This window comes from Aegilops tauschii, chromosome 4 (assembly GCF_002575655.3).
Source record: "Aegilops tauschii subsp. strangulata cultivar AL8/78 chromosome 4, Aet v6.0, whole genome shotgun sequence".
Lineage (NCBI taxonomy): Eukaryota > Viridiplantae > Streptophyta > Magnoliopsida > Poales > Poaceae > Aegilops > Aegilops tauschii.
In genome coordinates this window covers 323,435,676-323,507,764 of record NC_053038.3, presented here as the reverse complement: position 1 = coordinate 323,507,764, position 72,089 = coordinate 323,435,676, and the positions used below count along the sequence as shown (strand labels likewise).

Here is a 72,089-nt window from a genome sequence, read left to right as displayed (position 1 = left end):
CGAACGCTAAACGTGCGGACCCTACGGGTTCGAGAACTATGTAGACATGACTGAGACACCTCTTTGGTCAATAACCAATAGCGGAACCTGGATGCTCATATAGGCTCCTACATATTCTACAAAGATCTTTATCGGTCAAACCGTTATGACAACTTACGTTATTCCCTTTGTCATCGGTATGTTACTTGCCCGACATTCGATCGTCGGTATCTTCATACCTAGTTTAATCTCGTTACCGGCAAGTCTCTTTACTCGTTCCGTAATACATCATCCTGCAACTAACTCATTAGTCACTTTGCTTGCAAGGCTTCTTATGATGTGTATTACCGAGAGGGCCCGGAGATACCTCTCTGATACTCTGAGTGACAAATCCTAATCTCGATCTATGCCAACCCAACAAACACCTTCGGAGATACCTGTAGAGCATCTTTATAATCACCCAATTATGTTGTGACGTTTGATAACACACAAGGTATTCCTCCGGTGTCCGGGAGTTGCATAATCTCATAGTCAAAGGAATATGTATATGACATGAAGTAAGCAATAGCAATAAAACTGAATGATCAATATGCTATGCTAACGGATGGGTTTTGTCCATCACATCATTCTCCTAATGATGTAATCCCGATCATCAAATGACAACACATGTCTATGGTTAGGGAACTTAACCATCTTTGATTAACGAGCTAGTCTAGTAGAGGCTTACTAGGGACACGGTGTTTTGTCTATGTATCCACACATGTATCAAATTTCCGGTTAATACAATTCTAGCATGAATAATAAACATTTATCATGATATAAGGAAATGTAAAATAACAACTTTATTATTGCCTCTAGGGCATATTTCGTTCAGAATTGGGACCGGAGGGGGTGGCGGGTGGGGTGAGGGTTTTTGTGACGTGGGAATGGTGAGTTTTTTTCTTTTTTGAATTGGGTGGTGAGGGTTTTCTGTCCCACAAAGAATTTTGGAGGCAACGGTTTGCTAGAGCCAACCATGTGTGATTGACGCAACAAGAAAAATGAAAGCCATTGCACACGGTTCCAATTTTTGGGACTGTCGTGGATTTAACACGGCAGATGCCCTAGTGAAAGGACTTAGGTGTGGAGCCATCGCAACTATTTTAGCTTAAAGGGGTTGAACGGGACAAAAGGACACAAAGAGTTTACCCAGGTTCGGCCCCTCGTCACGAGGTAAAATCCTACATCCTGCTTTTAGTTGTATTGCTTGAGTCTCGATTACAAGGGAGGGAATGCGCTTGACCTAGCCCTTGATTGATTGTCTCTTGAGTTAACCCGCCGCAGGGTATCACCTTTATATACACAGGTCAAGACCCAGAGGCTTACAGAGTCCCGGCCGGCTCACACAACGCGACCGGCTCGGTTTCTAACTAACCAAGTCTTACAGAGCAAGTCTTCATACATCGGTTCACAGGCCCAGGTCTTGGGCTTTCACCAGGACTGCCTCCAAGAGCCGTCGTCTTCATACTTCTCCTTGGGCCTCCTTGGACCTTCTTCATGTTAAACCACCTACCGCGTAACCCTGCCCCTCCTGGGCAGGTCACACGTCGGAGCTATATCCCCAACGTTAGGCCCCAAGTTGATTTGAACTTGTTCACATCAACCTTCACTGTTTTAACTCAACAGACTGCATCAGTGCCGAATTTTATACAGACCGCTATAACCCGCCATGACATCATATGACAAAATCATTATAACCCATCATGATGTCATATGAATTAATTTCGCACAAGACCCAGGATATCTCAACGGATCTTTATCTTAATGGGCTTCCCGAAAATCAAGGTGCCCGCATGATTAGTATAATCATTTTGCCTCCTCGATCTCCGTGCATGCCATCTTATCACCTCCTTATAAATAGGGACATGGGGCCTCCTTTTCACTTTTTACCCCTGTCTCTGCCTCTTCTTCTTCCTCGCGACGACCGACGCCTCCGGAGCTCCGCCGCCCCAGTCGACTGCATCAACTTGGCCGACGCATCAACCTGACCTCGACCAGAAAACAACGGCGCCCCTCCACTGTCCACCAGCATCACCAGGTACCCATCTCCCCTTGCCTCCAATGTGCGTAAGGGTTCACCTAGTTCTTTGGTGTTCGGCGAAGTTCATCAAGTTCGTCCGTAGTTCACCTGCCATGCCGTTTAGTCAAGCCCAGATGCGATGCCAAAGTCATGTTTCGACTGTTTTAATGTCTGCTATCAATTATAGATCCATTCCCTTCTGTTGAGATTCACCCCCAATACAATTGTTCATTCTCTGCGTATTAGGTTTTATCAATTTCCGCCTATTTTCGAACTGGCGTAGATCCAAAACTGCAAGCGGAACCTGTGAAACTTATTTGCCCAGCACTTAGTGAAATCTCATTCATCTATAGATCTGTAGATATTTGCTTGACCACTGTTATATAGCCGGCTTACTTATGAAATGTTAAACCGCCAACATATGTCCGACATTGATATCACCCAACCGTGCCTTGCCGATTTAGCCATGCTATTTCTTCTTTCATAACAATTAATATTTGCATATTAACCATTTTTGCATAATAAACTTGCCTTCTTGTAGCTATTGGGCGGCTTATCATCACAAGTTTGACCCACCGTAACTTCCTTTCTAGGCTTTCACCTGATAAAAAATGACTAAGACTGTCACCTCGTGCGAATGGGTCGACTCCACTGTCACGGAGCAAATTCTTCAAGAATATGTTCAAGTTGGCTTCCTGTCAGCCAAAGATGTTATCCACTGGCGAGCTCCAGGGACAGAAATTAGACCTCAACCAAAGGAGGGCGAAGTCATAGTTTTCGCTAATCATATGAACTGGGGTTTCTCACCACCCGGCTCAAAGTTCTTTCGCGATGTACTGCACTTCTTTCAACTTCACCCCCAAGATATTGGACCAAACTCCATTTCCAACATCTGCAATTCCCAAGTCTTTTGTGAAGTATACCTTCAAGAAGGACCCAACATTGATCTTTTCAGAGAATACTATTATTTGAACCGCCAGACCGAGTTTACAGACGGGCCCAGCCTGGAGCTGGGTGGAATTTCAATTCAAAGACGAAGAGACATTATCTTCCCCTCAGCCGCACTTCTCAGTCACCCTAAGGACTGGAATCAGGCTTGGTTTTACTGCCAAGATACGTCTCCACCTAGCGAAAATCCCCTGCCGGGTTTCCGCGACCGCCGGCTCAGCCCAAAACAGCCACTTCCAGACCAGATCAGCACCGCTGGACGAGCTAAGTATATGCCTACCTTTTCGAAGGTGAGGGCCTTGTTAGCCAATGGACTAGTCGGAGTTGACTTGGTCCGATGTTGGGTCGCCTGGAGGATCATACCTTTGAGCTGCTAGTCCGGCTTAATGTGTGAGTACACTTGCGATGTCAAAGACCCACAATGTCACTGCCAAACGCGCCTGGAAGACAAGGAAATCAATGAGATGACTAAGATGTTGCTCGGGGAGAGCTTAGAAACCTGCAGCAAGACGGGGCTGAACCCCCCACGCTCTTAACCCGGCTCCAGATTTAAGTGCTTCAAGCCAATTTTCTTTAACCATTATTTATGTTAACCTGCACATTCCTTATCACCACTTGCTTTTTTTCAGGCTGGCTCTTCCTTGTGGAGTAAGAAATTGGAAGATAAACGGGCCAAAAAGGCCAGGGCAAAGACCAAAGCTTCCAAGAAGACCAAGAAGAAAACAGACACAACAGAGCAGGTCACCCTGGATGATGAGTCAGAGGTAGAACTTGATTCTCTTGGTTCCTTTTTTGTACATCTTATTGACGCTGACCCCTCTCAGGATGTCGTGGATACCAGCTAGGTAGATGCTGAAGAAGTAACTATTATTTCCTTCGACTCAGAGCCTTTGCCAAGACAGGAAGTTCGGCAACCCGGAAAGTAAGGTTTTCTCACCCTTTAGCTTACTTGGATCAAAACTTTTTTTGAAGAAACAACAGCATGAAGCTTGGCGTACAACCCGGAACAACAGAGGGGGAGACCTTCATGCTGGCTTACCCACACGCCGGCCCCTCGCAAACGCCGAACAGAGGTGCCTCACTCTCTTTTCCAAAGGCGGGTCTTATCCGTCAACCACTTAATCCTTCCGAATCATATTATCAGGGAACCTCTCACTCATCCTCCGGCGACTCTATTGGGACTCAGATACCTCCCTTCAAAATTGCCCCTGGGTGAGAACATTTGATTTCTTTGTTTTAGCACCTGTAAACTGATATATTAACATCCTCATATGTCTTGTTTTCAGCGTTATAGCCAAACCAAGCAAGAGGTTGAAGATAAGCAAGCCGGTCGAAGATCCCAGAGTCACTGAGCCAGAGAAACAGACACCAACATCAGAAGCTTCTCATCAGACTCCTGAAGCCACTACTGATGACCCGCCACCAGAAACTCATGATGTCATAGTGGATCCAATGGGTGTTGACCCGTCCAGTGCTAAGCCGCCAAGTCCTATCAAGCCTGCTGAGGAAACTCCTTCGCACCAAACTGTTGAGGACGTCATCATTACTGGTACAGGCTTTAGAGAACCAGGGAATCCTACTATCTTAGCAAAACATAGCGCCAAGGGAGAAGGTTTAACCGCCGAAAAAGGCAAATGGAAATTGGACTTGGAAAGCTATGCCGACTTTAATGCAAGTGAAATCCATGCGGGATACTTGAGCCGCCTTCATACCAGCCGTGACATGGAAAGCCAGTCTGGTAAACTTGATGAAGGAACGCTTTGAGGTAAACAACCAAAACCCTTTTCATATGAATCCATGCCAGCCGCCAAGTCTAGAGGATATGAAAGAAGTGAAAATACTGTAGACTTAAATAATAACTTTCATCTTGCATCTCCTCAAAATCAGTTTATCTCCATTAAGTCCAAATGAGTAGCCCCCAAGGGTCGGCTTAGACTGAATAGTTAAGCCAGGACTTAAAATCATGTTGGCAAAATCCGAACATGTAGCCCCCATGGGCCGGCTTAAATTGAAAAATTAAGCCGGGTCATTAAGTAATTTTTGTTTAAAAAATGACCTACATTAGCCCCCAAGTGCCAAGTAGAGTACTTGTAATGTGCTTGGGACTTTAATAGAATGATCATCATAACTGGTAAGTGCTGCATAATTATTGCTTTTCAGGCTAAATTAAGCATGAAGGAATCACAAGTGGTCGACCTGCGGCAAAATATCAAATCGCGTCAAGCAGAGACTTCAAAGGCCGGGTCAGAACTGAAAACCGCCTTGGAAGTATCTGAGAAATTGAAAATGGACTTCAACGCTAAAAGAGCCGGCTGGGATACTGAGAAAGTGGCTCTATTGAAAAGAGCTGAAGACGCCGAAGCTACTCTTAAGCCGGTGACTAAAGAGTTATCCAGCTTAAAGCGGCACATTAATCATATGACAGTCGCCATCTTTGGTAAGTGACATTGCACTTCAATCTTTCAGCATCAATTTATTTTGACCTGCCTGGCGACTTATCAGTATGTTTTACTCAACATGCCCCATGAGCTCCAACCTTGGCCAGGACATGCTTGTGAAGCTGAAAGCCGTGTACACCCTGGTGGAGAAACTATATACTGGCACTCAGCGGACCATAGCAGCTATCTCCCATAGCAAACAACCACCCACACTCATCAGGGAGGTACCAGACAAACTGTGTGTCATGCCCCAAAGACTGGAAGTGATAAAGCGATCATCCGCCAGAGCTAGTGCCACTATCGCTCTGAGCCGGGCCAAAGCATAGCAAGCAGAGCTAGACCCGTGTGACGCCCCCGATTCAATCGTACACTAATCATGCACGCAAACGTGTACGATCAAGATCAGGGACTCACGAGAAGATATCACAACACAACTCTAAAATCATAAATAAGTCATACAAGCATCATAATACAAGCCAGGGGCCTCGAGGGCTCAAATACAAGTGCTCGATCATAGACGAGTCAGCGGAAGCAAAAATATCTAAGTACAGACATGAGTTAAACAAGTTGCCATAAGATGGCTAGCACAAACTGGGAAACAAATCGAAAGAGGCGCAGGCCTCCTGCCTGGGATCCTCCTAAACTACTCCTAATCGTCGGCGGCCTGAACGTAGTAGTAGGCACCCTCGGTGTAGTAGGGGTCGTCGTCGACGGTGGCGTCTGGCTCCTGGGCTCCAGCATCTGGTTGCGACAACCAGGAAGAAAAGGAAAGGGGGGAAAGAGGGAGAAAAGCAACCGTGAGTACTCATCCAAAGTACTCGCAAGCAAGGATCTACACTACATATGCATGGGTATATGTGTAAAGAGGCAATATCGGTGGACTGAACTGCAGAATGCCAGAATAAGAGGGGGATAGCTAGTCCTATCGAAGACTACACTTCTGGCAGCCTCCATCTTGAAGCATGTAGAAGAGAGTAGATGGTAAGTTCACCAAGTATCATCGCATAGCATAATCCTACCCGACGATCCTCTCCTCGTCGACCTATGAGAGAGCGATCACTGGGTTGTATCTGGCACTTGGAAGGGTGTGTTTTATTAAGTATCTGGTTCTAGTTGTCATAAGGTCAAGGTATAACTCCGGGTCATCCTGTTACCGAAGATCACGGCTATTCGAATAGATAAACTTCCCTGCAGGGGTGCACCACATTACCCAACACGCTCGATCCCATTTGGTCGGACACACTTTCTTGGGTCATGCCTGGCCTCGGAAGATCAACATGTCGCAGCCCCACCTAGGCACAACAGAGAGGTCAGCACGCCGGTCTAAATCCTATGCGCGCAGGGGTCTGGGCCCATCGCCCGTTGCTCACCTGCACGTTGCGAACGCGGCCGGAAGCAGACCTAGCCTACCAGGCATTCCAGTCCAATCCGGCGCGCGTCGCTCAGTCGCTGACGTCACCAAGGCTTCGACTGATACCACGACTTCGAGTGCCCATAACTGTTCTCGCGTAGTTGGTTAGTGCGTATAGGCCAGTGGCCAGACTCAGATCAAATACCAAGATCTCGTTAAGCGTGTTAAGTATTCATGAATGCCGACCAGGGCCAGGCCCACCTCTCTCCTAGGTGCTCTCAGCCTGCCCTGTCGCTCCGCCACAAAGTAACAGTGGGGGCCGTCGGGAACCCAGGCCCACCTCTACCAGGATGGAGCCACCTGCCCCTTCAGCCCCCATCTCCGAACAGTATCATAAGTAATGTAACAGTATAAAGTTTATAGCATATGCCCGTGATCACCTCCCGAAGTGATCACGGCCCAGTAGTATAGCATGGCATACGGACAAGAGTGTAGGGCCACTGATGGAACACTAGCCTCCTATACTAAGCATTAGGATAACAGGTAAAGGTATCAACATTTGTAGCAACAATGACAGGCTATGCAGCAGAATAGGATTAACCGAAAGCAGTAACATGCTACACTACTCTAATGCAAGCAGTATAGAGAAGAATAGGCGATATCTGGTGATCAGGGGGGGCTTGCCTGGTTGCTCTGGCAAGGAGGGGTCGTCAACAACGTAGTCGAACTCAGTGGCATCAGCAACAGCCTCGGGGTCTATCGGAGAAGAAGAGGGGGGAAGAAACAGTAAATACGGAGCAAACGAAGCATCACAAAACATAACGAGGCAATACGCGGTGCTAGGTATGCCCTAACGTGGCACTAGGCGATGCCGGCGAAGGGGGGAAACATCCGGGAAAGTATCCCCGATGTTTCGCGTTTCCGGACAGATGAACCGGAGGTGAAAAGTTGCGTGTTTGCTATGCTAGGGATGTGTGGCGGACGAACAGGATGCGTATTCGGATTCGTCTCGTCGTTCTGAGTAACTTTCATGTACAAAGTATTTTCATCCGAGCTACGGATTATTTTATATTAATTTTCAAAGTTTTTAAACAATTTCTAAATTATTATTATTAAATTAATTTCGAAAAATAGCATTACTGCATCAGCACGACGTCAGCACGACGTCACCAGTCAACAGGGGGTTTGACTGGGTCAATAGATGTGTGGGTCCCGGTTGTCAATGTCACAGATTAGCTAATCAGAGTTAATTAGTTTTAACTAAGTGTCTAGGTTAATTAACATGATTAATTAGGTTAATTAATTTACTAATTGACTAATTAATTAATTAATTTTTTTGTTTGATCTTATCTCCAGGGTGTGGGGCCCGTTTGCCATAGGTCCAGAGGCCAAATGGGGCGGGCTACCGGGCGCGGGCAGGAGCACCCGCCGTGCGCCGCGCCTAGCAGAACCCAGGGGAAAGGGGGGCGCGTGGGCGCCGGGGTCCGGCGCCGGCGGCTGTGGCCGCGGCCGCTGCTGGTCCAGCAGCAGCAAGGGCCGGTGAGCGGAGCGAGCAGGGGCTGTCGGGGAGGCGCGGTCGGCGCGGCACGGCAGGGCGCGGGGTAGGCGTGGCCGGTGCGGGGCGACGGGCGACCAGGGCTCGCGTCGGCACGGGCGAGCGTGAGGGGAGGGAGCGGGGCAGCTGTGGTAGGGGGAGGCAGGGGCGAGGCCAGGGCACGGCGTATGGCGTGCGAGCGCGCACAGGGAGGTTAGCAGGCGCGGGTGCCAGCGCACTCCAGCAGAGCGCGGGCGCGCCCAGGTGGAGGCGGGTGTGGCGGCACGCGCGGACATGCGAGGGGCTCATGGTGGAGGACGACTGCAGCGAGTGGGCGCGCGAGGAGCGGAGCTCCTATGCGGCCACGACAGGGCTTCGGTCACGGCGATTGTGAGGTGACTGCGGGCATCGGCGCGGACGCGGGGCATGGCGGGCACAGGGGAGAGAGGTGGCGGAGGCCGGGGGCCTCACCCGCGTTGGATAGACGATGGGCACCGTGGATTGGGGGAAGCCGGTCGGGAAGGTCCAGGGCGGGGCAGTCTGGCGGGATCCAGCAACGACGCGGTCGCGGATGGGGCGGCGGGGTAGCGGGAGGCACCGGGCGGCGGCGGCGCGGTGAAGGGGTCGGGGCCCTCCGCCCCGATCCAGACGAGGGAGGGGAGAGAGGCGTGTGGGATCGAGGGGAGGGGAGTTAGGTTAGGGTTCCTGGGGGTGGGGGGCAATGTAGGCCAGGTGCGGGGTGGGCCGGCTGGCCAGCTGGGCCGGCGTGCTGGGCCGAGGTCCAGTTGGCCATAGGGGGCTGTTGTTTCCCTTTTTTAGTTTTCCCTTTTCCTTTTCTGTTTCTTTTTATTTGTTATGTTTTGTACTTATCTTAAATAGCAAATAGGTTTAGTAAAATAGGAAACTTGTCCCCATAATTCACATTCCAAAATTAGACAATGCCACAAAAAGTTTGATCCCAAAATAAAATAATTTAACATTTATAATTAATAAAAGGCATTTATTAAATTGGTTATGCTGTTGTTTCATTCCCATTTGAGCATTTAAACATTTTATAAAAGTGTGGTTTCTCCACCATAATTACCTATGCATTATTTTTCTCACTCCGAACATTTTAGTTTTAATATTTGAAAACTTTTATTGTTTGCTTGATTTTGAATTTTATTCGAACCGGTTTCGAACTAACGCGAGATTAGCAACAATAATTGAGGTGACGTGACATCATTAGCAGAGGTTCACTTTAGCTTAATTACCCGGGCGTCACAATTCTCCTCCACTACAAGAAATCTCGTCCCGAGATTTAAGAGGTGGGATAAGGGGGAAAGGTCTGGTTACGAAATTCTAACGAATCTTGTCGGTCTTGTTTGCTCTTCTCGAAGAGGTCGATCCATAGCGTTGATTTCTGCATACCTATGCATCAATGCATCATGATGAAGTTGTCGTCCTTTCTTCGGGAACTCCATCGTACTTACGAAAGAATAAGGGGGGTATTCCGGGAGAATGGACCTCTACAAGGTTGTCTATTTGGTACTCCCTCCGTTCCGAATTACTTGTCGCAGGTATGGATGTATCTAGATGTATTTTAGTTCTAGATACATCCATTTCTGCGACGAGTAATTTGGAACGGAGGGAGTAGATAACATCGGGGAAGGTGGCGGAAAGTAACTCTTGAATTGAAACTTAAGAAAATATTGAGAGCAAGTAAGACGGTGCAATAAGAAGTTTTGAGCGGGTAGGCAATTGTTCATTACCTGAAACAGAGTGTGAAAGTGGTTCAGAGCAATGGGAATAAGTATTGTGTCTCATACCAGAATTGATGATCTCTCGGAAGGTGGTTCGTGAATTACATACGAAGCCAAGCGTGAGGAATAACTTCGTAAATAGGGGTGTACAGGAGAGTCAATCCTGTGGAACTGTGGGTTATGGGCCCACCATGTGGGTTTAAAAGCAACAGGGGCGAAGACATCTTGCATGGTCTTGGTAGCAAGGCATGTCAGAGGATAGTCTGTCATTTAAGTCGGCAACAACATCGGTAACAAGGGCGAGAGAAAAAGAGAACCATTTTCCTGCTCGTTGAATGAGGCGGGCCTGTAGGCAAAGTTCTCGTCCATCGGTGGTTACCGGAATGTCATCAACAATAGTAACAGGGTCTTACTGACTAGGTTGTACACCAAGGTGTTTACATAAGCAGGAGAATATTACTGCTTAGATCATATAGACCACAAGAAGGTTAAACAAAACAATGGAAAGGAAAATGTGATTATTAGATTAAACAGAACAATGGAAAGGAAAATGTGTTTAAACACATATTCCAGGGGTATATCCTTCCCAAGGACAAGCAGAGCATGATATCCATGACAGGATATAAAGTAGAAAAACCTTTAGGTAAGGGGAGAGAAATTTCATGACATTACCCATACAACGGTGTTAGGATAAATGCTATAGAGAATTTAGCATTTTGCTTCAAATGCTCTTATTGAAAATCGGAGTACCACAGACATGCTTCGGGATAGCATTGACATGGTCTTCAAGCAAAGATCAGACTTTGGATACACAAAGGATCCATCAGGATAAACTTATTAAACAAGGCATTCAATTTCCTCATGGAAAAATGATTAACCTTGTTAAAAAGGAAACTATAACACTAGGTCCTCTGGTCAGGTGTGCTAGGCATGACATCACCTTACCGGGGCATATAGGGCCAATGTTATAACTCTTGAAAATATGTTCCAACCATCATATCTGACCAAGATTCAGATCTGATTGGTGTCAGGATACCTTAGACTCAGGATGCCTGAGAAGAAAGGTGCAACACAAATTGTCGAGGTGACATTGTAAGATTCTCGGGAATTGAACTATGGAAGCGAGTTCCGAAACAAGAGTTCATCAGTAAACCAACGAGAGGATGAGGAGGTGGCTGATGGAATCAGCGACAATTCATCGAGATTAACAAAAGATGGATTTCCACAACTATGTGAACAAGGAGATAACATTTGTCAGATCAAATGGTATAATGATGTATGCTCGAGGAAAACATACACAATTAAACATTGGTTGGAAGGTGCACCCGAAATATGGGCTCGGTTGCACGATCAATGTTAGAATGGTGACTTAATGAACAAAAGAATTAGAAGGAAACTATCGACCATTCACTTCAAAGCAATAGGGTTGCTAGAAGTTTTGAACTCACACATCAAAGTTCAATTGCCGGTATTCCGATTAGAAACAACACGGGGACCAAGAATGAACGGAGATGGCGAGAAGTATTACTATATCAAGTATTCTTAAGAGGTGGTGAAATTCCCATGACATTCTTGACATAAAAGGTGGTAATACTCCAAGGTAAACAAGAACAGATGCTGGATAGCAAGGAACTCAAGGTATAACACAAAACACGAACAAGTTTGTGTTGGAGGGAAGTCAATAAAGTGGTCGATGACAACACAAATCATCGAGAGCAAGGATGGTATTTCTCATCATGAACTCAATTGATATCCTGGAAGAGCTCAGGATGTTGATGATGATCATGACACATTTGTCGAGAGATTTCATGAAGATGTAATCAATCAGGGATGACATCAAGTCAAAGGAATGATAAAGCAAAAGGTTTTTGGAACCATGGGTACGACATCAACTCGGAATCAAGCTCGTTGTTCGAAGTGAACAATAAGACGAGGAAGATCGACGTAAGCTTAGCTCATCGTCGAAAGCTGTGCTCTGGGAATAAGGACCATGTGGCACAATTTAAAATTTAGCACAAATAATGATATTAGCCAATCAGGCTAGGAATGACTTCAAGGATTATTAAACTCATAAGCAACGAAAATTACTTAGAGTTATCGTATCGGAGCACGGAATTGATTCACTTATGGATGTTCTCGGTTGACGACAACCCAGAACCCATGGAGTCACTATGACAGGGAAGGTGCTACTTCATCAGAAATTCATAAGACGTAGTGCAATAGCATGATATCCTCGAGATAGTAGGGGGCAATACTCAAGGTAGTTTGGTATATAGGTTGGACAAGCATATTGATTTGCAGAAGACAAGTGCTTTAACTTGTCCGCGAAATGGGATCAAAGAAGAACAATCATGGTCAGAACCACGAATGCAAAGGACCAAAACCAAATACAAGATGATTTTATAATGAGGGAATAATTATTATTACAAGAAGCTTGCATGATAAGTTCCACATCGGGTCCATGGGCATGAACGCAAAGGTTCAAGGTCGACTCCCACTTCTTCAATACACAACTTCTCATTTACTGCTCCCAGTTAAGAATGTTTAGAGTTTGAAAGTTTAACTGGCGGAATACCAGAAGGTTATGACCCATGAAGACTTTTGGGTTCACACAAATTAAGGAAGGTATATGTTCAACCCATCAGGGCATCTTAGAAACAGATACCACAAACTTCGGAGTAAATAGTACAAGCTCGAAAGTAGAGTATGGCTATCAAAGCAGAGGATACAAATTGCCAAAGGCATTATATAACAAGGAAAGAACTTCTCGAGGTTTTTGTATACGAAGGACACTGTCGGATGATATTTCAACAAAGGATCCGATGGTCCATAGCGAAGCTGATGTGAGTATCGACACACAACCAGAGGAAGAAACAATGTGAAGGCATTGGATTATAGAAGCAACTGGCTAATTCAAAGCTCACATGTAAAGGAATTATGATTTCCAAATCAAAGGATCAGAAGCAAATGCTCTGATTAAGGATGGATAAGTTGAGAAAGCTTAGGGGTAAAATCGACAACAATTTTATTGGTCGAGATCCAGCTCATGTTTAAAATGACGTCTGAGCCGAAAGGATGAATTCTAGGATCTGATTGAGGATTGCGAGCATTCGCAACATATTGAATCAATGGACTCAAAATGATAATGACAAAGGATGTCAATAGGATTTTGAGACTTATGGGATTAACCATAATGCATGCAAGCAAGAATTTCAAGAGCAATAGGCGGTTGAGGATTCTCGGAAGATCGAATGGTATTTCGAAGACTTTTTTTTGAAATACATGAATCAACTGGGGAGGAACGGATACTCGATAGGTGCAAGAAATTATCCGTATGGGTAATAATGCGAAAAAGAGTTGCAAAGCAGTAGGCACAAAGGATTCTCGAAATATCAGAGAAATTTTTCAGGATATCAAGTAATAACAAGGGCAACTGGGAACGAAGGTATGAACAGCAAACGGAAGTAGTTATCCATAAGGATTTATCGGTGGGCGGGAATAGCAAAAAGCGGTGAGCATAAAGTCTTGAGAGAACATCGAAGAGTATCTTCGGAATCCTTCGGTGCACTAAGCAATCATCTGGAGTGAGGGGCTCTCCGGGAGGAAGTAATTACGAGAACCTAGAGTTAGCGTTGGTAAAATCATTTAACCCGAATAGAAGAGAGATTAGAATCCCGGAGTATAGATGAGGAATAAAAGATCCTAATACCACCCAATTGGCGACGTGGGCCCGTGAGCCACACAACCATGTTAGTAAAACAGTTTTCACTTACTAGACTCAACTTCGGCCAAGGAGTTTGGAAGGGGGATTCCTACAGGCAGTCGGCTCTGATACCAACTTATGACGCCCCCGATTCAATCGTACTAATCATGCACGCAAACGTGTACGATCAAGATCAGGGACTCACGGGAAGATATCACAACACAACTCTAAAATCATAAATAAGTCATACAAGCATCATAATACAAGCCAGGGGCCTCGAGGGCTCGAATACAAGTGCTCGATCATAGACGAGTCAGCGGAAGCAACAATATCTGAGTACAGACATAAGTTAAACAAGGTGCCATAAGATGGCTAGCACAAACTGGGATACAGATCGAAAGAGGCGCAGGCCTCCTGCCTGGGATCCTCCTAAACTACTCCCGGTCGTCGTCAGCGGCCTGCACGTAATAGTAGGCACCTCCAGTGTAATAGGAGTCGTCATCGACGGTGGCGTCTGGCTCCTGGGCTCCAGCATCTGGTTGCGACAACCAGGAAGAAAAGGAAAGGGGGGAAAGAGGGAGAAAAGTAACCATGAGTACTCATCCAAAGTACTCGCAAGCAAGGATCTACACTACATATGCATGGGTATATGTGTAAAGAGGCAGTATCGGTGGACTGAACTGCAGAATGCCAGAATAAGAGGGGGATAGCTAGTCCTGTCGAAGACTATGCTTCTGGCAGCCTCCATCTTGCAGCATGTAGAAGAGAGTAGATGGTAAGTTCACCAAGTATCATCGCATAGCATAATCCTACCCGACGATCCTCTCCTCGTCGACCTATGAGAGAGCGATCACCGGGTTGTATCTGGCACTTGGAAGGGTGTGTTTTATTAAGTTTCCGGTTCTAGTTGTCATAAGGTCAAGGTACAACTCCGGGTCGTCCTGTTACCGAAGATCACGGCTATTCGAATAGATAAACTTCCCTGCAGGGGTGCACCACATTACCCAACACGCTCGATCCCATTTGGTCGGACACACTTTCTTGGGTCATGCCTGGCCTCGGAAGATCAACATGTCGCAGCCCCACCTAGGCACAATAGAGAGGTCAGCACGCCGGTCTAAATCCTATGCGCGCAGGGGTCTGGGCCCATCGCCCGTTGCTCACCTGCACGTTGCGAACGCGGCCGGAAGCAGACCTAGCCTACCAGGCGTTCCAGTCCAATCCGGCGCGCGCCGCTCAGTCGCTGACGTCACCAAGGCTTCGGCTGATACCACGACTTCGAGTGCCCATAATTGTTCCCGCGTAGTTGGTTAGTGTGTATCGGCCAGTGGCCAGACTCAGATCAAATACGAAGATCTCGTTAAGCGTGTTAAGTATCCGTGAATGCCGACCAGGGCCAGGCCCACCTCTCTCCTAGGTGGTCTCAACCTGCCATATCGCTCTGCCACAAAGTAACAGCGGGGGCCGTCGGGAACCCAGGCCCACCTCTACCAGGATGGAGCCACCTGCCCCTTCAGTCTCCGAACAATAACATAAGTAATGTAACAGTATAAAGTTTATAGCATATGCCCCTGATCACCTCCCGTAGTGATCATGGACCAGTAGTATAGCATGGCATACGGACAAGAGTGTAGGGCCACTGATGGAACACTAGCCTCCTATACTAAGCATTAGGATAACAGGTAAAGGTATCAACATTTGTAGCAACAATGACAGGCTATGCAGCAGAATAGGATTAACCGAAAGCAGTAACATGCTACACTACTCTAATGCAAGCAGTATAGAGAAGAATAGGCGATATCTGGTGATCAAGGGGGGGCTTGCCTGGTTGCTCTGGCAAGGAGGGTCGTCAACAACGTAGTCGAACTCAGTGGCATCAGCAACAGCCTCGGGGTCTATCGGAGAAGAAGAGGGGGGAAGAAACAGTAAATACGGAGCAAACAAAGCATCACAAAATATAACGAGGCAATACGCGGTGCTAGGTATGCCCTAACGTGGTACTAGGTGATGCCGGCGAAGGGGGGAAACATCCGGGAAAGTATCCCCGGTGTTTCGCGTTTCCGGACAAATGAACCGAAGGTGAAAAGTTGCGTGTTTGCTATGCTAGGGATGTGTGGCGGACGAACGGGCTGCGTATTCGGATTTGTCTTGTCGTTCTGAGCAACTTTCGTGTACAAAGTATTTTCATCCGAGCTACGGATTATTTTATATTAATTTTCAAAGTTTTAAACAATTTCTAAATTATTATTATTAAATTTATTTCGAAAAATAGCATTACTGCATCAGCACGATGTCAGCAGTCAGCAGGGGGTTTGACTGGGTCAATAGATGCGTGGGTGCCGGTTGTCAATGTCACAGATTAGCTAATCAGAGTTAATTAGTTTTAACTAAGTGTCTAGGTTAATTAACATGATTAATTAGGTTAATTAATTTACTAATTAACTATTTAATTAATTAATTAATTTTTTTGTTTGATCATATCTCTAGGGTGTGGGGCCCGTTTGCCATAGGCCCAGAGGCCAAATGGGGCGGGCTACCGGGCGCGGGCAGGAGCACCCGCCGTGCGCCGCGCCTAGCAGAACCCAGGGGAAAGGGGGCGTGCGGGCGCTGGGGTCCGGCGCCGGCGGCTGTGGCCGCGGCCGCTGCTGGTCCAGCAGCAGCAAGGCTGGCGAGCGGAGCGAGCAGGGGCTGTCGGGGAGGTGCGGTCGGCGCGGCACGGCAGGGCGCGGGGTAGGCGTGGCCGGTGCGGGGCGACGGGCGACCGGGGCCCGCGTCGGCGCGGGCGAGCGCGAGGGAAGGGAGCGGGGGAGCTGTGGCAGGGGAAGGCAGGGGCAAGGCCAGGGCGCGACGTATGGCTTGCGAGCGCGCACGGGGAGGTTAGCAGGCGCGGGTGCCAGCGCGCTCCGGCAGAGCGCGGGCGCGGCCAGGTGGAGGCGGGTGCGGCGGCACGCGCGGACGTGCGAGGGGCTCATGGCGGAGGACGACTGCAGCGAGTGGGCGCACGAGGGAGCGGAGCTCCTATGCGGCCACGACAAGGCTTCGGTCATGGCGATTGTGAGGTGACTGCGGACATCGGCGCGGACGCGGGGCATGGCGGGCACAGGGGAGAGAGGTGGCGGAGGCCGGGGGCCTCACCCGTGTTGGAGAGACGATGGGCGCCGTGGCTTGGGGGAAGCCGGTCGGGGAGGTCCAGGGCGGGGCAGTCCGGCGGGATCCAGCAACGACGCGGTCGCGGACGGGGCGGCGGGGTAGCGGGAGGCACCGGGCGGCGGCTGCGCGGTGAAGGGGTCGAGGCCCTCCGCCCCGATCCAGACAAGGGAGGGGAGAGAGCGTGGGGGATCGAGGGGAGGGGAGTTAGGTTAGGGTTCCTGGGGGTGGGGGGCAATGTAGGCCAGGTGCGGGGTGGGCCGGCTGGCCAGCTGGGCCGGCTTGCTGGGCCGAGGTCCAGGTGGCCATAGGGGGGCTGTTGTTTCCCTTTTTTTAGTTTTCCCTTTTCCTTTTCTGTTTCTTTTTATTTGTTATGTTTTGTACTTATCTTAAATACCAAATAGGTTTAGTAAAATAGGAAACTTGTCCCCATAATTCACATTCCAAAATTAGATAATGCCACAAAAAGTTTGATCCCAAAATAAAATAATTTAACATTTTATAATTAATAAAAGGCATTTATTAAATTGGTTATGCTGCTGTTTCATTCCCATTTGAGCATTTAAACATTTTACAAAAGTGTGGTTTCTCCACCATAATTACCTATGCATTATTTTTCTCACTCTGAACATTTTAGTTTTAATATTTGGAAACTTTTATTGTTTGCTTGATTTTGAATTTTAATTCGAACCGGTTTCGAACTAACGCGAGATTAGCAACAATAATTGAGGTGACATGACATCATTAGTAGAGGTTCACTGTAGCTTAATTACCCGGGCGTCACAACCCGGAGGCCATTATGCTCAATCATTGATCCAATCAAGAAACACACTCGAATATTAACTATGCCCAATGCACAAGTATGACAATAGTGTTCCCTAGTTGGTGCTTTATAAGAGAAGATGGAGACTCAATAAAAATAAAAAATACATAACGTAAATAGATAGGCCCTTCGCAGAGGGAAGTAGAGATTTGCAAAGGTGCCAGAGATCAAAGCTTAAATTGAGAGATAAAATTGTTTTGAGAGGCATGCTTTTCCTGTCAACAAAAACGACCTAGAATTCCCAATATCTTCCATGCTAGATACATCATAGTCGGTTCCCAAACATAAAATAAAGTTTATTCCCCTTTCTACCATTCTTTCACAATCCATGGCTAGCCTTATCCACGGGTGCCTTCCATACCAACACTTTCCAAGGAATTTATTATTGACAACATAAATAAAATTTCTTTTCATTTCGGGACTGGCCATCCCTATTACCTGCCACACTCTCGTGCAATGACAAGTGAATAAACACCCACCTTGAGAATAACACATCTAGCATGGAAAATATTGGCCACCCCCTACCCCTTCATGAGTGGTACGGGCACACAAAAAGGAAATTCGTTTTGAAAATTAGAGTTGGCACATACAAATTTACTTGGAACAACATGGAAATACCACATATATGTAGGTATGGTGGACTCATTTGGCACTACATGGTTTAAGGAGTTTGGATGCACAAGCAGTATACCCGCTTAGTACAAATGAAGGCTAGCAAATAGATTGAGAAGCAATCAACCAAGAAACGAAAACGATCATAAACGAGCATTGAACATAACTAACACCGAATAATGCACCACAAGTAGGATATAACTTCATTGCATAACTATTGACTTTCATGCATGCATAGGGAATCACAAACCGTAACACCAATATTCCTACTAAATCATAGTTACTCACCAACCTCACTCACATATTATTATCTCCATATCGCAAAACTATTGCAAGGAATCAAACTTATCATATCCAATGATCTATATGAAAGTTTTTATTACATCATTCTTGGATATTCATCATATTAGGACCAATTTCATAGCTTGTGCAAATTTTCATCACTATTATAAACTCCCAAAATAATATAAGTGAAGCATGAGAGTGTTCGACAAACTACTCCAAAAAGATATAAGTGAAGATCAAGTGAGTAGTTAATTAAATAGGTAGCTATGTGAGGACTCTCTCTTATTTAAAAATTTCAGATCTTAGTATTTTATTAAAACAGCAAGCAAAAAAAAATAAAAAGACATTCGAAGAATAACACATATCATGTGAAGAAGCAAAAGCTTAGGTTCAACCAATACTAACCGATAATTGTTGATGAAGAAAGGTGGGATGCCTACCGGAGCATCCCCAAGCTTAGATGCTTGAGACTTCTTGGAATATTATCTTGGGATGCCTTGGGCATCCCCAAGCTTGAGCTTTTGTGTCTCCTTAAATTACTTTTATATCACGATTTCCCTAAATCTTAAAAACTTTATCCACACAAAACTCAACAAGAACTCGTGAGATACATTAGTATAAATCAACTCAAAACCTTATCATTCTATACTGTAACAAATCACTAAAATTATAATTTAACATTGCATACTAAATGCTTCTGCATATTTAATACTCCTATCCTCAAATAGAATCATTAAACAAGCAAACATATGTAAACAATGCAATCATAACAGCAATCTGTCTAAACAGAACAATCTATAAAGGATGAAGAAGGATCTTTACATATTTAACTCAAAAAATCTGAAAATTTACCAAGCTGTAGAAAATTTATTATAGCTTATTGTGCAAAAAAACAAACTTTTATCATATTCTGACTTTTCTCAAAAAATCACGCACTAGCTTGCAACTTTCTATTTTCAAACAGCCACATATAGACTTGCAAATAAGCATGGTAAAGGCTATACTTGACATTTTTATTGAAATAAAAGATGCAAAACATTTCTAAATAATAGCAAGCAAATCCTAACAAAATAAAATGACGCTCCAAGCAAAACACATGTCATGTGACAAATGAAAATATAGCTCCAAGTGAGGTTACCGATAATATTGGAGACGAAAGAGGGGATGCCTTCCGGGGCATCCCCAAGCTTAGTTGCTTGGATCTTCCTTGAATATTACCTTGGGCGTGCCTTGGGCATCCCCAAGCTTACGGTCTTGTCACTCCTTTTGAATGTGCATTGCATTGAATTGTGTTCCTTCTCTCTTAGCCGGTGTTGTTCCTTCTCGGTAGCCGATGTTTCCGACAATGTGATCGTTGACACCAGTGAAGAGCTACACTATCTTCAGAAGTGACAGGCAAGCAACCCCCTTGATCATTCCGATACAACTCTACTCTCTTGCTCCTGCTCTCTTTTACTGCATTAGGACAACAACAATTCAATTGTTACTTGTCACGGTAGTTGAACCTATTCCTCTGCATGACATGTCTTTGCCACAGTAAATAGTTAAAACCCACTAGCATGAATAGGAGTTGTTTGAGCCATGATGTGCCTACTCATTCTTGCTTGCTTGTTATGCCTGCTGCGCTTAGAGTTGTGTCAGGTCTGATTCATCTGGGATGGATTGGAATGGTGGCGAACATGTCCTACTGTTGAGAGCTAAGTGTGTGAATACGATTTGGTAAAGGTAGCGATGAGAGGCCGTGTAGGAGTACATGGTGGGTTGTCTCATTGAAACTGTCCTCAGAAACTAGGTTTTGTGTTTGTGATCCAAGACAGTTACTACCACAAATTGGGATACTTAATTGACCCTCTTGACTTATGAATCGCCTTGATCTCTGTCCAGGAGTTGCAACTAGTTTTTAGTGTTTGTAGGATATGTGTTAGAGGCCATGCATAGCACTGACCCTGGGGTGGGCTATGATGCAGTAGAGAAACCAAGGCACGGTGTACCAGGATGACACCCGAATGGTGCTCTTGGGAACCCTACTCTCATCGTTTAGGGCCGTGATAGAACCTCAGTCGGACTTCCATTGCGGGCACAACCTCAAATAGGCGATAAACCTCGACTAGAGTATTGTGTGGTTAGTTAGGTCGTGGCTGACACCCTCGCCAGGCTTCCACTTGAAGGTTGCCGAGATACATGACGTGTACATGGTGGTAAGTGGTGAGAGCGTGTGTGAAGAAGTACACCACTGCAGGGTTAATTATCTATTTGGATAGTCGCGTTGAAAGGAACGAGAAGAGGGGTCTAGAGGGGGGGTGATTAGACCCTTAACATGTAAAAGTGGCAGTTTTTAGTTTCTTCAAGTTAAGATTGAGTTTAGCACATGTTAAAGGACATCCAATACATCTCAAGCAAGCATGACAAGAGTATAGGCAGCGGAAAAGAGTAAAGCATGCAATTTTCAAGAATGTAAAGGGATGGGATTGGAGTGTGCAAACACAATGGAGACACGGAGAATTTTTGGCGTGGTTACGATAGGTGTTGCTATCGTACGTCCACGTTGATGGAGACTTCAACCCACAAAGGGTAATGGTTGTGCGAGTCCACGGAGGGCTCCACCCATGAAGGGTCCATGAAGAAGCAACCTTGTCTATTCCACCATGGCCATCGCCCACGAAGGACTTGCCTCACTCGGGTAGATCTTCACGAAGTAGGAGATCTCCTTGCCCTTACAAACTTCTTGGTTCAACTCCACATCATGTCGGATGCTCCCAAGCGACACCTAACCAATCTAGGAGACACCACTCTCCAAAAGGTAATAGACGGTGTGTTGATGATGAACTCCTTGCTCTTGTGCTTCGAATGATAGTCTCCCCAACACTCAACTCTCTCTCACAGATTTGGCTATGGTGGAAGAAGGATTTGAGTGTAAAGCAACTTGGGGAAGGCTAGAAATCAAGGTTCAAATGGTAGGAATGGAATCTCTTGATCTCAACACATGAGTAGGTGGTCTCTCTCAAAAAATGAATGATGGAAGTGTAGGCACGTTCTGATGGCTCTCCTCACTTATGAAGGAGGGGTGGAGGGGTATATATAGCCTCTGATAACCCACAAGTATGGGGGATCATTTGTAGTCTTTTTCGATAAATAAGATGTTGAACCCAACGAGGAGCTAAATGTAGAACAAATATTCCCTCAAGTTTTATCGACCACCGATACATCTCTATGCACACTTAACCTTTGCTTTACCCAAAATAACAATAAAACTAGAAGTACTTTGCGAGAATAAAACTATGAATAAATTGCAAGATAATAAATTTAGTAGTTTAGTAGAAAGCTTTTGTCACACAAGAAAGTTATTTGTCCCTAGGTGATCGATAACTAGACCGGTAATCATTATTGCAATTTTATATGAGGGAGAGGCATGAGCTAACATACTTTTTGTACTTGGATCATATGCACTTATGATTGGAACTCTAGCAAGCATCCGCAACTACCAAAGATCATTAAGGTAAAACCAACCATAGCATTAAGTATCAAGTCCTCTTTATCCCATACGCAACAACCCCCTTACTCGGGTCTGTGCTTCTGTCACTCACGCCACCCACCATAAGAAAATCATGAACGTATTACAACACCCTACAACAGGGATCCCTCACGTTTGCGCGACACGGAGGGCACTGTAGGATAGCACCAAAATAAAATATACAACTCAAACCAATCATGATCATCAATCAGCCCAAAGGACAAAACGGGTATACTCAAACATCATATGATAACCACCTATCATTGGACAATAATATATGGTGTTGAGCACCATGTTTAAGTAGAGAATTGCGGTGAGAATAGAGAGGTTACACCGCTGCATAGAGGGGGAGAAAGTTGGTGTTAACGGTAGCAAGGTTGTTGATGTAGATCGACATCACGATCCTAGCCCCGGCGGCACTCTGGTGCCACCGGGAGAGAGGAGGAGAGAGCCCCCCTCCTTCTTCTTCTTCCTTGGCCTCCCCCTAGAGGGAGGAGGGTTTCCCCTCTGGTCCATGACCTCCATGGCGGCGGAGGGGCGAGAGCGCCTCCTAGATTGGATCTATCTCTCTGTTCTCTTCTGTTTCGCGTTCCTGTTTTCTGGCTGAAAACCATTTCTTATATTCCCGAAGATCCATAACTCCGATTGCGTTGAAATTTTAACAAGATTTTTTTTTCCGGATATAAGCTTCCTTGCGCCTGAAGTAGAGCCCCAACCGACTTACGGGGTGCCCACAAGGCACCACCGCACGCCGGGGGGGCAGGCGTGCCCTGGTGGCTAGTGGAGGTCGTGGGCCTCCGTTTGTATTGATTCCACGTCCCAAAAATCATATATATTCCAAAATAATTCTCCGTAAATTTTTATCGCATTCGGACTTTGTTTGATATGGATATTCTGTGAAACAAAAAACATGCAACAAACAGGAACTGACGCTGGGCACTGGATCAATATGTTAGTCCAATAAATCATATATATTGTTGCCAAAAGTATGTGAAAATTGTATAATATTGGTATGGAACAATAAAAAAGTATAGATACGAGGGAGCCGTATCAGCCTCCACACAAAATCCAACCATTACACACTTTTGACCCATCTCGATGGCACCGATCAGTACAAAAATATGAACGTTAGGAATCTCGGTGGGACCGACTGGAAGAACTCGGTGGTACCGATGTGCTAGGGCTTAGGGCAAACCTCAACTCAGTGACACTGATTGCAACAACTCGGTGGGGCCGAAGTGAAGCAATAAGCAACATAGTATCAAACAGGCCAACTCGGTGAGACTGAAGTGAATGCAACAAGTCATAGAGCGCTGGCAAGTCATAGAGCTCTGGCAAGGCCATCACAAAGCGTTGGCAAGGCCCCTCGCGGGGCGAACAAGCCAGGAGCAGCCTGGCGGGTCGCGCGACACTGCGTCCCCACGTGGGTGACACGCGCAACGACGAGCAGCGCTAGAGGCCGTGCCGGCAGGAGTGGATGCGAAGGCTTTCCTCTTTCATGCTAAGGGCGCACAGACGGTTCGCCAGTTCCCAAAGTAACCCCCAAAGGTTGCCCGCTCGGTGTTAGAGGACCAGGACGATGGACGTGCCAGGATGGAGGTCATCATCGAGCCCACTGGTGCGTCATAGACAACGGCTTTGCAGGCGCGGACTGCTTTTGTCAGGATAGATTGCGCCCCTATCCCCCTTCAAACTGGCCATTCTGGCAACCCTTCCCGCCGGGTGTTTTCGGGGGAAGAGGACCAAGGCCAGTATAAGAGGGGTAGGGTGCCATCATAGAGAAGGATCAATTCATTTGGCAACTAGAGCTACACGCTTGTACTCCATCTCCCCAAGCAATTCCAACCAAGCAGGAGTAGGGTTTTACACCACGAGGTGGCCCAAACCTGGGTAAACTGTTGTGTCTGTTGTCGTTCTTCCTCAGCTCGACCACGCTGGAGCATCGCCGTGAGGTTGTGAGGATGAGTAGGGTGGTAGTAACAAGTGCACCCTAGAGTTTGAATCTTCTTGGTTCCCCGGAGCCCCGATTCCGACAACAACTGCCGACGCTCCCAAGAAGGTGCCACCCCTTTTTTGGCGAGAACAAGAAGGTGCCACCCTGATCACGGCACACCACACCAACTACGCCAAAATGCCCAGCCTCGACACTACGGTGTCAATATTTGTTGTAGAATTGTCACGGTAGATGTCCTAGTGTGAGGACTTAGTCATGAGGCCAACGCATCTATGTGGTAGCTTGAGAGGGGTTGAGCGGAATCAAGAGACGCAACACAAGACAAGGGTTTAGATAGCTTCGGGCCCCGGGAAACATCATCCGGTAACAACCCTACATGCTGTTTGAGGCTAGGTCTCATTATCATCACGAGGGAGTCGCCGTAAACCGGCTCTCCCAGTTATGTCTTGCCCTAAGATTATCTCTCTCCCCCTCTTTGGGGTGCCCTGCCCCTCCTTATATATGTTGAAGGGGCGGGTTACATGTAGAGCCCAACTCGGATTAAGACTTAAACTATTCTGACTTCTCTTCATGGGCTTCTTAACGTCTTGGGCTTCATAACGTCTCGGGCTTCATAACTCCAGGCTCTGTCTGCCGGGTTATGACTGTCAACCAGTTATCACTGTCTGCCGGTTTATGACTGTCAACCAGTTATCACTGTCTGCCGGTTTATGATGGTCTGCCGGTTTATGATCTAACTGAACACCTGCCGGGTTATCATCTGACTTAACACCTGTCGGGTTATCATCTGACTTAACATCTGCTGGTTTACCACCTGCCGGTTTGCCGTCTGTCTTAGCCATCTGTCATAACTGTCTGTCTTAACTATTTGCCGGTTTACCAAGTCCCGGCCGGGTCATACCGCGAGGTATATCCCCGACATTAGCCCCAGTTTAATTTGGATTTATCCATGTTAAACTGATCCTGATCATCCTTAAGTCCTTGGCATTTCCTTCTTCTAGAAAATCCGGTTCAATCGGCCAGCTTCATAGTCAATTTGCTGACATTGGTTTGTCACAGAGAAATATTGTGAAGAATAATTCATTTGACTCAGCTCCCAATGCTTAACAAAAATATTGGTCCTTGAAATACTCATCTGATCTTCAGTCGGTTTAAGGATGTAGAACTTGCCGGTTTATCATTGCCAAGATTGCCGGTTTATAAATATTGATAGCACCGGGTCATAATTGTAGTTAACATCAAGCTTGAAAATATACCTCTTATATGCCTATCACTTGTAGCCCCCAAGTCTTAAGAAGGTAGCATAGCAACAGCTTAAGACTTGCTTCAATATAAATGTCACCGCCTTGAAGAAAACCGATTTGTTCATCTCCGTCATTAGTCATAAACTGAGTATTCCACATAGGTAGCCCCCAAGTGCCAGGTTGTCATGCTTGCAGCAACCTGGGACTTGAAATCGCTTTATGCTCATAAAAACTTCAACCAGTGTAGCCCCCAAGGGCCGGGTCATTATGCAATAATAAGCAGGGACTTTGTAAATATAATCATGTAAACTTTGAACAGCAACGTGTAGTCCCCAACGGCCGGCTCAGTAAGATAATATTGAGCTGGGACTTTATATATACTTCATTGAAAATAACATCATATAATGTAACTCTCATCATGGGGCTTGAACCCACGTCCACAAGGTTAAGAGCTTTGTGCTTTACCAATTGAGGAGTGGACCCTTCAATATAACAGATTAAAACTTGTGTATCTTGAATTGTTGAGAGGAGCAATTGGTAGCCCCCAAGGGCCGGCTCATTACAATGTGATGAGTGGGGTCTTCAATAAGGTGATGAAAGAATGACTTTGCATTAGCCCCCAAGTGCCCTGGTGCATGCTGGCAGTGACATGGGACTTGCATATTTGATATAATCTCAATTTGAATAATGTAGCCCCCAAGTGCCGGGTCGTAAGCCTACAGCGACTCGGGACTGTTCCTTCCATTGTAGAATAAATCATATCCATTGATGAAATAATAGCCATTGCGCTAAAGCGACTTTGAAAACCTCAATCATGATATTGGTTATTGATAACCATAATAAAAATCCAGCCATGTTGGCTATTAAAGATTTGAATAATATACCCAATGATTTATAAGCACATGATTCCAATGGCGCAATATATACTGGCGACTTATAGTCCAAAGCCAGGCCGGGTTAATAAACACCGGATTATAACTGATCATGTACTGACAACTTGTAGTTCAAAGCCAAACCGGGTCAATAAACGTCAGTTTATCAAAAAATATTATAAATCTCATCCAAGGAAAAAGAACTTGGCAAATAAAAGCATAAAAGGAACATGCGAGGCTTTTCACGGGCTGCCAGGCCCCAAATCGAGGCTTTTCATGGGCTGCCAGGCCACTGAGTTAAACCATTTTATAAAGCCTTTTAAGATGGACCTCAATCTTTAACCAATCGTCGTTTTAACTTTGACAAGTTCAGGGTCTATGAGATTGACTTGTCAAAAGTTTGGCGGGTCATACCAGGTTTACCTGGACGGAGTGGCTTACTTAAAAAGGCAGGATAACCCGAGGTTTTAGGTGAATACACCTGGCTTCCAAGCCGTGGCTTGATAGCCTATTACAAGTGTAGATTCTTTGTTCATTGTGAAGCAAAGAATCCCCAAGCAATATTTTGAGCTGTGCTCAGTGGGTGCCTATGTTTGAGTTGTGCTTTTGCAACACTCTCTTTGGCCCCTAAGTAATTTTCTTTTGGCCTTGAGCCAATCAAGAGGTGTAGCTATGGTTCGATAGCTATGGTTCAAATACGACCAAGCCCCCAAGTGTTTTGTAAGAGTGGCATATAAGCCGGATTGAAGGGTAATCATAGCTTCGCTTCAATAAGCCAGGAGCCCCCATGTGATCAATAATATGATAAGCCAATAAGGCAGGATACCCATGTTTGAACCGCGCATCATGGCAACAGGTCCTCTTCGGCAACCTTTAACTTTTTGCAAGAGATAAATTCTTCTTGAATCGGGATTTTGAACCGGATATTGAGAGCGTCAGAGCTTTGCAAGAGATATTTTCCTCTTAAACCGGATTTGAACTAGATACTAAGAGCTTCAGCGCTGTGTGGGAGACGGGATTTTCATTAAACTGGACTATAAACCGGAAGCATCATTGTGAGCCGGAATATTTCCGACGACCTTTAAACTTTCATCAATATAACAGTAGCCTCCGGGACCGGGTTATCTTTCCCTTCAACATCCTGGGGCACTTAAATTTGCTGAAACTGGCAAGACTTGCTGAGTCATATCATGGTAGCCCCCGAGTCTTAAGATGACTCAAGGAGTTGTCTTGAGATTCTCCGTACTTGACCATAGCAGAAGGTATATATCATTGGTGTTGATAATCGCGATGTAAATCCACAGAAGGTTGAGGTGACTGCAGCGGGTTATAAATGATCCTGTATGAGCCGTGTCAGCAACTCAGCCAATGGTTCCTTCCAACTGGCTGTTTGAAGTTAACCAAATTGTAGTGGCAGCGATTTGTGCGCATGTCCATTGAGCCATCCACCGCAGACGGCGGCTGATGATAATTTGCCTCCAATTTGTTGGAAGAAAACCGGGCTACCCAAGCAGCGACTTGCTCATACTCAATAGACAGCTCATGCAGACAGGTGCGGCCCGATGTGTTGATGTAGACCAGGCCTCGGGGGCGGCGATTTGCGCACATCCATTGACAACGAGCAGACGCGATCCCAGCAAGCCGATGTGGACCGGACCGCAAGGGCAGCAGCTTGTGTGCATCCATTCATCATATGATATGTCCCGGATTATCCCCACGCGGAATATTATCAATCTGTGCTCCATATCCGTGGTATAAACCACATTTGTAATGAATAATGGTCCTGTATATAAAAATATACAAATCAAAGTAATTTGTCCTTTGATAGAAATAATATGTGTTAATAAAACAAATTTTAGATGGATATCACCTGATGTTTGCAGATGGCAAACGACTTTGGATGACCCGGAGGCAAACCAAGAAACAGGCACAGCGGTTCAGCGCGCCGCGAGCTCGTGTAATGAGGTGAAGGCGCGGCCGGTTCAGAGCAGCGCGTTGACTCGGGGTAGTGTCTTAGAGCAGGGGCCAGGGCGGCTCAACAGGCACACGAGCCGACGACGGTCGCAGGGGCCCATCAAAGGCGTCGGCGGCTTAATGAGATCACGTCGGAGGAGTGCGCGAGGCCGGTGCAACTTGCGGTGACGTCGGCAGAGGCCGCGAGAGGTGACGACGGATTAGCGCGTCTGCGGATGAAGCGGCATGATGCTACGAATGCCATGACAGCCGCGGCAATCTTGGCAAGGCCGCGAAAATAGCACAGGCGACCCCCAGGCGACCCGTGGCAGTTGACGCAGGTGGTTCAACACCGAGGCGCGACCCGACGGTAGACGCGGCTGACGGCAAAGGTGAATCGGCGACAGCAGGGCCGGCTTGCGGTGAGCGGAGGCGGCAGGAGCAGTGGAGGTGCCCCGGGGCGTCTTCAGCGTCCGGTTGGAGCGAGGCGAGCAGGGCCTACTTGCGAGGCGCGGCGACTTGAGGGCAGTGGCAGTTTGAAGCAATGAGGCCGCGGCCGACTCTGAGACGTTCTGGTGACGGGTCACAGCGAGGCTGAAGCGGCAAGCACTGGTGAGGAAGAGGCAACTCTTGGAGGCAACGGCGGCCTGGTATGTAAGTGTGATGACAGCGACAAGATGAATGGCAGTTCAACTTGGAAACAGGGTGGCTCATAACAAGGCCTCGGCGGTTCAACGCCCGGTCCATGCGGCAGACAGGTGGGCAGCCAAACCCCCGGTGTACACTTTGACATTGGAGAAACAAAAGTAATGCCTGGCAACACCAATTGGAGAGCGGCGACGGTTTAGAACGGCAGCAACGCGCGGTGTAACCCGGCCACGGAGGCAACGGCGGACGGCAAGGCAAAACCAGAGCAGAAGCAAACATGAGCAGGTTCTCTTCTTCTTCTAGATGAACATGAGCAGATTCTGATGGTTTGCTGGTGTTGTGAATCGGCCGTGACAGCCGGATTGACAGCGGTGGCGGCCCAAAGGCGGAGGTAGGTCACAGCCGCGGAAAACCGATGAAGGCGACGGCGGCTCGACAGTGGAAACGAGGCGACGGCTCGGTCATGATTCAAACGACGACGGTTTGGCATCCGGCCAAGAGCTAGCGGAGCGGGTCCGGTCAGCGCTTGATTGGAAACGGCTCAGGGTCGTCGTAAACCGGCCTGCGGCTCAGAACATAGTTGGAGAAAGCGAAGCAGAGCAGGGCCAGGGCGGCTCAGCACCGGGGGTGACTCAACAGCACCCAAGGGCCCGTGGTTGAGGAACGCTAGTGAAGCAGAACCGCCACAAAGAAAAACGAGATGGCCGTGGTAACTTAGCAGAGTGCAGCCAGACGGCTCAGCAGTCCTCAGTATGGATGGAGCGGATTTGGGTGGCAGGTGACTCCATAGAAGCTGGTCGATCAGGGCGAGTGACAGCAGCGGCGACTCAAGACCGGTTGGTGCGGGGGGACGACTGGACGACGACTCGCGGGGTTCGGCGGCCCGACGCGGTGGCGAGTTGCAACGACGGGTGAGGCCGCGAAGCAGAAGCGGCTCGATGCAGTCCTCCCGGGTCGGGGACGTATCCAGCACTTGATGTGAAGGTAGCGGCTCGGCAATTCACCATAGGGTCGTGAAGGCGGCTCCGGGCACGGCCGTTTTGACGCGTCGGCCACGGCAGAGGAGGCCCAATGCGAAGACGAGCCCGGTTCGATGCGGGCGGCGCCAGCCGGTGACTGATACGATTGGGCCGGCCTGCGACACCCGAGACGGAGTTTAACCCGGAGCAGAGAGGCAGGCCGGCGGCGGGTCTCGACAGCGTCTCGACGGTTTAGCACGAGGCTGTGGGGGCGCAGCTATGGATGCCCCAAGGTTGGCTCAGCTGATTGCCACGGCGGCTCGTGCGGTTGCCGGGCGTAACAAAGACGGGACCGGGCGGATGACAGCGGCAGCGGTTTAGAGTCCGTGGCGGAAACAGATTGCTTGGGAGATTTGGAATAGGCGTGGTGACTCGTGGCACCAAAGCGGATTCGAGGGGAAGACGAGGTTAGCCACGGAGGCATGCAAAGCGCTGTATCCGTCGACCCGGCAAGGGGGAGGCAGACCTGCTCGAGGCGTGGCGGTTTAAACTGAAACGTAATGAGTGCACCCGCGAGACGGCTGTCAGTGGCGGTGGGCCCTCTCATGGAGACCCGACGAGGTGCCGGCGGTTTATGGCAGCGGCGATTCATAGCACAAGCCAATAGCGGAGGCAACCCATGATAGTGGCTTGGAACAACTTGGCCTTATGCATGTTTGATGATTTGCACCCATTGGATTTCGGTGATCCAACTTGAACCAAACGAAACCTTCGAGATCTTCTCTGTTAATCTTGCCAACCGACCGGATACACTCCATTAATCCATAATTTCTGATCTTGATCAAAGTTGATGTAGATCCTTTCAAAACCGACTTTTCTTCCTCGGAAAATTTGCGAACTTCTCGAAACCCTGGGAAAGATCCCTCCAAGAACTCAACACCACCGTGCGCGGGCCCCACGGTGGGTGCCAACTGTCGTAGAATTGTCGCGGCAGATGTCCTAGTGTGAGGACTTAGTAGTGAGGCCAACGCATCTATGTGGTAGCTTGAGAGGGGTTGAGCGGAATCGAGAGACGCAACACAAGACAAGGGTTTAGACAGCTTCGGGCCCCGGGAAACATCATCCGATAACAACCCTACATGCTGTTTGAGGCTAGGTCTCATTATCATCACGAGGGAGTCGTCGTAAACCGGCTCTCCTAGTTATGTCTAGCCCTAAGATTATCTCTCTCCCCTCTTTGGGGTGCCCTGCCCCTCCTTATATATGTTGAAGGGGCGGGTTACATGTAGATCCCAACTCGGATTAAGACTTAAACTATTCTGACTTCTCTTCATGGGCTTCTTAACGTCTTGGGCTTCATAACGTCTTGGGCTTCATAACTCCAGGCGACTCTGTCTGCCGGGTTATGACTGTCAACCAGTTATCACTGTCTGCCGGTTTATGACTGTCAACCAGTTATCACTGTCTGCCAGTTTATGAAGGTCTGCCGGTTTATGATCTGACTTAACACCTGCCGGGTTATCATCTGACTTAACACCTGCCGGGTTATCATCTGACTTAACATCTGCCGGTTTACCACCTGCCGGTTTACCGTCTGTCTTAGCCATCTGTCTTAACTGTCTGTCTTAACTGTTTGCCGGTTTACCAAGTCCCGGCCGGGTTATGACTCCGGCCGGGTCATACCGCGGGGTATATCCCTGACAATATTTATTTTTGCATGATCATCAGGAGGTGGGATCCACCTAGGGACACCGGAGCAAAGTGGTGGTATCGCCTAATATTCAAAGCATCTCTAGCATACCCCTTATATTCCACCGAACTATAAAATAACCGCGAGTTTCCAGTTTTGGACAGAAAAAGTAGCCCGAACAGACACCTTATATGAAGGAAATATGCCCTAGAGGCAATAATAAAGTTGTTATTTATATTTCCTTATATCATGATAAATGTTTATTATTCATGCTAGAATTGTATTAACCGGAAACTTAGTACATGTGTGAATACATAGACAAACAGAGTGTCACTAGTATGCCTCTACTTGACTAGCTCGTTGAATCAAAGATGGTTAAGTTTCCTAGCCATAGACATGAGTTGTCATTTGATTAACGGGATCACATCATTAGAGAATGATGTGATTGACTTGACCCATTCCGTTAGCTTAGCATTTGATCGTTTAGTATATTGCTATTGCTTTCTTCATGACTTATACATGTTCCTATGACTATGAGATTATGCAACTCCCGAATACCGGAGGAACACTTTGTGTGCTACCAAACGTCACAACATAACTGGGTGATTATAAAGGTGCTCTACATGTGTCTCCGATGGTACTTGTTGAGTTGGCATAGATCGAGATTAGGATTTGTCACTCCGATTGTCGAAGAGGTATCTCTGGGCCCTCTCGGTAATGCACATCACTATAAGCCTTGCAAGCAATGTGACTAATGAGTTAGTTGTGGGGTGATGCATTACGGAACGAGTAAAGAGACTTACCGGTAACGATATTGAAGTAGGTATTGAGATACCGATGATCGAATCTCTGGTAAGTAACATACCGATGACAAAGGGAACAACATATGTTGTTATGCGATTTGATTGATAAAGATCTACATAGAATATGTGGGAGCCAATATGAACATCCAGGTTCCGCTATTGGTTATTGACCGGATACGTGTCTCGGTCATGTCTACATAGTTCTCGAACCCGTAGGGTCCGCACGCTTAATGTTCGGTGACGATCGGTATTATGAGTTTATGTGTTTTGATGTACCGAAGGTAGTTCGGAGTCCCGGATATGATCACGGACATGACGAGGAGTCTCGAAATGGTCGAGACATAAAGATCGATATATTGGATGACTATGTTTGGACATCAGAAAGGTTTCAAGAGAGTTCAGGCATATACAGGAGTGCCGGCGGGTTATCAGAACCCCCCGGGGAGTCAATGGGCCTTAATGGGCCATAGTAGAAAGGAGGAGGAGGAGGCCAAGGTGGGGGCATGCCCCCCCAAGCCCAATCCGAATTGGGAGGGGGGGCGGCCCCCCTTTCCTTCTCTCCTTCTCCCCCTTCCTTCCCTCTCCTACTCCAACTTGGGAAGGGGGAATCCTACTCCCACCGGGAGTAGGACTCCCCCCTTGGGCGCGCCTAGGAGGCCGGCCCTCTCCTCCTCCTCCCCTCCTTTATATACGGCGGAGGGGGCACCCCATAGAGACACACAAGTTGATCATTGATCTCTTAGCCGTGTGCGGTGCCCCCTCCACCATAATCCACCTCGGTCATATCGTCGTAGTGCTTAGGCAAAGCCCTGCGCTGGTAGCTTCATCATCACTGTCATCACGCCGTCGTGCTGACGAAGCTCTCGCTCGACACTCTGCTGGATCGTGAGTTCGTGGGACGTCACCGAGCCAAACGTGTGCAGATCACGGAGGTACCGTACTTTTGGTGCTAGGATCGGTCGATCGTGAAGACGTACGACTACATCAACCGCGTTGTCATAACGCTTCCGCTTACGGTCTACGAGGGTACATGGACTACACTCCCCTCTCGTTGCTATGCATCACCATGATCTTGCGTGTGCGTAGGAAAATTTTGAAATTACTACGTTCCCCAACAGTGGCATCCGAGCCAAGTTTATGCGTAGATGTTATATGCATGAGTAGAACACAAGTGAGTTGTGGGCGATAATAGTCATACTGCTTACCAGCATGTCATAATTTGACTTGGCGGTATTGTTGGATGAAGCGGTCCGGACCGACATTACGCGTACGCTTACGCGAGACTGGTTCTACCGACGTGCTTCACACACAGGTGTCTGGCGGGTGTCAGTTTCTCCAACTTTAGTTGAATCGAGTGTGGCTACGCCCGGTCCTTGTTGAAGGTTAAAACAGCACATACTTGATGAAAAATCGTTGTGGTTTTGATGCGTAGGTAAGAACGGTTCTTGCTCAGCCCGTAGCAGCCACGTAAAACTTGCAACAACAAAGTAGAGGACGTCTAACTTATTTTTGCAGGGCATGTTGTGATGTGATATGGTCAAGACATGATGCTAAATTTTATTGTATGAGATGATCATGTTTTGTAACAAAGTTATCGGCAACTGGCAGGATCCATATGGTTGTCGCTTTATTGTATGAAATGCAATCGCCATGTAATTGCTTTACTTTATCACTAAGCGGTAGCGATAGTCGTAGAAGCAATAGTTGGCGAGATGACAACGATGCTACGATGGAGATCAAGGTGTCGTGCCGGTGACGATGGTGATCATGACGGTGCTTTGGAGATGGAGATCAAAGGCACAAGATGATGATGGCCATATCATATCACTTATATTGATTGCATGTGATGTTTATCCTTTATGCATCTTATTTTGCTTATTTTGACGGTAGCATTATAAGATGATCTCTCACTAAATTTCAAGGTACAAGTGTTCTCCCTGAGTATGCACCGTTGCGAAAGTTCGTCGTGTCGAGACACCACGTGATGATCGGGTGTGATAAGCTCTACGTTCACATACAACGGGTGCAAGCCAGTTTTGCACACGCAGAATACTCGGGTTAAACTTGACGAGCCTAGCATATGCATATATGGCCTCGGAACACAAAGACCGAAAGGTCGAGCGTGAATCATATAGTAGATATGATCAACATAGTGATGTTCACCATTGAAAACTGCTCCATCTCACGTGATGATCGGACATGGTTTAGTTGATATGGATCACGTGATCACTTAGATGATTAGAGGGATGTCTATCTAAGTAGGAGTTCTTTAGTAATATGATTAATTGAACTTTAATTTATCATGAACTTAGTACCTGATAGTATTTTGCATGTCTATGTTGTTGTATATAGATGGCCTGTGTTGTTGTTCCGTTGAATTTTAATGCGTTCCTAGAGAATGCTAAGTTGAAATATGATGGTAGCAACTACACGGACTGGGTCCATAACTTGAGGATTATCCTCATTGTTGCATAGAAGAATTACGTCCTGGAAGCACCGCTAGGTGCCAAACCCGCTGCAGGAGCAACGCCAGATGTTATGAACGTCTGGCAGAGCAAAGCTGATGACTACTCGACAGTTCAGTGTGCCATGCTTTACGGCTTAGAATCGGGACTTCAACGACGTTTTGAACGTCATGGAGCATATGATATGTTCCAAGAGTTGAAGTTAATATTTCAAGCAAATGCCCGGATTGAGAGATATGAAGTCTCCAATAAGTTCTACAACTGCAAGATGGAGGAGAATAGTTCTGTCAGTGAGCATATACTCAAAATGTCTGGGTATAACAATCACTTGATTCAACTGGGAGTTAATCTTCCTGATGATAGTGTCATTGACAGAATTCTTCAATCACTTCCACCAAGCTACAAGAGCTTCGTGATGAACTATAACATGCAAGGGATGGATAAGACAATTCCCGAGCTCTTCACAATGCTAAAGGCTGCGGAGGTAGAAATCAAGAAGGAGCATCAAGTGTTGATGGTCAACAAGACCACCAGTTTCAAGAAAAAGGGTAAAGGGAAGAAGGGAAACTTCAAGAAGAACGGCAAGAAAGTTGCTGCTCAAGTGAAGAAACCCAAGTCTGGACCTAAGCCTGAGAGTGAGTGCTTCTACTGCAAAGGGACTGGTCACTGGAAGCGGAACTGCCCCAAGTATTTGGTAGATAAGAAGGATGGCAAGGTGAACAAAGGTATATGTGATATACATGTTATTGATGTGTACCTTACTAATGCTCGCAGTAGTACCTGGGTATTTGATACTGGTTCTGTTGCTAATATTTGCAACTCGAAACAGGGACTACAGATTAAGCCGAGATTGGCTAAGGACGAGGTGACGGTGCGTCTGGGAAATGGTTCCAAAGTCGATGTGATCGCGGTCAGCACGCTACCTCTACATCTACCTTCGGGATTAGTTTTAGACCTGAATAATTGTTATTTGGTGCCAGCGTTGAGCATGGACATTATATCTAGATCTTGTTTGATGCGAGACGGTTATTCATTTAAATCAGAGAATAATGGTTGTTCTATTTATATGAATAATATCTTTTATGGTCATGCACCCTTGAAGAGTGGTCTATTTTTGTTGAATCTTGATAGTAGTGACACACATATTCATAATATTGAAGCCAAAAGATGCAAAGTTGATAATGATAGTGCAACTTATTTGTGGCACTGCCATTTGGGTCATATTGGTGTAAAGAGCATGAAGAAACTCCATTCTGATGGTCTTTTGGAATCACTTGATTATGAATCACTTGGTACTTGCGAACCATGCCTCATGGGCAAGATGACTAAAACTCCGTTCTCCGGAACAATGGAGCGAGCAACAGATTTGTTGGAAATCATACATACTGATGTATGTGGTCCGATGAATGTTGAGGCTCGCGGCGGGTATCGTTATTTTCTCACCTTCATAGATGATTTGAGCAGATATGGGTATATCTACTTGATGAAACATAAGTCTGAAACATTTGAAAAGTTCAAAGAATTTCAGAGTGAAGTGGAAAATCATCGTAACAAAAAAATAAAGTTTCTACGATCTGATCGTGGAGGAGAATATTTGAGTTACGAGTTTGGTCTTCATTTGAAACAATGTCACAACTCACGCCACCCGGAACACCACAGCGTAATGGTGTGTCCGAATGTCGTAATCGTACTTTACTAGATATGGTGCGATCTATGATGTCTCTTACTGATTTACCGCTATCGTTTTGGGGTTATGCTTTAGAGACGGCTGCATTCACGTTAAATAGGGAACCATCTAAATCCGTTGAGACGACACCTTATGAACTGTGGTTTGGCAAGAAACCAAAGTTGTCGTTTCTTAAAGTTTGGGGCTGTGATGCTTATATGAAAAAGCTTCAACCTGATAAGCTCGAATCCAAATCGGAGAAATGTGTCTTCATAGGATACCCAAAGGAGACTGTTGGGTACACCTTCTATCACAGATCCGAAGGCAAGACATTCGTTGCTAAGAATGGATCCTTTCTAGAGAAGGAGTTTCTCTCGAAAGAAGTGAGTGGGAGCAAAGTAGAACTTGATGAGGTAACTGTACCTGCTCCTTATTGGAAAGTAGTTCATCACAGAAATCTGTTCATGTGACTCCTACACCAATTAGTGAGGAAGCTAATGATAATGATCATGTAACTTCAGATCAAGTTACTACCAAACCTCGTAGGTCAGCCAGAGTAAGATCCGGACCAGAGTGGTACGGTAATCCTATTCTGGAGGTCATGTTACTTGACCATGACGAACCTACGAACTATGAGGAAGCGACGATGAGCCCAGATTCCGCGAAATGGCTTGAGGCCATGAAATCTGAGATGGGATCCATGCATGAGAACAAAGTGTGGACTTTGGTTGACTTGCCCGATGATCGGCAAGCCATCGAGAATAAATGGATCTTCAAGAAGAAGACTGACGCTGACGGTAATGTTACTATCTACAAAGCTCGACTTGTTGCGAAAGGTTTTCGACAAGTTCAAGGAGTTGACTACGATGAGACCTTCTCACCCGTAGGGATGCATAAGTATGTCCGAATCATGTTAGAAATTGCTACATTTTATGACTATGAAATTTGGCAAATGGATATAAAGACTGCATTCCTGAATGGATTTCTAGAAGAAGGGTTGTATATGATGCAACTTGAAGGTTTTATCGATCAAAGGATGCTAACAAAGTGTGCAAGCTCTAGCGATCCATTTATGGACCGGTGCAAGCATCTCGGAGTTGGAATAAACGTTTTGATAGTGTGATCAAAGCATATGGTTTTATACAGACTTTTGGAGAAGCCTGTATTTACAAGAAAGTGACGGGAGCTCTGTAGCAAATCTAATATTATATGTGGATGACATATTGTTGATTGGAAATGATATAGAATTTCTGGATAGCATAAAAGGATACTTGAACAAGAGTTTTTCAATGAAAGACCTCGGTGAAGCTGCTTATATATTAGGCATCAAGATCTATAGAGATAGATCGAGACACTTAATTGGACTTTCACAAAGCACATACCTTGATAAAGTTTTGAAGAAGTTCAAAATGGATCAAGCAAAGAAAGGGTTCTTGCCTGTGTTACAAGGTGTGAAGTTGAGTCAGACTCAATGCCCGACCACTGCAGAAGATAGAGAGAAAATGAAAGGTGTTCCCTATGCTTCAGCCATAGGCTCTATCATGTATGCAATTTTGTGTACCAGACCTGATGTGTGCCTTGCTATTAGTTTAGCAGGGAGGTACCAAAGTAATCCAGGAGTGGATCACTGGACAATGGTCAAGAACATCCTGAAATACCTGAAAAGGACTAAGGATATGTTTCTCGTTTATGGAGGTGACAAAGAGCTCGTCGTAAATGGTTACGTCGATGCAAGCTTTGACACTGATATGGATGACTCTAAGTCACAAACCGGATATGTGTTTATATGGAACGGTGGAGCTGTCAGTTGGAGCAGTTCTAAGAAAAGCGTCGTGGCGGGATCTACATGTGAAGCGGAGTACATAGCTGCTTCGGAAGCAGCAAATGAAGGAGTCTGGATGAAGGAGTTCATATCCGATCTAGGTGTCATACCTAGTGCATCGGGTCCAATGAAAATCTTTGTGACAATCCTGGTGCAATTGCCTTGGCAAAGGAATCCAGATTTCACAAGAGAACCAAGCACATCAAAAGACTCTTCAATTCCATCCGCGATCAAGTCAAGGAGGGAGACATAGAGATTTGCAAGATACATACGGATCTGAATGTTGCAGACCCGTTGACTAAGCCTCTCTCACGAGCAAAACATGATCAGCACCAAGACTCCATGGGTGTTAGAATCATTACTGTGTAATCTAGATTATTGACTCTAGTGCAAGTGGGAGACTGAAGGAAATATGCCCTAGAGGCAATAATAAAGTTGTTATTTATATTTCCTTATATCATGATAAATGTTTATTATTCATGCTAGAATTGTATTAACCGGAAACTTAGTACATGTGTGAATACATAGACAAACAGAGTGTCACTAGTATGCCTCTACTTGACTAGCTCGTTGAATCAAAGATGGTTAAGTTTTCTAGCCATAGACATGAGTTGTCATTTGATTAACGGGATCACATCATTAGAGAATGATGTGATTGACTTGACCCATTCCGTTAGCTTAGCATTTGATCGTTTAGTATATTGCTATTGCTTTCTTCATGACTTATACATGTTCCTATGACTATAAAGGTGCTCTACAGGTGTCTCCCGAATACCGGAGGAACACTTTGTGTGCTACCAAACGTTACAACGTAACTGGGTGATTATAAAGGTGCTCTACAGGTGTCTCCAATGGTACTTGTTGAGTTGGCATAGATCGAGATTAGGATTTGTCACTCCGATTGTCGGAGAGGTATCTCTGGGCCCTCTCGGTAATGCACATCACTATAAGCCTTGCAAGCAATGTGACTAATGAGTTAGTTGCGGGATGATGCATTACGGAACGAGTAAAGAGACTTACTGGTAACGAGATTGAACGGATACGTGTCTCGGTCATGTCTACATAGTTCTCGAACCCGTAGGGTCCGCACGCTTAACGTTCGGTGACGATCAGTATTATGAGTTTATGTGTTTTGATGTACCGAAGGTAGTTCGGAGTCCCGGATATGATCACGGACATGACGAGGAGTCTCGAAATGGTCGAGACATAAAGATCGATATATTGGATGACTATGTTTGGACATCGGAAAGGTTTCGAGAGAGTTTGCGCATATACCGGAGTACCGGGGGGTTACCGGAACCCCCCGGGGAGTCAATGGGCCTTAATGGGCCATAGTGGAAAGGAGGAGGAGGCGGCCAAGGTGCCCCCCCCCAAGCCCAATCCGAATTGGGAGGGGGGCCGGCCCCCCTTTCCTTCTCTCCTTCTCCCCCTTCCTTCCCTCTCCTACTCCAACTTGGGAAGGGGGAATCCTACTCCCACCGGGAGTAGCACTCCCCCCTTGGGCGCACCTAGGAGGTCGGCCCTCTCCTCCTCCTCCCCTCCTTTATATACGGGGGAGGGGGCACCCCATAGAGACATACAAGTTGATCATTGATCTCTTAGCCATGTGCGGTGCCCCCTCCACCATCATCCACCTCGGTCATATCGTCGTAGTGCTTAGGCAAAGCCCTGCGTCGGTAGCTTCATCATCACCGTCATCACGCCGTCGTGCTGACGAAGCTCTCCCTCGACACTCTGCTGGATCGTGAGTTCGTGGGACGTCACCGAGCCGAACGTGTGCAGATCGCGGAGGTACCGTACTTTCGGTGCTAGGATCGGTCGATCGTGAAGACGTACGACTACATCAACCGCGTTGCCATAACGCTTCCGCTTACGGTCTACGAGGGTACGTGGACTACACTCTCCCCTCTCGTTGCTATGCATCACCATGATCTTGCGCGTGCGTAAGAAAATTTTGAAATTACTACGTTCCCCAACATTATACACCTTCGACCTTTTAATTTTTTAAGGGTTGCGGTAAAAAGCTCCTCCCGATCTGCAAAAACACGGTTTCCGTGCCCGCTTCTACGGTGCCCTGTATCGGAAGAAAGCAGTTGGCGGGAGCCCAACTGCCACGGAAACATCGTCATGACCCGTCCGCGTTCGCCGTCTGCGCTGCTCCAGACGTCGGCCACCCGCCCGCGTCTCTCTCGGCAACGGGATGGGTGCTAGCTAGCTACGGCGACGTCGACAACTCCTGGAGTAGATAGCTAGTTCGAATCGATTCGATGGGAGCTAGCTAGCTAGTTCGCTCATGAAGCAGTTACGACGACAACTCCTGGATCGATTTGACGCCGTCCTGGACGTCAGCGGCTTCGTGCGAGCCGTCCTAGACGCTGGCGACTCCGTATTTGGCCGCTTTGTGGGTTGTCTGCCGGCTTCGTAGGAGTGAGCTAGCTGATCATGGACACGGGCGAGAGAAAGAAGAAGACATGAGGAAAAATAAAAACGAATATTCGGTTTTTTACAGTTTAAATTTGAAGGGTCTATTCGGCCGCAGCTTAAACCGACTCTTAGAACACGTTTTTAGCGAACTGAAAACCGTGGGTCCGCTAGAGATGCTGTCACGCTGGTTGCCCGGAGCAGTCCTGTTTTGGTTGGGCTGCAGAGTGCAGCAACACAAACTTGAAAAGAGAAAAAGCGTGCCAAAGAGGAAACAATCGACTGACAAACAAAAATGCTAGAAGTACAGGCTTTTACAGGTTTCTACAGGCTCCTTTCAAACTTTCTAAACACCCCCCCCCCCCCCCCCCACCCCCCCCCCAAATTTTAATGGGATGGGCCCTACCTCTACTAATGACCAATTAAAAACCACCACAACACCCTGTAAACCCCTCATCCCTGTGACATCCTAACATCCTGTACGTGTAGCAAAGCTCACTGACAAATACCGTACGCGAAAAGGAAAGGTTCGAACCTGCAACTGGTGGCGCTGCTTCCCCTTTGCCGCCGTAGCGCCGGCCATGCTCACGGTGTCTCTCCTAGACGCGCAACTCGCTCGGTGCTCCTCCGCGCGCCATCTCCTCCAGATTCACGGCCAGTTCATCGCCTCCGGCCTCCTCGCCGATGCCTTCGCCGCCAGCCGCCTCCTCCTCTTCACCTCCGCTACCCGCCTCCTCCCGCTCCCCGTCCACCATTCGTTCCGCCTCCTCCGACTCGTCCGCTGCCCCAACGCCTTCTCCTGCAACACGCTCCTCAAGGCGGCTCTGCTCGCCGGGACGCCGCACCTCTGCCTACCACTCTACACCTCCCTGCCAGCGTCCCCCGACGCCTACACCCACCCCATCCTCGCCGCCGCCTGCGCCGCCAGGAGGGACGTGAATGAAGGCAGGCAGGTGCACTCACACGCTATCAAGCACGGGTTCGGTGATGATTTGTACCTCAGGAACGGCCTGATGCATATGTACTCTGTTTGCGGCTGCCTCTGGGACGCACGCAGGGTGTTTGACGCAGGTCCCGTGTGGGACGCTGTTTCGTGGAACACCATCCTGGCTGCGTACGTGCATGCTGGGGATGTCGACCAGGCGGTTGGGGTGTTCGCACGGATGCCACAGCGGAATGCCACAGCGGTGAGCTCCATGGTGTCATTGTTTGGGAGGAGGGGTATGGTGGACGAGGCAAGAGGGGTGTTTGACGAGGCCGAGTGCAGGGATATTTTCACGTGGACTGCCATGATTTCTTGCTTTGAGCGGAACAGCATGTTTGCAGAGGCGTTGCACATGTTCTCGTGCATGCGTCGAGAGATGTGGCCTGTGGACGAGGCGCTGATGGTCAGCGTGGTGTCCGCTTGTGCACAGTCGGAGGTGATTCGAAATGGGGAACTATGCCATGGACTGGTTATCAGGGCTGGCCTTTGTTCGCTGCTAAATATTCAGAATGTGCTGATCCACATGTACTCATGTTGCCTGGATGTTGTTGCAGCACGGAGGTTGTTTGACAGCGGTGACTGCTTGGACCAGTTCTCCTGGAACTCAATGATAGCAGGCTATCTAAAGAATGGTCATGTCGAAAATGCAATGACATTGTTCAATGCAATGCCTGACAAGGACAATGTTTCTTGGAGTACAATGATTTCTGGTTGTGTGCAGAATAACCAATCGTCAGATGCACTCGCTGTCTTCGATAACATGCGAGCCCAGGGAGTCAGGCCGGATGAGGTTACTATTGTTAGTGTTATATCTGCATGCACTAATCTGTCTGCTCTGGAGAAAGGAAAGTCGGTGCATGATTATGTAAGGCAAAACAAATGTTACATCACTCTTGTACTTGGGACTAGCCTCATTGACATGTACATGAAGTGTGGATACTTGGAAGCTGCAATGGATGTCTTCAACATAATGGAAGAAAAAGGAGCACCTTGCTGGAATGCTGTCATTGTGGGGTTGGCCATGAACGGCCTTGTGACGAAAGCCCTTGAGATGTTCTCAGAGATGGAAGCATCCGGCACTGCCATCCCGAATGAGATAACTTTCATCGGAGTTTTAAGTGCTTGCAGACATGCTGGCCTAGTTGAGGAGGGCCGCCACTTCTTCAAGTTGATGCAACACAAGTACCGAATTGTGCCGAACATCAGACACTATGGATGCATGGTTGATCTTCTTGGACGTGCTGGATATGTTAAGGAGGCTGAGGATCTGATTGAGAGCATGCCCATGTTACCTGATGTTCCAGCATGGGGTGCATTGCTTGGTGCCTGCTGGAAGCATGGTGAAAATGAGGTTGGAGAAAGGGTGGGCAGGAAGCTTGTCAATCTGGATCCTCGCCATGACGGATTTCACACTATGTTATCTAACATATATGCTAAAGAGGGGATGTGGCAATCAGTAAATGACCTAAGGGACTCCATGAAGCAACGACATGTCCCAAAAGTTTCAGGATATAGTGCCGTTGAAATGTCTCATTCTTGAGATACTAGCAGTTGATCCACCTCAAATGAAAATCTTTAGATAGGTCCAAGTTGAAGCCTTACAAGGTCATGAATGGATCTGTACTTATCTGCGATTTGTGTTTCTGACTTTCTATCATCGTGTGTATTTTGATAAGCCTGTTGTTCACTTCATGTTTCCTCTATCTATGCTTGCAGATTCAAATAAAATATTCACATGGCATCAACAACCAAATTATTAATCTTTTAAACTTTTACCAGAGGTCAGGCAGAACTTCCTTTCCTTCCTTATTTCTTTGCATGATAATCCATCCATCTGGAATACTGAACAGGGAACAACGCACGCCATCGTCAGGGTTTCCTTATTTTTAATTTTTTGTTTGTCGTGAACCATGGTGCAAGCAAATGAATATCTTTCTCAAATGTCAAATGCAATGCTAAACTTACCAGGGTAAGTATAAAAAGAAGATATAACTGGGATCATGATGATGGAAAAAGAAAGGAAGAGCAAAGGTAAATTAACTATGGGGTGGAAAGGTGATACAGAAAAAAGACTTGTAATTCTTTTATCGTCTGAACAACATGTATAAGAAATGCTCAGAAAAAGATTTGTGGGTATTTTTTCTCCATAAAAAGGCTATATCTAGGCTAATTCCTTTCCAAGCTACACATATGTTTATTAGGAAAATATGTTTATTTCACCATCTTCAGAATTGTTACGAAAATGTGATGCCATACTAACATATCTTATTTGTGTTAGAAGAATACAATTCCATTTGGTATCAAGAAATATTTGATTAGGAAGGGAGGTAGAATAAAAGGTATTGGGTATGCAGGTTCTAGTGGTTCTAGTTGAGGTTTACTAATTTCACATAGCTATGGTTAGTTAATAAAGTAATTTCTTAGAACCTTGTAGTTGTAAAGGGAAATGAATTAGAGTCTTATTGACTGATAAAACAAATGTGAGAAGACAATTCACATGTATTGACTTAAAAAAATTCTCATATGCTTGTTGCAAGTGTGAATCATGTGAGTTGCGAGATCAACCTAAACAGAGTCACATTGGACCTACTAAATTATAATTGTAAGACTTGAGGGGACATCAATAAATGACTAAGTGATTGGTCTTTTTACTGTTGGGGGCTTCCCTACGGTTTTCTGGTGAAAAAGAAGACTGACTGGTCTGCTTTTAGACCAACTGAAAATATTGCTGGATACCCACTGTGAGTTCCTGGCACATTACTAGAAAATACGGAACAATTTTGTTTTTTCATACGAGAAGAGATATTATGAAGTAACCATCACAGTCGAGCATGGTTTTTCTTTAGTTTGATCAAGTCCTAGGCTCCTAGGTAGTTACCGTCGGTCTATGCTAAAGGGAAAAGAATAAGTCTCTTTGACCGATAAACAAATGAGGATAATACTATTCACGTTTGTTTGCTTCACAAAAATCTCACATGCTTGTTACAAGAGCTAACATGAACCATGGAAATTGTGAAATCCACACTCACAGTAGACCTGTCTTGAGGGGATATCTGTGCACGACCAAGTTTTTCTGTTTATGAAAAGGAGGGCAGGCCCCCAGCCTCTCCATCGATCGATGCAATCTGTACATGACCAGCTGACCGGTCAATTTTAAAACTGACCGGAAGTGCCACTGGATATCGACTGACGGTTCCTTTTACGTGGCTAGCCTTTTAAGATGAGAAGAGAAAATATGGAACAAGCATCCCATTTCAGCATTTTTTTTGTTTGCTTTGTTAAAGTCCTGGCTAATCAAGGTAATATATGCTAATGGGAAAAATAGTCTCATTGAACAATAACAGAAAAAATGTGTGAAGATGAGGATCGTTTGAGCGGGAGAAATTGCATTATGATGACAGATCTATTTACACGGCCAAAATATCATTATGATGCTGATCCAGATGTATGGTGCAAGTCAACTCTGCCTGCCAGACGTAGAGATCCAAGCCGGAAAATTGGACGATATTCAGTGCCTTAGAAATACATATAGAAATCTCCAACTTGGAGAAACAGAAGACAAGGACTTAGTTGATGCGATTCATGGATATGCTGGCAATGGCATCAAAGAATCTTGAAAGGGTGTCACAAAACAGGACACTATATCATGACATGCAATCCATTGCTATCGGCCAGCCACACGGCTTTGAAGCCACAACTGCTCACAAAGGGAAAATTCAATAATGCGTTCCCATCCACCAATCCAGACGGTAAGAAATTACCACTGCAGTCTTGTTTCAATTATTTCATGAGTCCTCTAGTCCATTGAATGTGAATATTGTTGCTCTTGACATGGTGATTTTTTTGTATACCTCTGACGATGACCATTATATATTTATTTATTTTTTAGGGAAATGACCATTATATATTTACATTTGTACAGGGACAGAACGTTTTTTCCGATTAACATGAGATAGAGGAGACAACAAATACAAGAATCTATACATAATGGACGCAGAGGCCGGGGTGAACGCCGGTGAAGCGTAACGGATAACAGATGGCGATTGGACTGGCACACACGCACACTGCCAATGATCTCCGAACAGAGACTGGATCGTGTTCTCATCAAACCATGACAGGCCTGCGGATGCGCCGGAGCGCGACCATGGCCTAGACCCAGGGTACTTCGTTGTTTACTTGATAAATACAATCGACCGCTCTATGGTGAGGGTAATCCGGAGCGGGTATGATTTCTCCAGGCACGTGAACCATCCAGTCTTCAGTCCAGATGGGCAGAGCATCGCCTTGACATCGGACCTCGCTGTGGTGTCCGCTAATCCAATGTCGCCTCCAATCTTCTTGCACTCGGTGAGGTCCTATTGTGACATCTTCACTGTTGATATCGACCCTGACAACATGGAGAAGAACCAGGATGTGGAGAAGTTTGCCGGCGTCACGCATGACAGATACGAGAACTCCACTCCTGCCTGGTCGGTGTTCTCGACCCATGACCCTCATGCACAGTGGAACCTCCTGGTCATGGAGGAAAGTTACACCCCTTCATACCCGTATGCGCAAATTGACGGATGTGAAAGTTGGCACATGACAGGCCAGATCTGCATCCTGAAAGGGTCTGTTTCTGGCTCGTTTGGGATTAATTGTTTGAGATGTATCTGGAATTTCTGTTTGAATTGCTGTTGGACATTTGCATTTTACACATTTCATCTTGCTGTAATGAGACTTCAGAGTTTTATACGAGGATTCTGAATTGAGTACTCAGACAAGTTTCAGAGAAGTGTTCGTTTTCATCACACAAGTACAAGTGGCCGTAATGATTTATTTACATAGAAAGGGGTTCAGGTTTTCGCGGGGGTGGTTTGCTGGGGTTTGTGGCTCTGGTAGGAGGCAGCAACCATGGATCCTCCCCTTCCTAGGACGTGAGATTATCTGGACGTCAAAGAATCGGGAGGGATGCTTGGTTTTCAGTACACATTTTGTCTTGTTTTTCGTTCTGGTTAGTGTGGTAACAGCGATCTGAGGAAGTACCTGATCTGAGAAAGAAGTTGCCTGCTCTGGAAGCAGGATCCAGTTTGGCTGGGGTTCAAGGATTATTATTTTTTTGTTTGCATAAGAGGCTACCGATAATTTTAGTTGTCATTTTACAACTTTTTTTTTGCGGGAAAATTTTACAACATTTAATTTTCAAAAATTTAAGCAAAGGCCAACAAAACGAGTAGAGAAATACAAAATGTAGTAATCCCTCCGATCATATTACTTGTCGCGGCTTTAATGCAACTTTAGTACAAACTTGTACTAAAGCTGCGATAATTAATTTGAATTAGAGGAAGTACAATTTTACCGCTATCGGTCGACCTCAGCTAAGTTACAAAGCTAAGAATTGCATTCAGAAAGTATACACTAAGAATACAATGAGTTCTTCCTGACCAGAACTACGACAGGTGATAGATACACTAGCAGGTAGTGTGGGGCGGCACGCCGCGCCTCACTGGCATGTCTGGGAATTGTCGAGAACAGCATCGCATGATTTTCTGTTGAACACAACAGATATTGAGTAAATTTGTCAATACAAAGCACAAGAGAGAAAAGGGAGTGAAATATAGAAAACTATTGATAAAAGCTAGATTTCAAGGAAACCCATGGGAATTTGGTTTACTTGACTATATGAAATCCAAACAACTATCGGTAAAAGCAATATTTTAGAGATAACCTATGAGAATTCGTTGTACTCAATTGAAGCAACAACTTGCAAGAGTAAATTTGATGTAAGCAACAACAATTGTAACACATGGTAACCCAGTAGATAGTCACCAAAGTATTTAGAATACAAAATCGGAAGTCATGAATAGAAATAAAAACTAATTACAGATACATCTGATGCGACATGTAGATTCCAATTTATGAAGACACAAGTCAAGTTTTCTGTGCTCTAACATGTACAGCGTAAACTTGTAGATGAACAGATCCTATGATAGAGATAAATTGGCCCAATTATTATGTGAAATACAAACTGGAAATTTCTGAAATTTGGAGAGTAATATGAAACATGAAAGTTTAAGTTGTACAAAGGACAAATGTCTAACGCAAAATGCTTGTTAATATCTATTGCTAATTATTACCACCACTACCAGAGTATATGGCAGGGTAACAGGATACCATACTGGAAAGGAATTGAGGATGATTTTTTTTTATGATTTTGAAGAACATTCAGAGAGCAATCTTTGGAATCAACAACAGGGCATGTGAGCCCACTTTTGATCATAGTCTGGAAATAATGTCATGCCTATATTGTGCAAAATTGCTTATAGATGGATCTAGATCATATAACCTTCTCTAGTACCTATATCAACAATGATACCCTTCTCATCTGATATGCTTCGTTAGGTATTCTCTAATAGTCTTGTAACAAAATAAATAGCTATCTCAACAAATTGAATGAATAGTCAAACCAAGTGAACTATTTTGGCCAGTTAAAAAAATAGCAAGCCAACAAAAGATATGTTGAATTTCTTTCAGGATTTTTTTCATAGTCTGAAAGCAACAAAGAATGAATAGAGAAGACCTCAGAATGAATATGAAATCCTAATTGTGAAGCTGCCAGGACTGGCTTGATCTGGCCATCTTTGCTTGAGTCAACTTTCAGCCAAATCAAGGCAACGTGAACTTCAGCAACCCTCTTGGCAAGAAATAATATGGAACATGGAAGGAAAGGCGATGATTTGCAATGTACAGACGCATGCAAACAATTTTTTATCATTTCTATTTATAGTACAGGCAGGGAAGATGCATCTCCAATTCAATTACTCACAATCTAAATCTATTAGATAGTGTTCTTACACAAAGCCATGAGATTTGAACTCAGAGAAGATATACAATTCAAAACATCAGAATTGTTTAGCACATAACTGTTAGGAATAAGCAACTTGTATTCCCATGAGGCCATAGGCCGATATATATACATGTACAGGTGTGGAACATATGCAGGAAACCCCTTATACAACGGGATAAATACAAAGGGGTACATGACTTATATTATAACTCTAACACCCCCCCTCAAACTCATGGTGGATGAACAACTATGAGTTTGGAGAGATAAAAGCCATGTTGGGCTCTAGTCTGGGCCTTCGTCAGGAAATCCGCCAACTGCAACTCGGAAGGCACATACTGAAGAGCAATGACCTGATCCTGCACACCAGCGCGCACATAGAAAGCATCAACACCAATATGCTTGGTGAGCTCATGCTTCACAGGATCGCGCGCAATGCTAATAGCACCTGTACTGTCAGATAAGAGCAGAGTCGGTGTAGTGACAGAAACACCAAAATCCTGAAGTAACCACCGTAACCAAGTCACCTCTGCCGTCAAAAGAGCCATGGCTCGCAACTCAGCATCAGCACTCGAACGGGAAACTGCAATCTGTTTCTTCGTCTTCCAGGCAATGAGAGAACCACCAAGAAAAACACAGTAAGCAGAAAGTGAACGGCGACCAGAAGGATCACTAGCCCACGTAGCATCCGAATAGGCCTGAAGCTGTAAAGAACTGGAGCTAGGAAAGAATAGACGGTGAGAGATCGTGCCCCGAAGATATCGGAGAACACGAAGGAGATGACTATAGTGAACCGATGTGGGAGCAGAGACAAACTGACTCAGAATATGAACCGGATAAGAGATGTCCGGACGAGTGACAGCTAGATAGACAAGACTGCCAACGAGATGACGATAACGCATCGGGTCAGGGAGAGGAACACCATCAGTAGCACGGAGGTGAACATTGAGCTCCATAGGAGTCTCAACAATGCGCTCGTCAGTAAGAGCAGCACGAGCAAGAAGATCCTGGATATACTTTTCCTGGGATATAAAAAAGCCATCAGAGGTAGAAGAGACTTCAATTCCAAGAAAGTAGCGAAGAGGTCCAAGATCAGACATAAGAAACTGCTCACTAAGACGGGCCTTTACAAAGGCAATATACTCGGGGTCATCCCCAGTGATGATCATGTCATCAACATAGAGAAGAAGAGTCCGACCACGAGGAGAAAGGTGAATAAACAATGCTGGATCATGAGCACTTGCTGAAAAACCAGCAGTAGTGACCACAGAGGCAAAACGCTCAAACCAGGCGTGAGGGGCTTGCTTAAGGCCATAGAGAGAGCGACGAAGACGACATACCATGCCATCAGGAACATAATACCCAGGTGGTGGCTGCATGTACACCTCCTCACGCAGCTCACCATTAAGAAAGGCATTCTTAACATCAAGCTGAGATATAGACCAGTGGCGTGCAGAGGCAACAGCAAGAAGTGTACGAACAGTGGTCATATGGGCCACAGGAGCAAAAGTCTCGTCATAATCACGACCATGCTCCCGCTGAAAACCACGAGCCACAAGACGAGCTTTGTGACGCTCAAGAGAACCATCGGAGCGAGTCTTAACCTTGTAGACCCACTTACAAGTGATGGGACGGACTCCGGGAGGAAGAGAAACAAGATCCCAGGTACCAGTGCGTTCAAGAGCAGCAATCTCCTCTGCCATCGCAAACTGCCATTCAGGATGAACAACAGCCTGACGATAAGAAGTCGGCTCAAGAACAGCAGCACCAGCAGTGGAAAATCCAAAGCGATCAACAGGCGGACGAGGACGAGAACGCAAGCCATAAGTAGGCTGAGTGGAAGAGGACGACTCATCCAAGGAGGCATCCACAGGTCGTGAACGACGAGTGTAATGCTGAGGAAAAGATGGAACAATAGAAGGAGGAATCGCCAAGGTAGAATCGGGGGGTGGCGACAAAGAAGTCACCGGAGATGAAGGTGTAGAATCCGGTGACATGCTAGGCGAGGAGACCGGAGAAGATGGTTGCTGCAAATCGACTAGAGGTGGAGAAGCAGAGGGAGTGGAACGAATAGGCACAGGCGCGACGGGGGTGATAGGTGAGTCAGGAAAAGTGAGAAAAGAGATATCCTCCACTAAAAAAATCGAGGAAGATGGGCGTGGGTAGAAAGGACGAGACTCATCAAAAGTCACGTCGCGAGAGATACGCATCCGACGACCGATAGGATCCCAACAACGATAGCCCTTATGCTCATCACTGTAGCCTAAGAAGACACACTCAACAGACTGAGCGGTCAGTTTGGTGTGTTCGCGAGGGGCAAGAAGAACATAGCAAACACAACCAAACAAGCGAAGCATCTTATAATCGGGAGAACGATCAAAAAGACGCTCAAAAGGAACGCCACCCTGCAAAGCAGCGGACGGCTGAAGGTTGATGAGATAGGCGGAAGTGGAGATAGCCTCGGCCCAAAAATGAGGCGGAAGAGAGGCGGCGATCATCATCGCACGAGCCGTCTCAAGAAGGTGACGATGCTTGCGCTCAGACACGCCATTCTGAGCATGAGCACCAGGACAAGAGAACTGGGCAAGAGTACCCTGCTCAGCAAGGACTCCACGCAACATCTTGGAGATATACTCTCCAGCAGAGTCAGCACGGAAAACACGAATAGGAGTAGAGAACTGAGTGTGAACCATGGCAGCAAAACGCTTATAGATAGATAACACCTCACTACGAGAAGACATAAAATATATCCAGGTGTATCTAGAGAAATCATCTATAAAAATAATATAGTAGCGATGACCTCCTTTCGAGGCAAAGGGAGCTGGACCCCAGACATCGGAGTGAACCAGGTCAAAAGGACGCTGAGACATAGTGTCACTATGAGGATAAGGTAACTGGACCTGTTTACCAAGCCGACAACCCTGACAGTCTAAAGACACACCGCCGGAGACGGATCCAAGAAGACCACGTCGAACTAAGGAGGAGAGACGAGAGCCACACAAGTGACCAAGGCGATGATGCCACTGCTGAAAAGAGCTGGTAGACAAGGCAACGGAGGGGGAAAGACTGGCGGCGGTGGCAGCGGAGGGAAGGTGAAGCCAGTCAAGCTCCCAGAGACCCTGAGAGTCACGGTGTCGGGGGCCAGCACCAAGGAGAGCACCAGTGTGACGGTCCAGAACAGAACAAGAGTCAAAGTCTAGAATCACCCGACAACCGGAGTCAACAATCTGACCACCAGAAAGGAGCTGCATGGTAAGTCGAGGAACATGAGCAACATCAGGAACATGAAAAGATGAGGTGCTAAGAATGCCTCGACCATTAACCGGGAGGGAGGTACCATCAGCAGTAAGAACATGAATAGGAGAATCAAGAGCACGAATAGAAGACAAGGTGGATGAATCATGAGTCATATGAAAAGATGCTCCAGTATCAAGAATCCATGGAGATGTACCTGACTGTGTTGAAGGTGGTCTCACAATGCCAGAGGAGTCAGTAGCAGAACCAGCAGAACCCGTCGGTGAAGAACCAGAGCATGCAGCGAGCAAGCACCGAAGGCGTGTAATCTCCTGCTCAGTCAGGAGCTCAACTGAAGAGGTCGACGTAGATGCACCCGGCAATGAAGAGCCGGAGGCAGTGAGCAGACCACGAAGTCCCACAATCTCCTGCTCGGTGAAGTATATAGCTGAAGTAGATGACGCAGTAGCACTGGGAGAGGAGCGGCCACCAGGCCCACCACCACCTGTGGAAACCGCCAGAGGAGGCGACATAGCATAACCAACATCATCCGTAGAGCCGGTGAAGGAGACGAGGGCACATGCAGACAAGCCCCAAGCGCCAAAGGAAGACGCGGGTCAATAGTCATATGCATCAACACATCCGATGGGGGCCGTGAGAGGAGCCGGTGTAGAACGATAATCACCGATGAAAGTCGCAGGAGGAGTCGATGTAGAGCGACAATCACCACGTGCGAGAGTCGCCACAGGGGACGATAGCACAGACGAACGAGCACCAGGCACTGAAGAAAGGCACATGTGCGAGACGGGGTCAGTATAGCAAACACTGAAAACACCGTCAGGAATCACCTCGGAGCAGGCGAGAGACACCATTTTTTTTAGTAATCAGCCGAATCAGTGGAAAATCCACACACAACGGCCAGGTCAAAGGACCCGAGCCCGATCGGATCAGGCAACACAGAGGGTCCCGATGCAGCGGTAGCAGTTAGCGCTCGGGGAACAAGACCTCCCGATGCAGACGGCCGCAGCCAACGCCCGGGTAACGAAACCAGCCGGAGATGGCGGGATCCGGCGAGGGACGGCGAAGGCCAGCAAGGGGCGGCCGGATCCGGCGAGGGACGGCGAAGACCAGCAAGGGCCGGGCGGGAGGGGCGGACAGCGGGAGGGGCGGACGGCGCGACCGCGAGCTGCAGCGCCGGGCGGGAGGAAGCGAGACGCAGCAGCGGGAGGGGCCGGGCGGGAGGGCCGCCCTGGCAGCGCCGGGCGGGAGAAGACGAGACGCAGCAACGGCGCCGAGGCGAGATTGGATCGTAGCACGAGTTGCGCGTGCGAAAAAAGAGACCTAAAGCTCTAATACCATGTTAGGAATAAGCAACTTGTATTCCCATGAGGCCATAGGCCGATATATATACATGTACAGGTGTGGAACATATGCAGGAAACCCCTTATACAACGGGATAAATACAAAGGGGTACATGACTTATATTATAACTCTAACAATAACATCCAGCTCATCTTAATTGCAAATATATATATTAATGCCAATGAGTCCACTGGACACTTGGGGAGGAAATATGTAAAGTAATAACCAGTATTAAAAATAAGCAGGCAACATCAGAGTCCAAGTATTTGATCCAAATTTACAGGCAACAACCTAAATGAAGACAACCCAACCGCAACGTTAAATGATTTTTGTTCACTCCTAGTACAGGCACAAGTTGTGTTGGGATGAAAGGAGCTACTCAATGGCACACTTTGCTGCTAACTGGAAAAATTAACATCACAGTTCAATATAGTTCGATTATTATATTTTCTGCAGTTAATTTAGGACATTGCTTATCTGCTTATTATCATGATTTCTTGGGAGGAGGTCATTTTATTTGCTTGCGCCTGAAAACTCAGCAGTGGATAATTTTGTAACTTATGCAGGTTATGTGCACATTGGAAGTTGTCCAGTATCTCCTGATCATAGATTTCTTGCATATACTCTCCATACATCTGGGGTGAACTGTTTTCGCTGGAACTGAAAGATCTTCAGTCTAAGCATGTCATTTTTACTTCGCCAGACAAGGGAATGTCAGTTTAGCATGGGCTCACGACAGTGAAGATTTATTTTATACTGTGCGATGAGACTCTATGTCCCAATCAGTAATTCTCCTTCCTGCAATTGAGTGTTACACTCAAGAAGCCTGTAGTCTTTTACTGATTTCATACGTTTACATGTTATAGGGTTCTGTAAAAAGATGCAGTCAGATGTGGCCGATCAATTGAGTGACCTATCAGGATACATGGCTGAAATGCGTGCACACTTACAATTTCGGTTGTTGTGCAGTTAAATTCTAAATCGATTTGATACGATGGATTTAAAAAATAGCTTTCAGCTAAACACTTTCAGCCAAACAGACTATTCTTTATTTTATACTCCCTCCGTCCTATAATATAAGAACGTTTTTCAAGTTAACATAGCTTGAAAAACGTTCTTATATTATGGGACGGAGGGAGTACATAATAGTATAGCTATATACAGTGAGTGCAAAAGCTATTTGTTTGCCACTTAACCTTATATTCTCCTATTTTCTTTAGCTATCGTCCTTTTACATTTTCTTTATGCAATGGTTGGTTGATCAAGCCGAGGACTTCTCTGCAGTGCTTGGTTTGTTGGAACATGTTTCATTTGGCTAATAAAATAGCACAAGTGTGTGTGTGATTGCTTCATCAATTTTCAGAAACATTTGTTGCCCGGTAGCTTCCAAATAGCAGTTTAGCTTTCTTTACTGCACCTATATACTTGCACATTACCACAACCACTATGTTCGCAAATCCTCTCTATGCATGGCCTTTCTTTACTCATTTAGGAGTTATGAGTTGATTAATATGTCACCCTCAATAAAGTGTTTACTTTAACTGATGAATGACATATATAGTTGGTTCTACAGTGTCAACTTATTTGTTGATTAGTCAAATACTGGCTTTGTGTTAAAGACTGTACCCAGCAATGTCCTAGATTTTTATGTTTGTATGAATTTCATATTTCCCTGGAATATGAGAATACACCAACTGGGAGAACTGTGGATCAACACATTTTCATGGGATTTTAGAAGTTTTATGTTGTGATGTCTTTGATTTTTGTCTCTCTTCCAGATTTACATAGAGAAGCCTCGGTAAGTTCTCAAGAATTACGTTTTCTTTTCTATTGACTGCCTTTAGGTATTTTTATTTTTAGAATGACTCTGAAACGAGGTCACTCCTGGTTTTCCTCCTTGTGTCTGGTGGCAGGATGCTAGGTCAAGAATACAGGGTGAGCGAAAGAAAACTATGAATGTCTCTGGTCATTTGGAGCATATGGAGGGAGCAAGACAGCGGGCTTTGACTGTCTTCAGGCAGTAGGCTGGTGTGAGCCTGGGTCATTTGATCATCCCCATCATGTAAAGACTCCTCTCTGTAATACTATATGCAATCCTACTGCATGGTTTGAAAAATGAATGATTCTGAAACTGGGGTTTAGAGTAGTGTACGTGCTTGGCCATGGCTAAACCAACTAAATCATGGGTTTTCTTTTCAATGCGCACATGGATTCAGCGGGTCTCTGCGCCATTTGGTGCAAACAGGTCCACTAGTTAAGTTATCTTGTTAAAGCTAGATGCCATATGTAGCAATAATCTACAGTGTACTTTTGAAAGAGAAATGCAGAGCACGTGGAATTAAAATCTAAGGTTCAGTTTCACATCTATCCCAAGAACAAATTCCCAATATTGGACAGTGAGCATAAAAGGTAAACTGAACCAAGTAGTCCCCAATATTCTGCAGTAACTAATAAGTAATAACCCATGATTTGCAAACACAGTATTCCTACTCCAGATGGGCACTAAACTCACCACGGCAATAGTATTTATGTTTTTAGGATAAAAAGAGAATGTTTGTCAGTTAACAATCAAATAACCAAACAGGCAAAAACACATAAATAATACGTAGCTGAATAGTCTAAAAAGGCATGTGTTTGGAGTCATTACATATGACTGAATAACAAATTTGAAATGTCGTAATTGTGACGGTCAAGGAAAATGGTGAGATGGAATGGAACATGACACGATTGGCAAACAGAACAGATCAATATAGTATACTGCAGCCAGCAACACATTTACTATATCCAAAAGTACTGCAACCCACAAACTTATTTCAGTAGCACTTAATCTAAGGAAAAAAGTATGTGGTGCCTTATCAGCGGGCTTGACCATGCAGAGGCAGCTGACCACAATTTATCATATAAGTATTAGTAGATTGTCCATGCAAGAGTCAAAATCACCAGTTATATTGATATTTGTAGTGAAAGTCAAATGATGACAGTACCAATCCTTCTTAGAATGTTATATGTATCTCAGAAATAAATTGGTACTGCAGAACATCATTGTGTTCATGTGCCATCCTAAAATAAGAAGAATTGGGAGAAAGAATAGATTGGATAAGTAATTCTTACATGAAAGATACTTGCCCACAGTGCCGTCGCGGACGGCCACGCAGTTGATACACCTGCTCACCGCCGGCATTGGCCCCACTCCACTCATGTCTCTCCTCTCGAGGAACAGCGACAACGCAGCCAGGGCATATGCCCTATTTCTCCTCCAAATCCCCCGCCGCAGGCACCACCAGGAGAGGCGGACTGTTGCGGTGGAAGTCGAGGTGGTGGCCGTGACGATGACCGCGAAAGACCACCGAGGCAGAGGCAGCAGGGGACGGCAAAGACAGAAGAGCCCAAAAGGCCCGCAGAACCGACGTAAAAACTTAAAACGTATAGATCGAAGAACCCAACAGTCAAAGTAACATGCCGAAGCCAGGTAGAGCGGCGACCGCAACATCAAACAAAACGTGCAAAACATCCAGCCAGATAAAAAAAGAGCGCACCCAGGAATTCTTTCACTCCCCCCACACGTCACGCTATGGTAAATCATAAAAAAAAAGTCAAAAAACCCAGAAAAATTGAATCCTTACGGGCCTAATTTCTTAGTTATATATGCTGGTGTACTCTTTTTTTGAGAGCGCGACAAGACTTTCATTCAAACAGAGGCAACAGTACAAATACTTTCCCAAATACAGTCTGGGATTACACATGATAAACCTGATTAACAGTGATCACAACTAGGAGCTGGATTGTGCGCTGAAACATTCAGCAAACGACCGACATGATAACAGAACAAGAGTAAATAAAGGGTCTGGTGTACTCTTCGCGCCAAACTTGAGCATAGACCATTGGATGATGCGACTTGACGATGCTTGTCATTTATAAAGGGTCTGTGATAAGCCGTATGACAAGGTGACCTTGATTCGCAACCAAGATATCAGTAACTCTATGCAGCGCCAATCAGGCCCCTTAATTGGTCAAGGCAGTCATTAAGTGATTTATACTCCTCCGTGCCTGAAAAGTCCATTGCCTGTTTCAAGGAGCTTTTAAGATGCATCTCAGCTGACAATAATTCTCGTCTGCTTCCAGTCGTGGAGGAAATTTCAATATAGACCTTGCAAAGTTGCAGAGAAGCTTGAGCATACTTCGTGAACTTCTTCTGGTCATGCCATATTTCTGAACCCTGGAGGGATCGAACTTGCTTCAACAAAGCTTCAGAGCATGCCATGAGGTTGCCCTTGCTTTTATGCCATCTTGCATATAATCCCCATATCTCTGCATTGCTAGCCCCATTCCGTACAATCTGCTGAAGGATATCACCAATTATATCTAGCAATTGATTTGGTAGCCTGGTCTCTCTATTTGCATCATCTGAAGTGTTGCTTATGGATTTAGCTTCTCGAGTATCACTAAGATGTGTGGCTTGTTCTTCGACAGAGACCATCACCTTGTCCAATACATCAACATTGAAGCGCTTGTTTGAGGACAGATTCAATACCATTTTGACAGCTTCAAGTGTCAGTCGCATGTTGCATGTGTCCAAAGCAACCTTACTGTAATTTTCCCAAACTTCCCAGCTATTCCTCTTGAACTTTACAGCTTCCTTGAATGCCTGGACTGCCGCCTGGCTCTTTCCTCTAATCATGTGCAGGCAGGCTATGTTGTTCCACGCTTCTCCGTTTTCAGGATCTATCTGCACAGCGCGACTAAAAGCATCCACTGCCTTCTCAAGATCTTTATCCTTCCATGCAGCTGTACCATAGGCAAACCAGCCATCTGGATACAAAGAATTCAATGCCAATGCAGATCCCCAAAGAATTTTGGATGTATGGAAATCATTCTTGTTGTATGCACTGCGAGCCAGAGAGCGCAGAGCTCGAGCAGATTTGTTATTTGAGACTTCCAGTGCTTTCTTATAATGGTCATCATTATTAGTAGCATCGCCAAGTGAACACCATAACCTTGGGTCATTTGGTGTAACAGAGAGCCGGGTATTTATTAGACTAACAGCATCAGCAACTTTACCCGATAATCGATAGCAATAGATTAGATTATCCCACAATTCGAGTTCTTTGAAGACATTAAGAGCTTCACCAAGTAAACCACAACTTACCAAAAGTTCACCATACTCTTTCCTTAATGCAGGGATAGGCGGCATATGAACTCCAAAAACCAGTTTGGCTCTTTGTGAAACTACAGGAAATTCTTTGGCAATGTCTTCAACCAAATTCTCCATCATTAACAGTGCCCGCTGTTTTGTCCGACTGCGGGTGGACTCCCACCTAATACGCAGAACATCACACAAGCTCCTGACCACAAAGTATGACTTGTCTTGAGAATCAATTGACTCTATGTATGGTGCCGTCTCCCACCCAGACATTTCATCACTCCGACTCCTCCGACTCACATGTAAACATTGTGCAAGTACAGCGGCCTGCTGGATAGCAGATAGCGATATCTGTGTGTTTGCAGATGTCATACTATCACTGCTCGAGTCATTCCCATTTTCAGCCAGTCTTGGTTTTCTTAGTATATCACAAAATTCATCACTTTCATTTGGAACAGAGCTCATCGCTTTTCTGGAAGCCACACCATCACTCTGAGGTCCTGCTAGCTCTGTTGATTGGCCATCATCAGCTGCTGGTTTAGAAGTCTTGGCAACTAGAACCATTTGGGACTTGGCATCCACCTGGTGTATTGTTCGAAAACCAAGAATCCCTGTGAGAGAGAGATGAATCCCACATGCCTCTTGAGCACTATCCAGATGCAGCCTTGAAGCATCAACTCGACCATATTTATACTCCACGATTCCAGCTTCCAGAAAAGCAGCCGAGACAAAAGAACGGCCTTCTCCATCACATAACAAGGAACCCCAGTAGCTAGAGACCTTTTCAAGTTCACCAAAGTGGGTCAGCATTTGTTTCTTGTACACTTGTACTTGATCAAACAAAGAGGACGATAGCTCATCTAAAATATTTTGCTGGGACAAGGATGTTCTGCACAACCACCATGACACACTGCAACAATCAGAGGAGTCCAGACCCTTTATGCTTGTGAAGAGTAGTTCTGCAAAGACAATGAAGGGCAAGAGAGCGAATTTCCCATGAACATGGGAACCAAAAGAAGCTAACTGATCCGAAGCCCAATCAACCCATTTGCTTCCAGGATCACTATGCCCCCCTTCATCCAAAGGCGAAGTCTGGAAAGGGAAGGGTGAACACTTCCCCGACGGTCCCGTCACGTTCTGCTGCGTGAATGCGAGCAGCGCGGCCACCGCCGCGGAGAGAACAAGCGCGCACCTGCACTGGAACCCCTCGCCCGCGGCCCCTCCGCCATCGCCCCGGAGGAACGCCTCGGCAGCGGCAGTGAGGTCGGCGTAAACTTGCGCTGGGGAGCCATGGGCAACCTCGGCAAAGGCGGAGGAGTGGAAGATGTGGGGGACGGCGGAGGCGATAGCAGCCGCGTAGTCCCCGGCCTCGACGGCGGCGAGGGCGGAGGCCGCGACAGGACCAAGCGGGTGAGCTGGGGGAGGTGAGGGGGGAGCTGGTTGGGAGATCGGGGAGGGGAGGGTGCAGCGAAGGAGGCGGAGCTCGGTCGCACGGAGGAAGGCGGGGGTAGCGGTGGTGGCCGCCATGGCCGTGGCCGGTGGCGAGGTTTAGGGTTTTTGCCTATTCCTTTCTCTGGTCCCTGTGTAGCCCGGCTGCGCGAGCGCTCAGGCTATCACGGGTTCTCTGGTCGGTTCGGTTCGAGGCCGCTGCCTTTTGAGCCCACATGGCGTTTCTTGCATTTGCCTGGGCTCGTGCTCTTTTCTTGGGCTGGGTGGTGGTCCTGTCTACGTTCGGGCCTCTGCCCAGTGGTTATTCGCCTATTCCCTTCCTTTATTTGGTGCATGTTCGTTGTTGCTGTTCTGCCTGCTAGGATATTTGGTGCATGTTCGTTGTTGCTGCCTTTGGCCCCCCTGATTGCGGCTGCCTCTTTTTTTTTCTTTTCTTTTTTTTGCGAGGAGATCGCGGCTGCCTCTTCTGTACTGTACTGTACTGTTTTAGGCCCTGTTTGGTTTATAAGTCCTAGGACTTTTTCTAGTCCCAACTAAAAAGTCCCTAGTCCCTAAAAAGTCCCTCCTTGTTTGTTTCCAGAGACTAAAAAGTTCCTAGTCCCTTCCTAGAGGTTATTAAATGACCATGTTGCCCCTAGTATATAGAAAAATAACAATCAAACAACACCATGGGGTGGCGGGCCAATGGATGCATGGGTTGGAAAAGTCTCAAAAAGTCACAAAAAAGACTCTCCTTGAGAGTCTTCTTCATTTAGTCTCAAATGTCTAGTTTAGTCCCTAAAAAGTCCCTCCCGTTTGGTAAAAAAGTCTCTAAGAGGGACTTTTTCTAGTCCCTACACAAAAAAGTCCCTGGAAACAAACACCCCCTTATTCCGCTGGAAGGGATTTTAAGAAATGAGCAATGGAGTTGTCCTACTCGGGAATGTAACCATCATGCACAGCATTGGATCGACTCTTACTCAAATTAGTTTGATATAATTCTAGAGCAGTCAAAAATCAAGATACAAGGAATTTGATGGACTGTAAGGAACGCAGATTGCAAGCTGCTAGGCAAGAGGCCTGTGTTTGATCTTGGCACCACAAGGACCAAGCTCACCTAAATTGACCAATAAACTGCACTTCTCTAGCCGGGCGTGGCATAGCGAGCCAACCCATCTAGTCTAGTTGGTGAACAGAGGGGACAGGCTGTCTTCCTTGGAAGATAGGGTGAACAAACAGGCTGTTTTACCGCTGAACGGGCTGTTGCATGGATTTGGACCACTCAAAGTGGCCGGAGCATTAGACCAGATACAAATTTGATGATAAAACCCAATGGTAGAAGAAGATCAAAGTAATTTTGGCCCGCAAAACGCAGCCCGTCAGCCGGCTTGGAGCGTGGGAATTTGAGGAAAGTTCATGAAATTCAAAAGAGTTCACGAATTGAGAAAAAGTTCATATATTAAAAAAATCATGAATTCGAAATAGTTCATGAATTTGAAATTTTTTATGACTATGAAATAAACATTAATTTGAAAAAAGTTCATTAAAAAAGGTTCACAAATTTGGAAAAATATTCGTGCATTTGGAAAATTTCACGAATTAAAAAAAACATGCATTTGAAAAGAGGTCCATGATTTTAAAGATCTCATGAATTATAAAAAGTTAACAAATTTGAAAAAATATTGTGTATTTGAAAAAGTCTACACCTTTGGAAAAAGTTCATCCATTAGAACAAATGTTTGCCAATTTTAAAACTTTCATCAACTTAAAAAAAATAAAGTTTTAAAAAGTTCAACGATTTGTAGAAAAATCATGAATTTGACGAAAACAGTTCATGGATTTAAAAAATGACAAAAAATGAAAACAAAACACAAGAGAGGATGAGAAAGGAAAAAATAAAAAATGGAAAAAACTGAAAAGAAAAATAAAAACCAATTTGGGAAGCATCTAGAAGCTTGCAAAATCGGAATAGCACCGACGTCTTGTGCGCGCTGCGTCGAGCAGAATGCAATAAAGAAGAGAGGAGAGTTAAATGGGCTGAGCACAGGACGGAGAGAGTGTGTGCCAACTGACAAAAACAGTAAGAAGCATCACGTGGCTAATCTGCACCCGGGCTCAAATGAACCCGGGGATAAACAGTAAAAATCACACAAAAAAAACATTTTTTTAATACAATCTGTCTTTTTTACGTGCAAGATGCTCCTGTTCATGATGTCCGTGCAAAAATTGATGAAATTTAGTATTCAAGGAGTTCGTGACAAAAAAGACAATCGAATGTTCAAACACCTCAAAATTTTGCGCGGTCATCACACATTTGAGCATCTTACTCCCTCCGTCCGGGTTTAAAGGGCCTCCTGGCCACGAAGCCTCGTCCCGAATTGTAAGGCCGCGCACACTAAACCTGCTCCAATCGCAATATTTTACCGTTTCCTATTCCCATGCCATGCCTTGTTAATCGCGTGTGCAGTTATGAGCCGTGCATGCAAGCCAGTGCATACTAGCCTTTGCCTGCAAGCCGCCCCAGCCGTGCCTTGTTTCTTGCGTCGGCTGTTTATGGCGTTTGCATGCGCGCATGTAACTGCTGCTGCGGCTCGTTAATTTAGCTAGAACAGAGCCTTCTATTGGCCAATTTCAGCTGTAATTTTCAAGCTCTTCTTTCAAGCACTGCCTTGGTCCTATCAAAGTGGTCTCTGGGCCTAATAAACCCGAATGGAGGGAGTAGATGACAAAAGAAATCAGGTTTACTTCAAAATTTTATGATTTTTTTTACAGTTCACCAAATGAAGATAAGCCTGGGCACCAAATTGAATTATCGCGCTATAAGCGCTAAATAGGAACCTGTAACGTTTACCAAAGAGAAAACGGAGTAAAATATCTCCTGGAGTCTGGTAGTACTAGTACTGATCTTTGCCCCTGACTCCTTCAGCAGAGGGATACACGACCACACACGGCAAACAATGGAGGCGTCGCTGACCGCGGCCGCCGCCGCTACCTCGTCGTTTCCGCCGCAAATCCGTCGCCGAATCATCAAATTCGACCCGCTCGTGCTCCCTAGGCGACCCCAATTCGGGGACTCCAAGATCTGGACCGCCAACTTCCGGGGACACCTGGCTGCGGCCTCGGCATCCACGCCGCCGCCGCCGGGAGGCGGCCTGTACCCGGCGGCGACCTACGAACTGACGCCGGATAACGTCGACCGCGTCCTCGACGACGTGCGCCCCTACCTCATCTCCGACGGCGGCGACGTGGCCGTCGTGTCCGTAGAGGACGGCGTCGTCTCCCTTAGGCTTGAAGGTAAACTGGATTTGTCGCCTTGCGTCCATACAGAAATTCATGGCCAAGATTCCATCGGGGCATCAAATCTTACCGTGCTTACTGGCTGTGGTCTTGTCACCACAATCCAGGGGCGTGCAGCAGTTGTCCCAGCTCGACGACGACGATGAACATGGGCATCGAGCGAGTGCTCAAGGAGAAGTTCGGTGACGCCATCAAGGACATCCGCCAGGTGTTCGACGGGGACCAGCAGCCGGAGGAGACGACGCCTGAGGTCGAGGAGCTGCCACCACCAGAGCAATCTCAATCTCGTATAGTATTTTTGCCTTGAAAGGCTTGAGAAACAGTGTGATCTTACAGAGTTTCTTGGATGGATGTTGCTTGCAGGCGGTGAACCGGCACCTGGACATACTGCGGCCGGCGATCGCGAACTACGGCGGGAGTGTGGAGGTGCTTGCCGTTGACGGCGAGGACTGCCTGGTTAAGTATGACGGCCCAGAGTCCATCGGGAGTGGAGTGAAGGCAGCCATCAAGGAGAAGTTCCCCGACATCACGAATGTGGTGTTCACCCAGTGATCTACAGGTAGGCTGGCCGGCTTGATGCCATCCCAGTGCAGTAAAATGGCGACATGTACGAAATGCAGCGAGATTTTGTTTCGATGTATTGTCTAGACAAGAGTTTCGATGTTTCGTTTGGGTAGAAAAAGTTGCAGCGCACGCAAACACTACGATGGAAAATGAAATGGAATAATTTCTGCATTTTGGATATGCGAGATGAGAATATGAATATATCCCCCCGCAAAAAAAAAGAATATGAATATATCCGGTTTACTGAACTAAAGCTGAATCCGGCCTCGGGTCGAGCCTCGATTACCGCACGGTTTGTTGAGCTTTGCGCGTCGAATTGTGGTTAGATTTTTGCTTTGCGCCTGGTAGCTCAAACGATCGAGATCGTAAACATGATGTCCCCTCCGGAGAGAGGAATACTGAACTGTGCCTTCGTTCGGCACAATGACATTTTTTTTTGAGAGTACGCCAATGGCACAATGTCTGATGTCTACACATTTCCTTCATTGCATAACATTCTCGGACTACTAAGCTTCCATCTTATTCTTCAAGCATGGAATGCTTTCCTTCTCAATTAAGGTGTTAATCTATGATCTGAAGTCTTATGGTGAGGGCACGGATGTTGCTTATGGAGCATGTTTGATTGGTTGCATCATTTTGGGGTATTTGCATTTGTGACTGAGTTAGGCCTAGCAGAGTAAATATAGGGCAAAAAACATATTCTGCACATAGTTTGGCGGACTGCATGCTGCATTAGAGAAGCAAATTTTCCCTCTTGTTTGGTGGCCTGCATTGAGCTGGGCTCATGCATTACACGTTGTTTGGTTGCATACACTCGACCCGATTAAGAGTTAACAGCTTAACATGACACACAGAGTTAGAATAGAGTAGATAGGCATAGGTCTATTCGCCTTGGGGGTGAACGGTGGCCGCGGTGCCGGGTCTGACGCGATGTGCACGGAGTCGCAGGCGAGCGATCCCGGCAGCGGCGCGGCGAACCAGTTGCTAGCGTCGCCGTAGCATGGGGAGTCCGCGAGAAGGGAAGAGGAGGAGGGCATCAAGGCGAAGGACGGGGAAAAGTGGAGTGCGCTCACGATGGTGGCGTAAGTGTAGTAGGTTGCGCGCGAGGAGGCCGAGAGGAACTAGGCATGACATGTCGCCCATGCGGCAAGGTTGACTATGATCAGTGAGGCGTCCGTGAGGCAAGGTTGATGATGATTAGTGAGAACAGAAAGAAGCCACTCTGAATTTTGTATAAACCATTACATGAACACCTTAAACGGTACAATAGGGAGATGCATATACACTCGTTTATAACCGTTGAAACAGAAAAACATGAAAGTCGTGTGGAATAGTGAGATGAAACTACTGGTCAAAGAAAAATTCAAACGATTGACCGTGCGCCATGAGTTTGACAAAAGGTATCCAAAATAGCTCACGAACTTGAACATTTACATTCAAGGAAACTACAAGTCAATCGTCTAAACAGAACCACAATGTCGATGTGCATATTTTTCATCTACAACTTATCTCGAATCGAAACATCGTAGTATAGATTAGAAGGGACTAAGTGAAGAAGATTAAGGAGTGTCACTAAACCAGTCCATATATCTCTATTATTAAAGAGGAACCTGTTGGTGTTGTCGTCGTGATGGTTCGACCTCCCCTCGTATGCCCTCCCCGAACAAAAAAATCACCGGCAAAAAAATCCCACGTTCGAGGCCAGGGACCAAAGCGACCCGCACGTTCCCCACTTATCCATCCTCAGATCTTTCTCCTGGAACAAAAATCTCCTCACCACCCCGACGCCTCCTTGTCTATTGAAGGACGCCCTCGGCGCCGCCTCCCACTCCATCGGACGGCCCCCTCTTCGGCAACCACCGACGCCTCCCTCTATCCCCATCGATTTTGTGCTGCCATGACCATGGTCAAGACTGACACCGCACCTGGATGGGGTGCTATGACTGCGGACCAATGCGACGGCGGGGTGGGGGTCACGGTGGTCCGAGGCTCCGAGTCACGGGGGTGGATGCACGCGGTCATAAATAGATATGATGTTGTTAGTAATAAAGTGATCGGGAACAAAGCAAACTGCCCATCGGATATTTGAGGAAGAATTTTCTTCAAACGGATTGTCTGACACCTTTGAAACAATCATGTACAAAACATTACATAAGCTAATTAGGCGGAATTGGGAGAGCTTGGTATGGTTCGATACCTTAGGAATTAACACTAGAATAGTTGAAATTAGGCTCGCGTCAAGCGGGTAGATTAGCATGCAAGGTTGAGTGAACACAAGCCCACCTACAAACTCAAACCCTAGTCTAGGCTCACACAAACTACATTTGGTCAAACCTAATAAAATGACGACCCAGGTCAGTAATCCCTATAAACAATATTCACCTGAAAAACCAGCCAATTGAGTCACTAATTTCTACATATTCATTTCTCTCAAAGTGCTGCGGTTCCCTCTCGTTAGGGTTACTTTTTCTCTCGGGGCGACTCTCCGCCGCCATTGAGATCTAATCTTCCCTACCCTCGTTCTGCCACACCGCCGATCTCTGACTGATCAAGGGGTGATCCCAGTGATCGCCGCCCGGTCTTGGAGAGGCTGTTGTGGCACGGGGAGTCCAGGGTCCCTCGGTGAAGGCCCGATTAGTTTCATCGCGTTAGGGTTTGAAGATGGCTGCCGCGGCGACGTCGGGTGCGGGGGGCACAAGCTCAGCGGATGATGTGGCGCGGCTGATGGAAGAATTGGGACTGAAGGAGGAAGACCTCGATGATGTAGTGTTCGACGAGAAGGAAGCTCCTCCAGAGGCGACTCGTTGAATTGCAGTAGCAAGGGTGCACTCGAAAAAGCACTATAGCCAGTATTGGTTTTACAAGAACATGCGTTCGGCCTGGGATCTAGTGTAGGAGGCAAAGTTCAGACCTCTGGAAGATAATCCCTACACAATTCAGTTCTCTTGTTTAGGGGACTGGGAGCGTGTTATGCAGGATGGGCCATGGCACTTCCGAGGTGATATGGTAATAATCAAATCGTATGATGGTGTGACGAAGCCCTCAACAATTAAGCTGGATATCATTGAGATATGGGCGCAAATTCATGATGTTCCTGATCTATATGCGCACCTTGTGCCGTCCCTCGCAGCTAAAATTGGAGAGGTCTTGTTCACATAACAACAATCACAGGATTTCACGGGTAACTTTTATCATGCTTGGGTCAAAATTAATGTTGATAAACCCCTAAAGAATGTTGTGTCGATGATCCAAGATGCCAAGAGACAGATCTACAAAGTGAAATACGAGAAGCTCCTGGACTGGTGCGCAGTTTGTGGCATGTTGGGGCATCTCTACCAGGAGCATGGTTCTGGGATTCACCCTCCCTCGGCCCTAGCTTCAAGGAGCTACGTGCAACTTGGTTCATGAGAACCTCGGATCACGCGTCATTGCTCCTCTAGGTTGGCGCCCTCCAGGACGAGCATAAAAATCGCACTTTCAAGTATGAGCTGATGTGGGAAACTCACGAGGGACTAAGAGATATGATAATGGAGGGCTGGGATCCCAGGGCGCCATGTGCCACAGTTGATGAGATGTGCATCAACCTCCATAATCTGTCACGGGGTTTGGGCAAGTGGAGTAATGAAACTTTTGCTAGTGTCCGCAAGGAGATTAAGAAGCTAAAACATATGTTTGAAGAGCTACGCAATGATCCACTCCGGACGGCTCCATCTAATGTCGAACTGACAATTAACGAACAATTAATTGAGATGTATCACAGGGAAGAGATCATGTGGTGACAAAGGGCACGAGTAGAATGGCTCTCGGCAGGAGACAAGAATACTAAAAAAATTCATCTTTGCGCAAGCATGAGGAGAAAAAAGAATATGATAAAGGCTCTTCAAAATTCACTGGGAGTGGGATAACTGATCCGGCGGAGCTGCGGCAATTGGTCAACGATTTTTATCAGAATCTGCATGCATCAGAGGGAGTACACAATATGGATGGGGTGCTCAACCATGTCCTTAGGAAGGTAACAGAGGAGATGAATGCAACACTTTGTGCACCCTATACCAGCGGCGAAGTAAAAATTGCCTTATTTCAAATGTTTCCTACAAATGCACCAAGTCCGGATGGTTTTCTTGCTCATTTTTATTAGCGCCATTAGGACATCTGCGGGGAAGAGGTCACACAAATAGTTTTGAGGATTTTCAAAGGAGAGGAAAGCCCTGAATGCATTAATGACAGAATCCTAGTTCTGATCCCCAAGGTAACTAACCCAGCAACTCTAGCCCAGTTTAAACCCATCAGTTTATGTAACGTTCTATATAAGATTGCTTCGAAGGTGGTTCCTAATAGATTGAAGGTTATTTTACCGGAGATCATATCCGAAGAACAGTCTGCTTTTGTTCCGGGCAAATTAATCACAGATAATATTATTTGTGCCTATGAGTGTTTGCATTTCATGAAGCGGACAAAATAAAAAACAAATAGTTATTGTGCTTTGAAGCTAGACATGATGAAGACCTATGACAGATTAGAATGGTCATATTTGAGAGCTATCATGGCCAAGCTAGGCTTTGCAAGACAATGTATTGATGTTGTCATGAGCATGGTCTGCTCAGTTTCATTTTCTGTGTTGTTCAATGGAGGGAAGCTTCATGAGTTTAAACCGTCAAGAGGTCCGACAGGGAGACCCAATTTCCCCTTACTTATTCTTGATTGCAGCAGAGGGCCTTTCGTGCCTCATGACTGAAGGAAATATGCCCTAGAGGCAATAATAAAGTTGTTATTTATATTTCCTTATATCATGATAAATGTTTATTATTCATGCTAGAATTGTATTAACCGGAAACTTAGTACATGTGTGAATACATAGACAAACAGAGTGTCACTAGTATGCCTCTACTTGACTAGCTCGTTGAATCAAAGATGGTTAAGTTTCCTAGCCATAGACATGAGTTGTCATTTGATTAACGGAATCACATCATTAGAGAATGATGTGATTGACTTGACCCATTCCGTTAGCTTAGCACTTGATTATTTAGTTTGTTGTTATTGCTTTCTTCATGACTTATACATGTTCATCTGACTATGATATTATGCAACCCCCGAATACGGAGGAACACTTAGTGTGCTATCAAACGTCACAACGTAACTGGGTGATTATAAAGATGCTCTACAGGTGTCTCCGATGGTGTTTGTTGGGTTGGCATAGATCGAGATTAGGATTTGTCACTCCGATTGTCGGAGAGGTATCTCTGGGCCCTCTCGGTAATGCACATCACTATAAGCCTTGCAAGCAATGTGACTAATAAGTTAGTTGCAGGATGATGCATTCCGCAACGAGTAAAGAGACTTGCTGGTAACGAGATTGAACTAGGTATTGAGATACCGACAATCGAATCTCGGGCAAGTAACATACCGATGACAAAGGGAACAACGTATGTTGTTATGCGGTTTGACCGATAAAGATCTTCGTAGAATATGTAGGAACCAATATGAGCATCCAGGTTCCGCTATTGGTTATTGACCGGAGCTGAGTCTCGGTCATGTCTACATAGTTCTCGAACCCGTAGGGTCCGCACGCTTAACGTTCGGTGACGATCGGTATTATGAGTTTATGTATTTTGATGTACCGAAGATTGTTCGGAGTCCCGGATGTGATCACGGACATGACGAGGAGTCTCGAAATGGTCGAGACATTAAATCGATATATTGGATGACTATGTTCGGACTTCGGAATGGTTCCGGGTGAGTTTGGGCATTTACCGGAGTACCGGGGGGGGGGGGGTTACCGGAACCCCCCGAGGAGTTTAATGGGCCATATGGGCCTTAGTGGAGAGAGAGAGGGGGGCGGCCAGGGCAGGCCGCACGCCCCCTCCCCATTGGTTCCGAATTGGACTAGGGAAGGGGGGCGGCGCCCCCCTTTCCTTCTCCCTCTCTCCTCCTTCCTTCCTCTCCTACTCCAACTAGGGAAGGGGGGAATCCTACTCCCGGTGGGAGTAGGACTCCCCTTGGGGCGCGCCATGAGAGGGTCGGCCCTCTCCCTCCTCCACTCCTTTATATACGGGGGAGGGGGCACCCCATAGACATATAAGCTGATTGTTTAGCCGTGTGTGGTGCCCCCCTCCACAGATTTCCACCTCGGTCATATCGTTGTAGTGCTTAGCGAAGCCCTGTGTCGGTAACTTCATCATCACCGTCATCACGCCGTCGTGCTGATGAAGCTCTCCCTCGACACTCAGCTGGATTTAGAGTTCGTGGGACGTCACTGAGCTGAACGTGTGCAGATCGCGGAGGTGCCGTACTTTCGGTACTAGGATCGGTCGGATCGTGAAGACGTACGACTACATCAACCGCATTGTCATAACGCTTCCGCTTTCGGTCTACGAGGGTACGTGGACAACACTCTCCCCTCTCGTTGCTATGCATCACCTAGATGGATCTTGCGTGTGCGTAGGAATTTTTTTGAAATTACTGTGTTCCCCAAGAGTGGCATCCGAGCCAGGTCTATGCGTAGATGTTATATGCACGAGTAGAACACAAAGAGTTGTGGGCGATAATAGTCATACTGCTTACCAACATGTCATACTTTGGTTCGGCGGTATTGTTGGATGAAGCGGCCCGGACCGACATTACGCGTACGCTTACACGAGACTGGTTCTACCGACGTGCTTTGCACACAGGTGGCTGGCGGGTGCCAGTTTCTCCAACTTTAGTTGAATTGTCACGACCGGTTTTTCAATAAAATATTTATTGAGAGACCAATCCCTTTTATGGACCAGTAAAGAAGAATTCCTTCTCACTGGTAGACAATACCTTGGTCACAGAAGAAAAATACCAGGAGTATTGAATATAATACAAGGTTGAGCGGAGACTGCTCAACAATTTATTACATGCACGCCGATAAAACATAACGGCGGATAGGGTGGCATAACTACTAACTCACGATAACAACGGTGGTGGAAAAAATATCACAGTGGAGTGGGTGATATGACTCCTGAAAACTACAGCTCTTCGAGCGTCGGAGTGAAGCTCGAGGAGATTTATTGCGGGTGGCGGAAGCGTATACGATACAAGTGACCAATATCCAGGATCGCACGGGACTGATTGGGATTCCTCTAGGCGTCGGACTCACTATCAAACTCTTCATCCAGGAGATCGCCTTCGTCAACATCTGGCCAAATCAACAAGCCAGGTGAGTACTATGAAAGTACTCGCAAGACAGTTCGGACATAAGATATAACAAATGTAAACATGAAGCGTATGAACAGATTAACAAGTGCACTCAGACATAGAGATAATACTGTACGAAAAATAAAAGAGAAGTCGGGCGGTAGTCCTCCCGAAATCCCAAAATAATATACTGGGTGCCAAACGAGGGTCTGAATGACTCCTCGGGAGGAAAATGCAAGAATAACAATGCCGCAGTCGGGCGTCAAGGTGACACCACATAAAGGGCTTATGATGAAAATAAAGGACAAACATGCCACAGTCGGACGTCTGAGCGACATCACATAAAGGGCTTATATTGAAAATAAAAGACAAACATGCCACAGTCGGACGTCTGAGCGACATCACATAAAGGGCTTATATTGAAAATAAAAGACAAACATGCCACAGTCGGACGTCTGAGCGACATCACATAAAGGGCTTATATTGAAAATAAAAGACAAACATGCCACAGTCGGACGTCTGAGCGACATCACACAAAGGGCTTATATTGAAAATAAAAGACAAACATGCCACAGTCGGACGTCTGAGTGACATCACATAAAGGGCTTATATTGAAAATAAAAGACAAACATGCCACAGTCGGACGTCTGAGCGACATCACATAAAGGGCTTATATTCATAACTTAGTAGCTCATGAATTTTAAATCATATCAAGAGAATAATCAGGCATGAGATAAACAACAGGGTTAGTCCATCCACAGGAATAACGTTTAGCCAAGTTTACTACTCACGCTCGCTGACCGGAAAGAAAAAATATACCACGAGGTTATGAAATAGACATGGATACGCTGATCACGTTACTTGACCATGGATACGATGACTCGGAAGGATTTGACTCTGCAGAGTTTGTACTTTAACCACAGCCAACGGATTTCAGTAGTCACGGGGACTAGTTCCGTTTACGGTGTTTTGGAAGAAACACGTCTAACCAGTACACACCCATTCAACATTCCGAAGCCAGGAATCACCCTCGGCAACGTTCAAGAAAAACCTTGAGACGGGGAGGCTACAACCTCGCGTAGCATGGGATCAAATTTCTATACACGCGCTCTAAGGGGTGCCCCCCTCTCGGTCCCAACCGGAAACACCCATGCCCCCTGACCGGATGACTGGCTTTAATCCAGGGCCATGGAACCATCATCCCGGCCCCTCTGTTTGGTGTGTACACGGAAAGAGGTTACCAACTTACTAAACCGTATTCTGGCAGAAAACATGTGGTAGCACGGAAGGGGGAAGAACGATAACGTGACTCCGTCCACGTTAACGTCGGAATTAATCGGATGACGTAAGGCTGGCATGCTACAACAGTACCACCTTACTTCCCTTCATGTCACCACATGACTAGGCCATCTCTCATCAGAGATCACAGTAACTTTGGAACACACGGGTAGTTGCCTCACATGCAACGA

The 72,089-nt window shown here is 46.3% G+C and overlaps 3 protein-coding genes across 5 annotated transcripts; 2 read left to right on the top strand and 1 right to left on the bottom strand.

Annotated features, from left to right (window-relative positions):
• The first annotated feature begins 41,090 nt into the window (after positions 1-41,090).
• LOC109778377 (pentatricopeptide repeat-containing protein At2g22410, mitochondrial) lies at positions 41,091-46,388 on the top strand. 3 transcript variants are annotated; one of them, XM_073496667.1, is made up of 5 exons: positions 41,091-43,219; positions 43,331-43,395; positions 44,959-45,363; positions 45,537-45,774; positions 45,853-46,388. In XM_073496667.1, exon 1 carries the CDS (start codon positions 41,211-41,213, stop codon positions 43,152-43,154), a length of 1,944 nt encoding a protein of 647 aa, XP_073352768.1. In that variant the 5' UTR covers positions 41,091-41,210; the 3' UTR covers positions 43,155-43,219; positions 43,331-43,395; positions 44,959-45,363; positions 45,537-45,774; positions 45,853-46,388. The 3 variants fall into 3 exon arrangements, with proteins under 3 accessions (XP_073352768.1, XP_020192520.1, XP_020192519.1); XM_020336931.4 differs by having other exon boundaries at positions 45,537-46,388; XM_020336930.4 differs by having other exon boundaries at positions 43,331-45,363; positions 45,537-46,388.
• A 9,571-nt stretch (positions 46,389-55,959) lies between these two features.
• Positions 55,960-59,795, bottom strand: LOC109778376 (uncharacterized). The gene has a single exon (XM_020336929.4). It carries the CDS (start codon positions 59,698-59,700, stop codon positions 57,013-57,015), a length of 2,688 nt encoding a protein of 895 aa, XP_020192518.1. The 5' UTR covers positions 59,701-59,795; the 3' UTR covers positions 55,960-57,012.
• A 252-nt stretch (positions 59,796-60,047) lies between these two features.
• On the top strand, positions 60,048-63,716 carry LOC109778375 (nifU-like protein 1, chloroplastic). Its single transcript, XM_020336928.4, has 3 exons — positions 60,048-62,895; positions 63,006-63,148; positions 63,262-63,716. Exons 1-3 carry the CDS (start codon positions 62,559-62,561, stop codon positions 63,448-63,450), a joined length of 669 nt encoding a protein of 222 aa, XP_020192517.1. The 5' UTR covers positions 60,048-62,558; the 3' UTR covers positions 63,451-63,716.
• Positions 63,717-72,089: the final 8,373 nt, after the last annotated feature.

Bases quoted from the DNA above. Each gene is read 5' to 3' on its own strand.
- LOC109778377 (XM_073496667.1), top strand. From the start codon at position 41,211: ATGCTCACGGTGTCTCTCCTAGACGCGCAACTCGCTCGGTGCTCCTCC.
- LOC109778375 (XM_020336928.4), top strand. From the start codon at position 62,559: ATGGAGGCGTCGCTGACCGCGGCCGCCGCCGCTACCTCGTCGTTTCCG. The intron at 62,896-63,005 runs GTAAACTGGATT...ACCACAATCCAG, and splicing joins CGTCTCCCTTAGGCTTGAAG to GGGCGTGCAGCAGTTGTCCC. The intron at 63,149-63,261 runs GTCGAGGAGCTG...TGTTGCTTGCAG, and splicing joins CGGAGGAGACGACGCCTGAG to GCGGTGAACCGGCACCTGGA.
- LOC109778376 (XM_020336929.4), bottom strand. From the start codon at position 59,700: ATGGCGGCCACCACCGCTACCCCCGCCTTCCTCCGTGCGACCGAGCTC.